This window comes from Neoarius graeffei, chromosome 17 (genome assembly GCF_027579695.1).
Source record: "Neoarius graeffei isolate fNeoGra1 chromosome 17, fNeoGra1.pri, whole genome shotgun sequence".
NCBI classification, from domain to species: domain Eukaryota; kingdom Metazoa; phylum Chordata; class Actinopteri; order Siluriformes; family Ariidae; genus Neoarius; species Neoarius graeffei.
This window is the reverse complement of record NC_083585.1, coordinates 34,452,895-34,517,293: the sequence shown is the minus strand read 5'-3', so window position 1 is coordinate 34,517,293 and position 64,399 is coordinate 34,452,895. Positions and strand designations below refer to the sequence as shown.

General features: G+C 43.1%; 1 protein-coding gene across 2 annotated transcripts; it reads left to right on the top strand.

The window, feature by feature from the left end:
- Positions 1–17,462: 17,462 nt before the first annotated feature.
- On the top strand, positions 17,463–64,000 carry ankrd13b (ankyrin repeat domain 13B). 2 transcript variants are annotated; one of them, XM_060898092.1, is made up of 15 exons: positions 17,463–17,835; positions 27,241–27,376; positions 29,757–29,881; positions 33,170–33,215; positions 42,124–42,267; positions 42,451–42,664; positions 51,555–51,621; positions 51,809–51,890; positions 52,001–52,065; positions 52,452–52,582; positions 52,885–53,042; positions 58,668–58,844; positions 59,034–59,197; positions 60,810–60,886; positions 62,156–64,000. In XM_060898092.1, exons 1-15 carry the CDS (start codon positions 17,728–17,730, stop codon positions 62,349–62,351), a joined length of 1,890 nt encoding a protein of 629 aa, XP_060754075.1. In that variant the 5' UTR covers positions 17,463–17,727; the 3' UTR covers positions 62,352–64,000. The 2 variants fall into 2 exon arrangements, with proteins under 2 accessions (XP_060754075.1, XP_060754076.1); XM_060898093.1 differs by having other exon boundaries at positions 60,810–60,893; positions 62,156–62,235.
- Positions 64,001–64,399: the final 399 nt, after the last annotated feature.

Below are 64,399 nucleotides of genomic sequence, written 5' to 3'. Positions count from 1 at the left end.
CACATAGACACAGACAACCATTCACACTCACATTCACACCTACGGTCAATTTAGAGTCACCAGTTAACCTAACCTGCATGTCTTTGGACTGTGGGGGAAACCGGAGCACCCAGAGGAAACCGTGGAGAACATGCAAACTTTACACAGAAAGGCCCCTGGGCTCGAACCCAGAACCTTCTTGTTGTGACGTGACAGTGTGCCACCCAGTTGCTATTCCATTATACGTAGCCGCTTATCCTGATCTTCAGGGTTGCAGGCAAGCTGAAGCCTATCCCAGCTGACTATGGGCGAGAGGCGGGGTACACCCTGGACAAGTCGCCAGGTCATCACAGGGCTGATACATAGAGACAAACAACCACTCACATTCACACCTACGGTCAATTTAGAGCCCCCAATTAGCCTAACATAGGGGGAAATCAGAGCACCCGGAGGAAACCATGGAGAACATGCAAACTTTACACAGAAAGGCCCCTGGGCTCGAACCCAGAACCTTCTTGTTGTGAAGCAACAGTGTGCCACCCAGTTGTTAATCCATTATCTGTAGCCGCTTATCCTGTTCTTCAGGGTCGCAGGCAAGCTGGAGCCTATCCCAGCTGACTACGGGCGAAAGGCAGGGTACACCCTGGAAAAGTCACCAGGTCATCACAGGGCTGACACATGTAGACATAGACAACCATCCACACTTACATTCACACCTACGGTCAATTTAGAGTCACCAGTTAACCTAACCTGCATGTCTTTGGACTGTGGGGGAAACCGGTGCACCCGGAGGAAACCGTGGAGAACATGCAAACTTTACACAGAAAGGCCCCTGGGCTCGAACCCAGAACCTTCTTGTTGTGAAGCAACAGTGTGCCACCCAGTTGTTAATCCATTATCTGTAGCTGCTTATCCTGTTCTTCAGGGTCGCAGGCAAGCTGAAGCCTATCCCAGCTGACTATGGGCGAGAGACAGGGTACACCCTGGACAAGTCGCCAGGTCATCACAGGGCTGACACATGTAGACATAGACAACCATCCACACTTACATTCACACCTACGGTCAATTTAGAGTCGCCAGTTAACCTAACCTGCATGTCTTTGGACTGTGGGGGAAACCAGTGCACCCGCAGGAAACCATGGCGAACATGCAAACTTTACACAGAAAGGCCCCTGGGCTCGAACCCAGAACCTTCTTGTTGTGACATGACAGTGTGCCACCCAGTTGTTAATCCATTATCCGTAGCCGCTTATCCTGATCTTCAGGGTTGCAGGCAAGCTGAAGCCTATCCCAGCTGACTATGGGCAAGAGGCGGGGTACACCCTGGACAAGTCGCCAGGTCATCACAGGGCTGATACATAGAGACAAACAACCACTCACATTCACACCTACGGTCAATTTAGAGCCACCAATTAGCCTAACATAGGGGGAAACCAGTGCACCCAGAGGAAACCGTGGAGAACATGCAAACTTTACACAGAAAGGCCCCTGGGCTCAAACCCAGAACCTTCTTGTTGTGACGTGACAGTGTGCCGCCCAGTTGTTAATCCATGTTTGATTATTGCTGTAAGAGCCGATAATAGGGGCAGCACGGTGGTGTAGTGGTTAGTGCTGTCGCCTCACAGCAAGAAGGTCCGGGTTCAAGCCCCGTCGCCGACGAGGGCCTTTCTGTGTGGAGTTTTCATGTTCTTCCAGTGTACATGTGGGTTTGCTCTGGTTTCCCCCACAGTCCAAAGACATGCAGGTTAGGTTAACTGGTGACTCTAAATTGACCGTGAGTGTGAATGGTTGTCTGTGTCTATGTGTCAGCCCTGTGATGACCTGGTGACTTGTCCAGGGTGTACCCCGCCTTTTGCCCGTAGTCAGCTGGGATAGGCTCCAGCTTGCCTGCGACCCTGAAGAACAGGATAAGCGGCTACAGATAATAGATGGATGGATTAACAACTGGGCGACACACTGTCACTTCACAGCAAGAAGGTTTTGGGTTCAAGCCCAGTGGCTGGCGAGGGCCTTTCTGTGTGGAGTTTGCATGTTCTCCCCGTGTCTGCATGGGTTTCCTGCGGGTGCTCCGGTTTCACCTGCAGTCCAAAGACATGCAGGTTGGTGGCTCTAAATTGACCATAGGTGTGAATGTGAGTGTGAACGGTTGTTTGTCTTGATGTATCAGCCCTGCGATGACCTGGTGACTTGTCCAGGGTGTACCCCGCCTCTCGCCCATAGTCAGCTGGGATAGGCTTCAGCTTGCCTGCGACCCTGAAGAACAGGATAAGCAGCTACAGATAATGGATTAACAACTGGGTGGCACACTGTCGCTTCACAACAAGAAGGTTCTGGGTTCAAGCCCAGGGGCCTTTCTGTGTAAAGTTAGCATGTTCTCCACGGTTTCCTCCGGGTGCTCTGGTTTCCCCCAAAGACATCTAGGTTAGGCTAATTGGTGGCTCTAAATTGACCGTAGGTGTGAATGTGGGTGTGAATGGTTGTTTATCTCTATGTATTAGCCCTGTGATGATCTGGTGACTTGTCCAGGGTGTACCCCGCCCCTTGCCCATAGTCAGCTGGGATAGGCTCCAGCTTGCCTGCACCAGATAAGCGGCTACAGATGATGGATGGAAGATATAAAATGCCATGTAGACACAGGGAGAACATGCAAACTCCCATCAGCCATGAGGTTCAACCCGGAACCTTCTTGCTGTAAGGCGACAATGCTAACCACTGCACCACCGTGCCACCCTGTCTACTGGTAATCAGTAGTTAACCTCATATTTATGGGTGGATTTGCAGAAGGCTGTATATGCTCTCATCCTCTTTTGCTAAAAACTGTTCACTTTATAGGGAGGTGTAGTGGTTAGCACTGTCGCTTCACAGCAAGAAGGTTCTGGGTTTGACCACAGTGGCCGACAGGGGCCTTTCTGTGTGGAGTTTGCATATTCTCCCCATGTCTGTGTGGGTTTCCTCCGGGTGCTCCGGTTTCCCCCACAGTCCAAAGGCATGCAGGTTAGGCTAATTGGTGGCTCTAAATTGACCGTAGGTGTGAGTGTGAATGGTTGTTTGTCTCTATGTGTCAGCCCTGTGATGATCTGGTTACTTGTCCAGGGTGTACCCCACCTCTCGCCCATAGTCAGCTGGGATAGGCTCCAGCTTGCCTGCGACCCTGCACAGGATAAGCGGTTACAGATAATGGATGGATGGATTAACAACTCAGAGTCCACTACACCACCACATTTGTAGTGTGAGGACTCTCATCTTCAGCAATGCTTTATTCTGGTCGGTGTCTGGAACACTGGATTGTGAGGCAGGTCCGCACTCTGGAGGGGTCACCAGTGCACAGCAAGGCACCATGTACACACTTTAGTGTAGCAAAGGCACCTGCTGGCATGTTTTTGGAAGGTGGGAGGAAACCAGAGAACCTGGAGAAAACCCACACCTATATGAGGAGAACACGCAAAATTCTGTACATACAGCAACCTGAACTCAGGATCGAAACAGAAACCCTGGAGGTGTGAGGTAGCAACACTACCTGCTGTACCACCATAAATCTATTACAGTAAAACAATGCATTTGTTCCAATTAACTTTTAAAGGAAAAGTAGGTAATTTTTGAGAAATCAGCAAAGTAAGCTAGTTTTTGAAAGTTCTTCATTTCACGTATTCTTTCTTCACTGCCACTTGACTCAAGCATGGTGGTCCAAATGAAGATTATTTGAGGATCTACCCAGGAGGCTGTCCTAGTTTGAGAGCCTTGGCAGCCTTTCGTCTAGCCTCAACTTTCTTCCTCAGCTGTCCGCCTGTTGGTTTCAAAGGTCTTAACGCCATCTGAGACTGTTCTCCTCCACACCAGTCTACCTCCTGGGGCTGTAGCCCAATCAGCAATCTCACAGTCTCTAAAGGTCCTTTTGAGGACATCTTTGAATCTCTTCTTAAGAGCACCAACGCTTCTGGTTCCTGTAGATAGCTGACTAAAGAAAAATTGTTTTGGAAGGCGATGTGTGTCTATTCTAACCACATGCCTATACCATCTTAGTCTATTCTGCTGTAACATAGCCTCAGTGCTGGTCACAGAACACTGATCATGAACCTCAGCATTGGTGACACAATTATACCGTACCATTTGATTTTCATGATTAAACATTGATATCTTTGGTGAAATTTCTCAAGTTGTTTCATTTGATATCAGTACGTAGTCTACATTTCAGAGCCATATAGGAGTGTTGGTATAATGGCTTGGTAGTCTTTTTTCTTGGTGTCCAGCTCAAGTTCGTGATTGTCAAAAACACACTTACGTAGATTCCCAAAAGCTGTTGCAGCAGTGCTGATCCTGTTGTTAATCTCACAGGCAAGGGAAACATCGATCAAGGGTTACATAGCTACTAAGATACTTAAAATGTGGGACTACCTTAAGAGCAGTTCCATCCACAGTGGTTTCAGGCCGAGTGACAGCTGAGGTGGTGATACCAGGTCGATACATAACCTCCGTTTTAGTGCAACTTAAGGATAGTCCAAGTCTCTTGTAGGCTTCTACAAAGGCATCTGTAATTCTCTGCAGCCTATCTTCTGATGTTGAGCAGACCGTAGCATCATCACTGTACTGGAGTTCCACAACTTGAAGCTGTAGACACCTTTGTTTTGGCCTGTAATCAGCGTAGGTTGAACATGTTGCCATCATAACAATAATCTATTTGAACTCCATAACTTGTTTCACACCAACTTTCACAGGGAACAGTTTCACTTGTTCACCTACTCACAGAACAGATGCAGTCATCCTATCATGGAGTAGGCGAATAATTGTAACCAACTTATCCAGGCAACCGTACTTCCTTAAAATCATCCATAAGGTTTCTCTGTTGACTGTGTCAAAAGCCTTAGACAGATTGAATAAGACTATGTAGAGGAGAGTTCTTTGTTCCTTACACTTTTCTTGCACTTGCTGTAAGGCAAAGATCATATCGATGGCACCTCTACCAGGTTGAAAGCCACATTATGTGTCTGGTAGAACCTCCTCTGAAATTTGTGTAAGCCGGTTTAGTATGATCTTAGCCACTGCTTTGCCAATAGTTGACAGCAGCAAGATACCTCAGTAGTTGCTGCAATCAGCCTTATCACCTTTCTTGTGGATGGTTACTATCAATGCTTCTTTAAGATCAGCTGGTACTTGTTCCTCGTTTCAAATGCTCTGTATAAAGTTGTGAAGACATTGAGCCATTTCTGGCCTGCCATGCTTCAGTACTTCAGCTGGAATTCCATCAGGTCAGTTGGACGGGCATTTTACAGCCTGCGACTGCCACAAATAGTGGATTTTTTTTCTTTTTATTGTCAGAGCCATGCCAATTATTAGAGGATAACAACATGGTAGCTGAAATGTTTAGGCAAAGATCATCTATGCTATAGCTACCAAGTAAAATCATATCCACTTTTACCTAAAGCTCTGATAATATAACAAAGAAATCAAGACTTGATATAATTCCCCCTTGTGTCTATGTATGATAAACGTGAACTAACAGCAGTTAAGTAGCTTTCTAGTTTGTGCTCACATGTCAGATATTGCACAGTATCAGTAAATGTAAGTCAATAACCAATGTTACCAGTCTTACCATTCTGACATGTAAAGAATTTCCTGATGTTTGTTCAGCAGTCAGTTTGAGCTCGTAGGGTTGTATTATTGTCAATGTGGCCTTTGTCCTTTTTTGTAGTAGTGCAGTAAGCAACAAACAGCTAGTAATTTGCTAACTTTGTGACTGTAAAAGTACTAAGATTAGTCTTGTCAGGTCCACAATTTTCCTGCAGAATTGGACTACTACATCTGCAAGCAGACTGATTGATCGATTAAGTCGAGTGATGCAAGAATGTGCATTTTGGCTGTATTAGAACGTCTTAAATTATCAGGTCTATCAGTAAAAATAAGGCAATGTAACTACAGTAGATGTGTATGCAGCAAGAAGTACATGTCACTGTATGATTATATTATGTCGTGCCTACTGAATTGGTCTACTCACCTCATGACTGGTTACTTATGACAATACAAATCCACTTGGGACTGTGGTGAAAGAACTATTTAGTTCATACTTTATCTGGGCTGTAGATTGTACACACTCAGAAAATAAAGTACATTACTGTACCTTTAAGGGTACAACGGCTTGTCATTGAGGCAGTACCCTCTAAGGTACTGATTTGTACCCTTTAAATACCGATTGGGAACATATATGTACCTTTTTGGCCCTAAAAAGGTACACATAGTTAACTTGAGGTCCAATGATGAGCCCTAGGGGGTACATTAGTGTAGATCGTACCTTGGGGGACAGAAATGGACTCCTACTGTACCCCTATTTCTGACAGCGTAGGCACACATTATGACTTGCTTCAATATTAAAATACATTTGGTAATGTATTTTGCTGAAAAATGCAGCTTGGTCCGACCAGCTACCAAAACACAGGCCGAGCTAGTCAGACTGGTAGAACATCTTTTCCAGTGAAATTATTTACCAGATTTCCAGACAAAGATGGACTTTTCATAAGGTTCATATAGACTAGAATTTTTTGTCTCTTCTTGTTCTTATTATTATTATTACTATTATTATGATTTACCTCTGCCAACATTGTTGGAGAAGGTTATGGTTTCGCCTCCATTTGTTTGTCTGTTCCCAATGTAACTCAAAAAGTAGTGAATGGATTTTGATGAAAGTTTGAGGAAAGGTGGACCATGGGCCAAGGAACAATTGATTAGATTTTGATGCAAATCCAGATATGTATGTGGATCCAGGATTTTTTTGTCTTTTCCCAATGTAACTCAAAAAGTAGTGAATGGATTTTGATGAAATTTGGTGTACAGATTTAGCAGTACACTATCCCCAATGAGCAGATTTAGGTGGTGTAGTGGTTAGTGCTGTCGCCTCACAGCAAGAAGGTCCGGGTTCGAGCCCCGTGGCCGGCGAGGGCCTTTCTGTGTGGAGTTTGCATGTTCTCCCCGTGTCCGCGTGGGTTTCCTCCGGGTGCTCCGGTTTCCCCCACAGTCCAAAGACATGCAGGTTAGGTTAACTGGTGACTCTAAATTGACCGTAGGTGTGAATGTGAGTGTGAATGGTTGTCTGTGTCTATGTGTCAGCCCTGTGATGACCTGGCGACTTGTCCAGGGTGTACCCCGCCTTTCGCCCGTAGTCAGCTGGGATAGGCTCCAGCTTGCCTGCGACCCTGAAGAACAGGATAAAGCGGCTAGAGATAATGAGATGAGATGAGATTTAGCATTAGAACAGGATAAGCGGCTACAGATAATGGATGGATGAATTTAGCATTATCCAGGGTTCAAGTGATTTGATTTTGATCTGGATCAGGATCCAGATTTTGGATCTGGATCAATTGTTTGTTATCACGATAACACACAAAAAAAAATAGTGGCTGGATTTTAACGTCAAGTCAAGTTTATTTTTATAGCGCTTTTAACAATAGACATTGTCGCAAAGCAGCTTTACAGAATTTTAATGACTTTAAACATGAGCTAATTTTATCCCTAATCTATCCCCAATGAGCAAGCCTGTGGCGACAGTAGCAAGGAAAATCTCCCTCAGACGATATGAGGAAGAAACCTCGAGAGGAATCAAACTAAAAAAGGAACCCATCCTCATTTGGGTGATAACAGACAACATGATTATAACATTTTTAACAGTTTTAACATGAATTCTGTTTAATGAAATTTTGATATGTAGCTTTGTCATTACCCAGCTTAGAATGGTTTAATTAACTTTTGGAAGTGATCTGTCTCTTCTTCTGGATCCTGGATCCAGAAAACTGTAATAGGGTAAGTATTGATCGGATTTCACTGTATGTGCAGATTCATATATGGATCCACATCAAAGATTAGTAAACATCTAGATATTCTAATATGTGGCTTGGCAGAGGTATGCACTCTACCAAGTTCCCTTCTAGTTTTTATTCCCTGCCCAAACGAAGTTTGGCGGGGGATATAGAAACGGGTTCCGTCCGTCCGGTCATGTTTTCGTTTCCAGGCCATATCTTTAAAACTACTGAAGATATCTTCATTAAACTTTATATACATATCAAGCAACATGTAAACTGGTGACTTTTGCTATTTTGGATTTTTGAAAAAAGTATTTTTCAAATTTTTACATAAAAAAATTAGGCGGCATGGTGGTTTAGTGGTTAGCACTGTCGCCTCACAGCAAGAAGGTCCTGGGTTCGAGCCCAGCAGCCGGCGAGGGCCTTTCTGTGCAGAGTTTGCATGTTCTCCCCATGTCCGTGTGGGTTTCCTCTGAGTGCTCCGGTTTCCCCCACAGTCCAAAGACATGCAGGTTAGGCTAATTGGTGGCTCTACATTGACCGTAGGTGTGAATGTGAGTGTGAATGGCTGTTTGTCTCTATGTGTCAGCCCTGCGATGACCTGGCGACTTGTCCAGGGTGTACCCCGCCTCTCGCCCATAGTCAGCTGGGATAGGCTCCAGCTTGCCTGCGACCCTGTAGAACAGGATAAGCGGCTACAGATAATGGATGGATAGATTGATGGATGGATAGACATAAAAAATAGATTCTGACTTAGTTTCTAAGAGCAATGTTCATTTCCAGAGCAAATATCCAAAACTATTCATGATACGGATTTGAAACTTGGTATACATGTTAACAAGGTGATGTAGATGTGCCTTTTCATACTAAGAAATTTGAAAAATTAAAATTTCTCATGTTTCCTTGGAAACAATTTCAGACTTGGTCTCTCAGTTTAGTCTTAGGAGTAGGTTTTGTTTCCGGAGCAGAACTTGAAAACTATGAGTGGTATGGTCTTGAAAGTTGGTATATGTGTTGATTAAGTAATGTATATGTGCCTTTTGATACAAAGAAACCTGAGAAATTTTAATTTTTAGCTCACCTGGACCACAGGTCCGGTGGGCTTTTGTCCAGAGGTAGACAAAGTACCCAACTTCATTACTTAAGTCAAAGTACAGATCCCACTGGTCAAATGTTACTCCGATACAAGTGAAACTGTCCAGTCAAATTTTTACTTAAGTTAAAGTACTGAAGTACTTGCATTTAAAAAGTATTAAAAGTACATTTTCTGTCAATGCATCATTGTAGTATTGCCACAACGCTTACAAAACCTACTGCCGTTACCAAAGACAGAAATGTGAATTCACAAAATGAACTCATGCTGTGCCATTATAGCGGTTTAACATTAAGCTAGCTAGTCAGTGAAACTCCACCTGACATGCTAACAAACTATTTTCAAACTCGAAATCATATTGGGTAGCTAACGCTACTAAAAAAGAAAGATTTCTACATTATTTGGCAAGATTATGCTAAAACACATTTCTGAAAGGACTTCAGATAAGTGAACATTATTCATGTTAGCGTAACTCTGTTTTTACATGCTAACTAACGGTGTCCATGTTAACTAGCTATCCAATCCAATCCAATCCAATCCAGCTTTATTTATAAAGCACTTTAAAAACAACCAGAAGGTACCAAAGTGCTGTACATGATACAATAAACACAAAATAAATTAAAAGACATAAAAACATCAATAAAAACAGATATATAATAAGACAAAAACAATAAAATAACATAAAATAAGATAAAACAATAAAATAAAATCAACATCTTACAGGATGTCAAAGGCCATGAAAAAGAGATGGGTTTTAAGAAGGGATTTAAAAACGGACAAGGAAGACGCCTGTCTAATGTGCAGAGGCAGATCGTTCCACATTTTAGGGGCTGCCACAGCGAAAGCACGGTCCCCTCTGAGCTTGCGCTTAGTTTTTGGCACCCTCAGGAGGAGCTGATCAGCTGACCTGAGAGAGCGGGTGGGTGAATGGGTGCAGCAATTCAGAGAGGTAGGGAGGGGCAAGACCATTGAGAGATTTAAAAGCAAATAAAAGAATTTTAAAATGAATCCTAAAATGTATGGGCAACCAGTGGAGTGAGGCTAAAATGGGGGAAATGTGGTCATGTTTGCGTGTGCCAGTTAAAAGACGTTCAGCAGCATTTTGTACAATCTGGAGACGGTTGATGGAGGACCCACTGACCCCCACATAAAGTGCATTGCAGTAATCCAGCCGTGTGGTGACAAAGGCATGGATTACTGTCTCAAAGTGCTTCTTTGAAAGAATTGGCTTTATTTTGGCTAGCTGCCTCACTTGGTAAAAACTTGACTTCACAACTGTCTTGATCTGATTGTCAAGTCTGAGGTCAGAGTCCACCTTAACTCCCAAGTTAGTGATGTTGGATTTTAGGTATTGAGCCAAGGAACCTAGATCTAGACAGAGGGTCTCGGAGCTGCCACCAAAAACAATCACTTCTGTCTTCTTTTCGTTAAAATTTAAAAAATTTAGAGCCATCCAGGCCTTGATGTCGTCAAGACATTCAAGTAAGGGTCTTACAGAGAATGCTTGATTCTTTTTAAGAGGCATAATAGACCTGAGTGTCATCTGCATAACAATGAAATGAAATACCATGCTTCCTAAATACGGAACCAAGCGGGAGCAGGCACAAAGAAAAGAGAAGACGGCCTAAGACTGAGCCCTGCGGGACACCACATGACAGAGGAGCAGAGGAGGATACAGAGTCACTAAGGCTCACACAGAAAGTTCGATCTGCCAAGTACGACCTGAACCACTCCAGTGCTATGCCACTGATGCCCACCCACTCCTCCAAACGTGAAATTAAAATGTCATGGTCTACAGTGTCAAATGCAGCAGTTAGGTCTAAAAGTACAAGAACAGCACATTCACCGGAATCACAAGTTAAAAGAATATCATTAAAAACTCTTAAAAGAGCCAATTCTGTGCTGTGCAGTGATTTAAAACCAGATTGGAAAATCTCAAGAATATTGTGCTCCTCCAGAAAGGACATTAATTGCTTGTAGATTGTCTTTTCGAGGAGTTTTGAAAGGAAGGGCAGTTTGGAAATAGGCCTATAATTAGCCAGAACTACAGAATCTAGACCTGTTTTTTTTTTTAATTAAAGGTTGCACTACTGCATGTTTAAAGTTTTTAGGGACTACACCTGAGGACAAACTGCTGTTAATAACTGCAAGCACGGATGGACCCACAGTAGGAAAAATCTCTTTAACTAGTCAAGAGGGGACAGCATCATTAGGAGAGCCTGAGGGCTTTAAATGACCGACAGTGTCCTGTAAATCTAACAGAGTCACAGACTCAAACCTATCAAGGACAGCTGAGCAAGGGACAAAGACTGAAGGGTCATATGCAGAAGATGAGATTAGAGCCCTAGTGCCAGCAACCTTGTCAATAAAAAAGTGAAGAAAGTCTTCACAAACAGCAGGCAAAGCCTCAATACCGACGGTCTGCGGAGCATTAAGAACAGAGTCGATAGTCTTAAACAGAACACGAGGCTTATGACAGTTTGACAGAATAATATCAGAGAAATGTTTAGTTTTAGCAGCTTTCACAGTTGTCTGATAGTTACGCCAGCACTCTCTTAACATTTGAAAAGACACTTGCAGTTTGTCTCTCTTCCACTTGCGCTCAGCTCTACGGCACTGGCGTCTGACAGCACGAGTAGTGTCATTTAGCCAGGGTTCACATTTAGTTTTAGGCTGCCTAATTTTTAATGGAGCCACAGTGTCTAAAACAATTTGGCAGGAGGAGTGAAACCATGAACTAAGCTCGTCCGTGTCGTTACACATTGATTCAGGAACGACACAGCTCTGATTAAAAACGGCCGAGAACTGACCAGCAGTGGAAGGGTTAATGACGCGACAGCACCGGGCAGCAGCAGCGCGAGGTTTAACTGTGTTACCGGCAACAACAACATCAAACAGTACAGGCATATGGTCCGAAAACGCTGTGTCACAGATCTCCAAGTTAAAAACAGGCAAACCATATGATAAAACAAGATCGAGTGTGTGTCCGCGTTCTTGTGTGGGACCAGAAACAGACTGTACTAGATTAAAAGAGTCAATGAGGTTAAGAAAGTCCTTCACCATTGGCTTATCAGGACAACACACATGAACATTAAAATCCCCAACAATAAGAACACGGTCATACTTGGGCATAATTTCAGCCAGGAAATCAGAAAAGTCACTTATGAAGTCCTTATTGTATTTGGGAGGTCTGTAGACCACTGCACACAACACTGTGTGAGGGCGAGCCAGTTCAAATAAACTCATCTCAAAGCTGGTAAAAGAGGATGACAGAGACAGTTGCTTACATTTATAATAACTTTTATAAATAGTCACTATTCCTCCTCCTCGGCCCGAGGTCCGCAGGGAGTTAAAATAACAGCAACCCCCAGGTAAAAGTTCTGTGAGGGCGCTGGACTTACCAACAGCTAGCCACATCTTAGTCACACAGAGAAAATCCAGTCCTCGGGAAGTAAAGAAATCCTTCAGGATGAAAGTTTTGTTCGCTACCAACCTAGCATTGACAAGCCCAAACTTGGCAGGAATCGACGGATCCACAGTAGTAACCATCCGGGGGCCCCGACACAAAGGTCGTAGGTTGCACAAATTCACCCCGCGCCAGCCAGGCCGATGAGAGCAGGGGCCACGGGGCTGGAGCATCTCATCCGGGCCGACGACAGGTACCAGCCAGGCATCGACAGGGTCCAGCGAGCGTCGAGAAATAACGAGGCGGGGCACCGCTCCATACTTAGTCCAAGAAACCTTGGAAGTGCGTGACAAACAGGCCTTCAGCCTTACCAGTCGACCGCTGCGTTTACCCTGCCGGCGGTGGCGTTTACACCGGAGGGATGGAGCTGGGGCACGGCAGAGGTAAGTTGGGATCCCTGATAGGAAAGGGGGCAAAGACTTTTGTCCACCATGATCAAACCCCACCGGATCTTTGGTAAAAACTTGAATATCCAACAGTGTTTGTCAATCATACACCAGGAGCGAGTAGACATTTAGACTGACAAGTGACAGATAAAGCACAAACACACATAACGCTGGCAGAGACAGGCAGCAGGCCACGCACACTTCTTGAATGGTGTCCCAAGCATTCAAGCTATGTGTAAATGTTAGCCGTGGACAAGGCGATGGCAACTTGGCAGGCAAATCCATAGAAAGTCATGTGACTAACCAGACTGCATAGCTATTGCAACGTTATCGCTAGCTCTAAAAGCACAGACAACTTCACTGCAAGCTTTCTCTTGGAATAAAACATTTACAGACCTCAATATGCTTCCACCGGTTGGACGGCGAGTTTTTGTAGGCTGTGATGTGGTTCATTTTCGGCAAACAAAGCAAACGTTTAAAACTAAACGGATCTTTAATTCTTTCAGAAAACTGAAACATGGGTTCATGGGCCATGGGTGCGTACATTCCCCAGAAGACCCGCCTCCTTCCATTCTGCCATCAACTGATCGTGTTAAATAACGCCGCAGAGAAATCATTGAACTTGATTTTATACAGTCTATGGATGTGACATGACCCTAGTGATTACTGATAGGCTCTCAGTGTCACCTGCGAAAAAACCAATCACAATCTCATCTCATCTCATTATCTCTAGCCGCTTTATCCTTCTACAGGGTCGCAGGCAAGCTGGAGCCTATCCCAGCTGACTACGGGCGAAAGGCGGGGTACACCCTGGACAAGTCGCCAGGTCATCACAGGGCACCAATCACAATTTAGAAAAAAAAGAAAAAAACATCCACTTTCAAAGCTGCTTCATAGTAACGAGTAACGAGGACCTTGACAGAAATGTAGTGGAGTAAAAAGTGCGATATTTGCCTTTCAAATATAGTGAAGTTAAAGTCATAAGTTTCCAAAAAAAATACTCAAGTAAAGTACAGATACTCAAAAAGTGTACTTAAGTACAGTACTCAAGTATGTACTTGGTTACTGTCCACCTCTGCTCATGCCATGGGCTGCTGAGGTCAGTGTAAAGATGTAGGATTGGTTTCCTGCAGCAGAACTTGAATAATCAAATAATATCATGAAAATTGGTAAAGAAAGAAAGTACAACTTCATTCATCAAACACTTGTGAAATTCCTCTCAGCATTTAACCAGTCTGAAGCAGTGAACACACACACGTGAGCAATGAGCACGCACACATACCCAGAGCAGTGGGCAGCCATGCTAACAGCGCCCGTGGAGCAGTTGGGAGTTAGGTGCCTCGCTCAAAGGCACCTCAGCCCAAGGCCATCCCATATTAACCTAACCACATGTCTTTGGACTGTAGGGCAAACTGGAGCACCCGGAGGAAACCCAAACAGACATGGCGAGAACATGCAAACTCCACACAGAAAGGCCCAGCCAGCCGCTGAGCTCAAACCCAGAACCTTCTTGCTGTGAGGCGACCGTGCTAACCACTTACACCACAATGCTGCCCCCATATTACGGAACCATGATTACAGGACTTTTGCTGATTGGATTAGGCATTGTCCTGGTTTATCAAGTAAATCAGACAATGGTGACAGCTGTTCAAAGCCCCATAAAGCTGCCCGACATGATTGAAATGGCGGGCAGAGCTGTCGGCACTCAGACTGTGGCTATTCAGAACTTGAACCGCAACATGGATGACATCATGGAGAAGCTTTCAGCTTTGCAAAGGAAATGGATTGATTCGGAGACCAGAATGGACAGAATGGACAGACAGACTAGTCATGTAAAAGAATGCGTCTGCTCGCCCCAAGACCAAACAATCCCAATCTTATCTGCTTTCGGCTCCCCCAGACAGCACTGGCCTTGGCCAAGGCCGTTGCTGGGACAACATCTCCCCCTGAAGGTCACTGCTGTGAGACGCTCTCGTATTCCTTCCCCCACTTCCCGCGGTTGCCGCTTTTACCCTCAGTGTGACAAGCGGGTGCGTGACCAGTGCCATCATGGCTGCAGGAGCGGACGGCTGCTTGCTTGCGCTGGGTTACCTCTACCTCCCCCCCTCTCCCCACCTCAAGTCCCGAGTTTTCATGTTGTAAAGTACTTGTGTTATTTTGTGCTTATGTGCTGAGGTGTTTTTTTTAATGTTCCCACACTGTACTCCTCACAGGAGCATAGTGTGGGGGTTGCTTTTTTTCTCCTCCCCTCTCCTCATGTTACTCTGTATTTTTTCTTTGCATCCCTATCTTTCTGTCCTGTCTACTCCCCCTCTGTCAATTGTGTGTATGTGTGTATGTAAGGACAGTTTGGTCAATTTCGCTGGTACTTGTGACTAGTGATAATAAAGGGTTCATTCATATTAACCTAACTGCACGTCTTTGGACTGTAGGGGAAACCGGAGCACCTGGAGGAAACCCACACAGACACGGCAAGAACATGCAAACTCCACACAGAAAGGCCCTGCCGGCCGCTGGGCTCGAACCCAGAACCTTCTTGCTGTGAGGCGACCGTGCTAACCACGTACACCACCGTGCCGCCCATCTATTAACCTAACCGCACATCTTTGGACTGTAGGGTAAACCGGAGCACCCGGAGGACACCCACACAGACACGGCGAGAACATGCAAACTCCACACAGAAAAGCCCAGCTGGCCATTGAGCTTGAACCTAGAACCTTCTTGCTGTGAAGCGACTGTGCTAATCACTTACACCACCGTGCCGCCCCTATATTAACCTAACCGCACGTCCTTGGACTGTAGGGGAAACCGGAGCACCCGGAGGAAACCCACACAGACACAGCGAGAACATGCAAACTCCACACAGAAAGGCCCAGCCAGCCACTGGGCTTGAACCCAGAAACTTCTTGGTGAAACTTCTTTGGACTGTAGGGGAAACCGGAACACCCAGAGGAAACCCACACAGACACGGCGAGAACATGCAAACTCCACACAGAAAGGCCCAGCCAGCCGCTGGGCTTGAACCCAGAAACTTCTTGGTGAAACTTCTTTGGACTGTAGGGGAAACCGGAGCACCCGGAGGAAACCCACACAGACATGCAGAGAACATGCAAACTCCACACAGAAAGGCCCAGCCAGCCGCTGGGCTTGAACCCAGAAACTTCTTGGTGAAACTTCTTTGGACTGTAGGGGAAACCGGAGCACCCGGAGGAAACCCACACAGACACGGAGAGAACATGCAAACTCCACACAGAAAGGCCCAGCCGGCCACTGAGCTCGAACCCAGAACCTTCTTATTGTGAGGCGACCGTGCTAACCACTTACACCACTGTGCCGCCCCTATATTAACCTAACCGAACGTTTTTGGACTGTAGGGGAAACTGGATCACCCGGAGGAAACCCACACAGACACGAGGAGAACACACAGAAAGGCCTCCGCCCGCCGGCTGCTGGGCTCAAACTCAGAACCTTCTTACTGTGAGGCGACCGTGCTAACCACTTACACCACTGTGCTGCCCCTATATTAACCTAACCGCATGTCTTTGGACTGTAGAGGAAACTGGAGCACCCGGAGGAAACCCACACAGACACGGCGAGAACATGCAAACTCCACACAGAAAGGCCCAGCCGGCTGCTGAGCTCAAACCCAGAACCTTCTTACTGTGAAGCGACCGTGCTAACCACTTACACCACCGTGCCGCCCCTATATTAACCTAACTGCACGTCTTTGGACCGTAGGGGAAACCGGAGCAACCGGAGGAAACCCACACAGACACGGCGAGAGCATGCAAACTCCACACAGAAAGGCCCAGCCAGCCGCTGGGCTAGAACCCAGAAATTTCTTGGTGTGAGGCGACCGTGCTAACCGCTTACACCACTGTGCCGCCCCTATGTTAACCTAACCGCACGTCTTTGGACTGTAGGGGAAACTGGATCACCTGGAGGAAACCCACACAGACATGAGGAGAACACACAGAAAGGCCTCCGCCTGCCGGCTGCTGGGCTCGAACCCAGAACCTTCTTGCTGTGAGGTGACCGTGCTAACCATGTACAACACCGTGCCGCCCCTATATTAAAATAACCGCACGTCTTTGGACTGTAGGGGAAACTGGAGCACCCGGAGGAAACCCACATAGAAACGAGGAGAGAACGCAGAAAGGCCCAGCCGGCTGGCCGCTGAGCTTGAACCCAGAACCTTCTTGGCGTGAGGCGACCGTGCTAACCACGTACACCACTGCGCTGCCCCTATATTAACCTAACCGCACGTCTTTGGACTGTAGGGGAAACCGGAGCACCTGGAGGAAACCCACACAGACACGAGGAGAACACACAGAAAGGGCCAGCCACTGGGCTCGAACCCAGAACCTTCTTGCTGTGAGGTGACCGTGCTAACCACTTACACCACCGTATACAGTTGGTGCTGGGCATATAGATGACTCTGTCTTCTTGTTGTATTTTTAAAGGCTTTGTTTTAATTTGTCGTGCGTTGCTTTTGTTAAGGAGACCTGGCAACCCTGATGGAGATACTGTTTGGTATTTTTTTAGTCTCATGGGCTATTAAGCAACGCGCTGCATCAAACTATCTTCGTTTCAAACAAAACATTTTGCTGTGTTATCCATGAAGAACAGGGTTTCTAGCCTGACACATTTCGATGCCCACCCTGCCGTGAAGTGCGCAGTGAGCAGCATCACCGTGTAGCGCGTGATCACCGGAAGGGGAGCAGCTGAGAGCTCTCGCTCATAGGCGTCGATCTTTACAGCAAACTGACAGACTGGGAGAGAGAGAGAGAGAGAGAACGCACATAATACTGATACTTATCGGAAGAAAACCTATAACCCGCCTCAGCTTGCGGACGATGAGGGAGGGATGCTGGCTGCAGCATGGGAGAGAAATCCCCTCATCCGGAGTCGGAGCGCTAAATCAGCACGCGCCCTACTGACTAAATAGGCTCGCGTGAAAAAAGAAAAGAAAGAAGAAAAGAGAGAGAGAGAGAGGGGGTAAGGAAGTATGTTCCGAGGATGATTTCAGCTAAGAAAACTCCGGAGAAAAGCCGTTATCGCCTCCATTATCTGGTTTGGCAGAACAAACCCCGGCAGTTGGAGAAGGAGCTCTCAGCCGGCGAGCAGGTGAGAGGGTTCGAGTCCCGGGGGGCGGGGGCTGCGTTCCAACCCGCATCCTAGTCGGCTAAATATCATAATGGCGTTCTAATTGTGCTATAATATTTAGTATTCTGGGTTTTTGTTTTTTTTTCCCCCTTGAGGGGTTGTGCCATGTCTGGTCGCACAAACCGTTCATGGTAATCTAATTAACACACTATTATTTCTTGTCCAAAAACTGACCCGTAGTGTATTATTGAACAAACAGCAGCCCAGAGGTTCACTCCAGCGCGCGACTGGACACTATTTTACACCTGGCTGAGGTGCTGAAGCTGAACCCTGCCTGCAGTTCCCACTTCCTTTCCCCTTTAACTGCTAACCTGTTCGTTATCAGCTGTTTAATGCCCAAAACATGGAGTGAAAGTCCACAGAGAGCTGCTGCTCCTCCCTGTTTCCACTTACTGTATAGCAAGGTGTTTCTACTGCGGCTTTTTTCCCCCCCTGCAAGTGTCTCCTGTTTAAGCGCACTGGTGGTAAAATGGTGTAAATGGGAGGGTGTGTTTAACACGAGCAGAGGCACAATGGCTGCATGAATGATGCTTCTCCATTTTCCATTCAATCTCAGTAGATTTCATGAGAGAGTGTTTGTCAGGAGCACACCCGTTATAACAGTTACAGTAAATACAATTAAATCCACGCATTCGCGTGCTATTAACATAGAACTGACACTTTAATTAGATATAAATGCAGCCATAGCCTATAGATCACAATATAATGATGATGATGATGATAATGTACAAAAGCAGGTGATAGCATAGAAATGTTTCCATTTAGGTTTTTAAGCTTTATCATATGGCTAGATACGAGCGCATCAGAGGGACAGCACATGTGCAGAGCTTGGGAATGAAGCTAAGAGAGATGAGACTGAGCACATCCTGAGAAGAGATGCAGAGCATGTTGGGAGGAGAATGTTGAGGATGGAGCTGCCAGGCACACGAAAACGAGGAAGGCCAAAGAGGAGATGAAAGTGGTAGAGAAGGATGCGGAAGACAGGGAGCAATGGAGACGAAAGATCCACTGTGGTGACCTCTAATTGGGAGCAGCCAAAACAAGAAGAAGAGATCATATGGCTAGATACATAGCTATAGGCCTACACCCTGAAGGAGAATAGTAGATATTTATAAATTGTCTGCTTTATTGTTGGACAACATACTGTACATAATGCAATTACTATCTATCTATCTATCTATCTATCTATCTATCTATCTATCTATCTATCTATCTATCTATCTATCTATCTATCTATCTTCTTATTCTTTTGGCTGCTCCCGATTAGGGGTCGCCACAGCGGATCTTTCGTCTCCATTGCTCCCTGTCTTCTGCATCCTTCTCTACCACTTTCATGTCCTCTCTCACCATATCCATGTATCTCCTCTTTGGCCTTCCTCGTTTTCGTGTGCCTGGCAGCTCCATCCTCAACATTCTCCTCCCAACATGCTCTGCATCTCTTCTCAGGATGTGCCCATACCACCTCAGTCTCATCTCTCTTAGCTTAATTCCCAAGCTCTCCACATGCGCTGTCCCTCTGATCTATCCATTTTTACAAATTCTAATGTGGCCTGTTGGTACACACTATAGCACACATTCTGCATTAATGAGCACCGCCTCTAAAACAGCATTCTAGATCACTGAGATACATTTCTTGGTACGCTATGTACATATATACAATACAGTACATACAAACTCAAAATTCAGAGCTCCAGCATGTGTCATGTGAACATATGCAGCCTTACACTCGTGGCCCTCAGTGATAAATCAAAAGCGAACTATACAGATTTGTACCGTCATATGAAGCACCCCTGCTTTATCTTATTTTACTGGTGACAGAATAATCTGGTCATGGTTGGCACAGGTTCATGGTTGAAACCGCTAGTGATCTAAGATCAGGCATGCAAGGGAGTGTATAGTGTGTGTGTGTATGTGTGTGTGTGTGTGTGTATAAGTGCTGAGAAGGAAGGTCAGTACTACCATGACCGACATTGGGAAGACAGAGCATACTGCCATGACAAAGACAAAAGTGCTGCACCGGCATGTGATCGGTGTTGGGTGTCGGAACAGACGGAGCAGGAAAATTTGAGCTACCATGAAGGAGGCACGAGGTCATCAATAGCAAAGAGATGAATTTGATAGGAGGGAAGGAAAGTCAGCGAGATAGCCAAATTGAGGAGCTTAATTTGCAGTTTGTTTGAAATAAAAGGAGCACAGATTTAGAGGAGACAGTTGCCTATTTGGAGGAAATGAAGGAAATTGAGAATGGAATTTTTAAAAAGAGCACAGAGTTAAAAAAAAAAAATTGATGGGAGCTGCATAGCAGAGATGTGAGTTATGTAATATTGCCAACAACGTAGCTACAATTTTTTTTAAAATAAACCTTTTCACACAGAAATTTGCATCTAAATGGGAGAAATGGCTGTATCGCATCCAGGATCCTGTAAAGGTAGAGATGGCCACTGCTTCAATATCTGCCCTGGCAACACATATCCTTGCTCACATGTACTGTAGTCCGAACAGCATGAATGACTTATATTTCTATCCATTTATAGGTTATTTTGTTGGCAACTCTTTCTTTCAGGCCTCAGTCTCTCCAACTCGTTTCCTACACCATGAAACCCAACACTAATTTCAGATTGTTGTCACTTGGGATGAGGATGATGCTTGGGTGGGAGTAGCCTGAGATGTATTTAACTTGTTGTAAAGCTTTTAACAGACGGGGCAGCATGAGATGGGACAGCAACTGACAGGGCTTAAAGATTGAACAGATGTCTGCACAGACGAGACCACAGTATGCTGTAATTGTGTGGGACGCCGAACTGGAAATGAGGAGGTGGAAGGTACTTTGAGGATCATGTCTGATTTCATTATGGTTTATGGACAGGACTTGCCTAATGTATAACAAAGGCAGGCTGTGGAAAAGAGCACAGAAGTCTGATAGGAATCTATATAGTACGCATGCCATTTCTTTATAGGTGCCTCAACGTTATAAATAATGTTCATGATGTAACTAGTAAAGAAACTCCCTTATTGTGATTTGAATATGCAAAGTAACAGTTAGCTTTTGTTGATATTCCTCTGCATTTTTCTGGAACGTGTAGAGCCTTTGTTCAAGCAGGGTCTCGTTTTCAAACATGAGTGTGGAGTTGTCAGATGAAATATTGGCCTTTCGGATTCCTTTTCATTGTGAAATTGGGAAAGTTTAACAGAAACGTGATGGGATTAGACTTTTGGCGAGTCTAAATAACCCTGGCTTGAACCACATACCCTTCACCACTGCAAGTTCTCAATCAAATGTCTGTGCTATCAACTTTTAATAGGACGTACTATGACCATGAGGAAAAGATCTCTCCAAGGAGTCTTTGAATGGTTATAGCTTCTAAAGGGCTTCTATTTAAAGTAAAAGTAAAGTAAAAGCCTTTATTGTTGGGTTCTGCATGGAAGCAAGGGAGCTAGAGTGTAGTGATGAAAAATAATGCAGTCCATGTTTTGGTGTAATATGGATTTGGGATTGTTTCTATATACAGTGGTGCTTGAAATTTTGTGAACCCTTTGGAATTTTCTATATTTCTGCATAATTATGACCTAAAACATCATCAGATTTTCACACAAGTCCTAAAAGTAGATAAAGAGAACCCAGTTAAACAAATGAGACAAAAATATTATACTTGGTCGTTTATTTATTGAGGAAAATGATCCAATATTACATATCTGTGAGTGGCAAAAGTATGTGAACCTCTAGGATTAGCAGTTAATTTGAAGGTGAAATTAGAGTCAGGTGTTTTCAATCAATGGGATGACAATCAGGTGTGAGTGGGCACCCTGTTTTATTTAAAGAACAGGGATCTATCAAAGTCTGATCTTCACAACATGTTTATGGAAGTGTATCATGGCACGAACAAAGGAGATTTCTGAGGACCTCAGAAAAAGCGTTGTTGATGCTCATCAGGCTGGAAAAGGTTACAAAACCATCTCTAAAGAGTTTGGTCTCCACCAATCCACAGTCAGACAGATTGTGTACAAATGGGGGAAATTCAAGACCATTGTTACCCTCCCCAGGAGTGGGCGACCAACAAAGATCACTCCAAGAGCAAGGTGTGTAATAGTCGGCGAGGTCACAAAGGACCCCAGGGTAACTTCTCAGCAACTGAAGGCCTCTCACCATCAGGAGAACACTGAACAACAATGGTGTGCATGGCAGGGTTGCAAAGAGAAAGCCACTGCTCTCCAAAAAGAACATTGCTGCTCATCTGCAGTTTGCTAAAGATCATGTGGACAAGCCAGAAGGCGATTGGAAAATGTTTTGTGGACGGATGAGACCAAAATAGAACTTTTTTGGTTTAAATGAGAAGCATTATGTTTGGGGAAAGGAAAACACTGCATTCCAGCATAAGAACCGTATCTCATCTGTGAAACATGGTGGTGGTAGTATCATGGTTTGGGCCTGTTTTGCTGCACCTGGGCCAGGACGGCTTGCCATCATTGATGGAACAATGAATTCTGAATTATACCAGCAAATTCTAAAGGAAAATATCAGCACATCTGTCCGTGAACTAAATTTCAAGAGAAGGTGGGCCATGCAGCAAGACAACGACCCTAAGCACACAAATTGTTCTACCAAAGAATGGTTAAAGAAGAATAAAATTAATGTTTTGGAATGGCCAAGTCAAAGTCCTGACCTCCAATCGAAATGTTGTGGAAGGACCTGAAGCAAGCAGTTCATGTGAGGAACCCCACCAACATCCCAGAGCTGAAGCTGTTCTGTATGGAGGAATGGGCTAAAATTCCTCCAAGCCGGCGTGCAGGACTGAGCAACAGTTACCGGAAACGTTTAGTTGCAGTTATTGCTGCACAAGGGGGTCACACCAGATACTGAAAGCAAAGGTTCACATACTTTTGCCACTCACAGATATGTAATATTGGATCATTTTCCTCAATAAATAAATGACCAAGTATAATGTTTATCTTATTTGTTTAACTGGGTTCTATTTATCTACTTTTAGGACTTGTGTGAAAATCTGATGATGTTTTAGGTCATATTTATGCAGAAATATAGACAATTCTAAAGGGTTCACAAACTTTCAAGTACCACTGTGAGGTCGTGTTAAACTGGTCAAAAGCTGCGTAAGCATCAATTCTGCTTCGTACCTTAGAGCAAGTATGACCACTTTTGCTATGAGTATTTCAAAGCTGAAAAAGACCCCCCCCACCCACCCACTTCACCCCGAAAAAGGTTCTGTGATTCTGTCTTATTAGTGAATATTTGCTCCAGCAGTACTGACAGAGTATGAGGGCTGAGAATCTAATGACTGTGACATTTTTAAGGAATTATTAACTTCTGCACACACATTTTCTCTCTCTCTCTTCTGCCTTCTACACTGAAAATGTGTTTCCTCAGAATGGTTCATCAGTAATAGCTTTGTCGGAACAAGTGATGTGTGTCAGCTTACTGTGCAGCACCCCAGCCCCACACACAGCGAGTACTCAGGAAAAAGGAGACCCTCTCTCTCTCTCTGTCTCTCTCTCTGTCTGTCTCTCTCATTTATCTCCACATCCTCTATGCTGCTTTTCTGATTTCTCTCAATCATGACCGGGGTTTGGTGCCTCTAATTAAAGTATACTTGCTAAAAGGACCATCAAACAGTTATACATTTTCCTCTGTGCTTGGTTGTTTTTGTTTGCATCTGTATACACCTTCATATGTTTTACCCACACAGAGGATGATTCATAACTGGGTTATTTCACCACGCAATGCATCTTGCATCTTGTTCCCCCATGGACACACAACTGCAGACGTCTGCGCGCGCGCACGCACGCACGCACGCACACACACACAGAGAGTGTACCACTGCCTACATTCCACATACACAGTTTGGGCTCCCAATAAAAGATTGATGCTGCTTTAAGTAGCTGCCAGAAAACATTAGCCAAGGCAGAGAGAACGCAGGAGCAGATGCTCTGCCAGAGATGACTATCAATAATGCAGCCTCCAGCCGGGAGAGAAGAAGAAAGAGAAAATTTGGGGTGGAGGAGCGCAGGCAATAAACTGTGAGGGAAGACCATAGATGACATAATATCCTGAAACCCTAGGGATTAATCTTTATATAGCGCTCTGTGTGTTCAAGTCACAGTGAAGTTTGTGTGTGAACAGTGAAATGTTCCGCTGTTTACAGTACTGTTATCGCCATTGTGAGTATATGACAGAGCAGAAGTATTGTTAATATTTTTAAAAAAAACAATACAGAAAGGGCGGCACGGTGGTGTAGTGGTTAGCGCTGTCGCCTCACAGCAAGAAGGTCTGGGTTCGAGCCCTGTGGCCGGTGAGGGCCTTTCTGTGCGGAGTTTGCATGTTCTCCCCGTGTCCGCGTGGGTTTCCTCCGGGTGCTCCGGTTTCCCCCACAGTCCAAAGACATGCAGGTTAGGTTAACTGGTGACTCTAAATTGACCGTAGGTGTGAATGTGAGTGTGAATGGTTGTCTGTGTCTACGTGTCAGCCCTGTGATGACCTGGCGACTTGTCCAGGGTGTACCCCGCCTTTCGCCCGTAGTCAGCTGGGATAGACTCCAGCTTGCCTGCGACCCTGTAGAACAGGATAAAGCAGCTCGAGATGATGAGATGAGATGAACAATACAGAAAGCGCATTGCTACAGTGAGTATCAATGGCAGAAAAAGAGATACAAGACGAATGCAAAACATACAATGGGAAACTGATATGAATAAATAAATAAAACCAATGAAATTATTATTAATAAATGAAGTTATTACATAAGTTATTAATTACAGATGTAAGGTGGATGTTGCAAGGCGGTCACTTTCATGTTGTTGATGTGATTTCATGCAGGGTTTCTCAATCTAGTATCCTAAAATGTACTTTGGTTTGCCCATGTGAGGGAACCCTTCAAGTGTCTGTGGAGAACACAGTCGTTTACTTACAGCACTTATTATACAGTCAAAGCTTTCCCTTTCAGAACAGGTTCCACATTAAATCCTTTAAAAACTAGGGCCATTAAGCATCCAAAGAACCCTTAAGGGAACCTTTTTAAAGAGTGTGTGTTTAAAACAAATAAAATAATTGATTTCATGAATACACCCCACCTCTCGCTCGAAGTCAGGATTGGCTCCAGTTTCTCCCACAACCCTGATGGATAAGCAGAGTATAAATAATGGACGGATGGATTTCATGAATACACTATATGTGACGAGTCATGGAATCCACGGACACATTCGTTTCGGCCGACATGTGTCCGTGTATTCCATGACTCGTCACATATTTACTTGTGAATTTGTTTAGTTTATCTATAGTAAAATTTAATCACAGTGTTTCCTGGTACACGAGGACCTTCCTCCTTTTCCATGAACACGCTATTACACATTTGACATCAGGAAACACAGGGTAACTAGAAGGGCACTCGGGAGACTGCATACCTCTGCCAAGCCACATATTCGAATTTGCATCAAAATCTAATCCTTGGCCCATGGCCCACCTTTCCTCAAAATGTGATCAAAATCCGTTCACTGCTTTTTGAGTTACCGTGGGAACAGATAAACAAACAAACCAACAAATGGAGGCGAAAACATCACCTCCTCTAACAAAGTTGGCAGAGCTAATTAAAGAGAGGTCCTTTTTTAAGTTAGTGAAAGCTAGCTTAGCACGGTGTAACCATGCATTTTCTATTGATAATAAAACCTTTGCTAATATGAACAGGGAATAACAAGGCAGTTACCGACTTTACGTACAGTCTGGATTCATTTGCTTTGGTGAGAAAAGTAATATTTGTCACTTGGCTTCTGAGTCACAAGAAAGGCCTTTTTTTTTTTTTTGGCCTGAGATCCAACAATAGTTGTTTGTGTAGAGTCTGTGGGCGAGCAGAAATGTGCATGTGCGCTGGACTGGGTGGAAAAATGGCAAAGAGCAGGTCAATGTGAGGCCAGTGACAACTGTTTCCTCTTGTTCTGTCTTCTTGTTTTATATCACTCTATACCCCTTCATAAGAAGGAATTTCATGCATATCTCCCACTCGTTCATCTTTTCTCCCTCTCGCTTGAATGTTCAGCTGTCGTCTCCTCTCCTGTATTAGCCTTGTGGCTGGGCTTCCCACTGGATTGACACAAAAGCCATCATTTACTTTAAAACCCCAATCGTGCTCCCATCATTCCCTCTCTCTCTCTTCCCCTGGGTCTCACTCTGCTTCCTTCCATCACACCATCCCGTCACATCACACTCCTTTCTCTGCTCCCTCTGTTACCATAGCGATGCCCCTCCACTCCCTCGGTGTCCCCACCCTTCTTGTCCTCCCTTTTCCATTGTGAAGGAGCTGATGTTTCGCCAGCTCCTTGGGGAGCCACTCAGGCCCCAGTTGTTGCTCATGAAGACAGTGCTGCCGTTACCGTGGGAGCTGTGTAATTGCAGAGCAGGGAACGGGGCTTAGAGAGCATGCGTGCACCACAAGGCAGTAGCTTTCCTATGCAAAACAACATTACAGATGGGTGGAATGTATCTACAGCACACACACGCACGCACACACACATAAATGTTCTGTTAATAAAAACAAAGACGCGACAGAGCATGAGGTCGGAGATGATAGTAAGCAGACCCCTGTTATACAGGAAAGACGAGTGGCTGTACATGCAGGCAGTCACAGAAACATTTGTGATACTGGAACACTAAAGAACTAAGAAGCAACACACAAACGCACACACTGTATTACATGTGGTTTTAATACAGCACTTAGCAAGCACTGGTGCAACTGTAAGGAAACAGAAAAGCTCTCCCAGCAGACAGCAAGCCCTCAGGCAGTAATATGTTTCCATTATAATGTGCCTGTCTGAGGCATGTGCATAAAACCACCATTATGTGACTCATTTACTGCAATCTTGCTTGAAATAAACCATTCATAAGACACAGCTAAAATCTGCATATCCTCATTGTCACGCCAGGCCAGCCCTGCCTTTAGCAGCTCTTACGACCTTTCTTCTTGACAGTAGGTTTAATATGTGGATGTAATCCCAGGCAGAATGCCAGCTCATCAAATGCGATCAACCAGGATATACTGCATGCATAAATAACAGCATTTTCACTGATAAGCTCTGATATGTATTCTTCTTATAAAACATAACGTCAGCTCTTTCCCAGCCCCAGTGGCAGTCAAGGGTCAGAAAGGCCCAGGTTTACTTTAGAACTGCTGTAGAATATCTCATGAATGTTCTGATGTTTTCTCATGGTTTCAGCTTCAAGTGCGATGGTTTAATTATCGCTTGTCATTTCTCACGCCATCACATTGTCTCACCTCCGCTGTCTATTTCCCTTTCCCAGCTGTGCATACTGCCTAAGAAGGAAGTGAGACACTGTTTTTCTTTCGTTCTCTCACCTTCTGGTTTTCTCAGGTGGACGTGGAGGTGCTAGACCCACGGGGTCGCACTCCTCTGCATCTGGCTGTGACCCTCGGTCACCTGGAGTGTGCTCGAGTGCTGCTGCACTATGGCGCTGATGTTAGCAAAGAGAACAGCAACAGCTGGACAGGTAGCACAGCAACAATGCAAACACTGAGTGTGCTTACAAATACTAATAATATGATTTCAACAGTTATCAGGTTACTCATGAGGTTGTGTAAATTGCATACTATGATATTGGATAGTTAATTATATTCCACACGTCTTTTCTAAAGCAAACTCTCTGGTGGATTTATTGGCAGGATGCAAAGTGACTGTATGCGTTCATGTTATTACATTACATAAGAACATGTAAAGACATCTGGTGTGGTGTGTTCGCGATGCATGTTGGACCCTCAGTGTTAATATTGTTCTTTTAAGCACAATGATCCTTTCAGAAACAACAACAAAAAAAAAGCATGAAGGGGGGTACATAATGAGAATGCAAGCAAGATAGCTGGGAAGAGAGACTATAAAATGAGAGTTTATAAGAGAAGTTATTTCTCATTATTTCCCGTTATGACTGCAGTAAAAATTTCAATTTCTCTCTCTCTCTCTCTCTCTCTGTATATATATATATATATATATATATATATATATATATATATATATATACACAGTGGTGCTTGAAAGTTTGTGAACCCTTTAGAATTTTCTACTGTATATTTCTGCATAATTATGACCTAAACATCATCAGATTTTCACACAAGTCCTAAAAGTAGATAAAGAGAACCCAGTTAAACAAATGAGACAAAAATATTATACTTGGTCATTTGTTTATTCAGAAAAATGATCCAATATTACATATCTGTGAGTGGCAAAAGTATGTGAACCTCTAGGATTAGCAGTTAATTTGAAGGTGAAATTAAAGTCAGGTGTTTTCAATCAGTGGGATAACAATCAGGTGTAAGTGGGCACCCTGTTTTATTTAAAGAACAGGGATCTATCAAAGTCTGATCTTCACAACACATGTTTGTGGAAGTGTATCATGGCACAAGCAAAGGAGATTTCTGAGGACCTCAGAAAAAGCGTTGTTGATGCTCATCAGGCTGGAAAACGTTACAGAACCATATCTAAAGAGTTTGGACTCCACCAATCCACAGTCAGACAGATTGTGTACAAATGGAAGAAATTCAAGACCATTGTTACCCTCCCCAGGAGTGGGTGACCAACAAAGATCACTCCAAGAGCAAGGTGTGTAATAGTCTGCAAGGTCACAAAGGACCCCAGGGTAACTTCTAAGCAACTGAAGGCCTCTCTCACATTGGCTAATGTTAATGTTCATGAGTCCACCATCAGGAGAACACTGAACAACAATGGTGTGCATGGCAGGGTTGCAAGGAGAAAGCCACTGCTCTCCAAAAAGAACATTGCTGCTCATCTGCAGTTTGCTAAAGATCATGTGGACAAACCAGAAGGCTATTGGAAAAATGTTTTGTGGACGGATGAGACCAAAATAGAACTTTTTTGGTTTAAATGAGAAGCGTTATGTTTGGAGAAAGGAAAACACTGCATTCCAGCATAAGAAACTTATCCCATCTGTGAAACATGGTGGTGGTAGTATCATGGTTTGGGCCTGTTTTGCTGCATCTGGGCCAGGACAGCTTGCCATCATTGATGGAACAATGAATTCTGAATTATACCAGCGCATTCTAAAGGAAAATGTCAGGACATCTGTCCATGAACTGAATCTCAAGAGAAGGTGAGTCATGCAGCAAGACAACGACCCTAAGCACACAAGTCATTCTACCAAAGAATGGTTAACGAAGAATAAAGTTAATGTTTTGGAATAGCCAAGTCAACGTCCTGACCTTAAACTAATCGAAATGTTGTGGAAGGACTTGAAGCAAGCAGTTCATGTGAGGAAACCCACCAACATCCCAGAGTTGAAGCTGTTCTGTACAGAGGAATGAGCTAAAATTCCTCCAAGCCAGTGTGCAGGACTGATCAACAGTTACCGGAAACATTTACCGTAGTTGCAGTTATTGCTGCACAAGGGGGTCACACCAGATACTGAAAGCAAAGGTTCACATACTTTTGCCACTCACAGATATGTAATATTGGATCATTTTCCTCAATAGATAAATGATCAAGTATAATATTTTTGTCTCATTTGTTTAACTGGGTTCTCTTTATCTACTTTTAGGACTTGTGTGAAAATCTGATGATGTTTTAGGTCATATTTATGCAGAAATATAGAAAATTCTAAAGGGTTCACATATTTTCAAGCACCACTGTGTGTGTGTGTGTGTGTGTGTGTGTATACACACACACACACACACACACACATACATATTATACATGTACTATGTGTGTGTGTGTGTGTATTCCACATCATAAATCAAACAAGATAATCAATTAATATCGTATCTCACCTGTATTTAAATATTAACTATGTTTACATAGCTGTTTCTCTCTCTCTCTCTCTCTCTCTCTCTCTCTCTCTCTCTATCCCTCTCTATCCACCACAGTTTTGCAGGAAGCCATCAGCTTGCGTGATGCTGAGTTGGTTCGGCTGGTCTTGTGTCACAGAGACTATCAGCGCACCATTAAGAGACTAGCAGGGATCCCCAGACTACTGGAAAGACTGCAGCAGGTCAGTGTTATAAGGTCTTTTTTAAACAAACTGCTGAAAAAGTTTATGCTGACACCTTTCTGTTTTAGCCAGTATTAACTTCTTCAGCAGTTTGTGCTACAGTAGTTTTTCTGTGGGATTGGAACATATGGGCTAGTCTTTGTGTCCCACTTGAATCAATGAGCCTTCGACACCAGTGACCCTGTCGCCGGTTCACTGGTTGTAATTCCTCAGACCACTTTTGTTCAGCACTAACCACTGCATACTGGGAACACCCCACAAGATGTGCAATTTTGGAGATGCTCAGACCCTGTCATCTAGCCATCACAATTTAGCCCTTGTCAAAGTCACTCAGATCCTTACGCTTGCCCATTTTTCCTGTTTCCAACACATCAACTTTGAGAACTGGCTGTTCTCTTGTTGCGTAATATATCCCACCCCTTGACAGGTGCCAGTGTAATGAGATAATCAATGTTATTCACTTTACCTGTCAGTGGTTTTAATTTTATGGCTGATCGGTGGCTTGGACACTTCGACTCACCTGTGTAAGCCAACACTAAATAACAAGAACTTAAGTCACTAACTCTAAACATGGCCCAATAATTTCAACAAGTTTACTTACACTGAAAAAAGAGCAGAAAACTGTTTATTCAAAACACATTATGGAAGTCTAGGGGCAGCTGTTGAATTTTGTCAAGAAAGGTTTACAATATGCTACTATATAGCCTGACACGAATGCAAACTTAAAGCCATTACACTCTATCTGTAAAGATCGGAGTATGAGACAGACGTGAAAATGTCTTGCCCAAGTTGTTCTTACAACCCCGATTCCAAAAAAGTTGGGACAAAGTACAAATTGTAAATAAAAATGGAATGCAATAATTTACAAATCTCAAAAACTGATATTGTATTCACAGTAGAACATAGACAACATATCAAATGTCGAAAGTGAGACATTTTGAAATTTCATGCCAAATATTGGCTCATTTGAAATTTCATGACAGCAACACATCTCAAAAAAGTTGGGTTAGGGGCAATAAGAGGCTGGAAAAGTTAAAGGTACAAAAAAGGAACAGCTGGAGGACCAAATTGCAACTCATTAGGTCAATTGGCAATAGGTCATTAACATGACTGGGTATAAAAAGAGCATCTTGGAGTGGCAGCGGCTCTCAGAAGTAAAGATGGGAAGAGGATCACCAATCCCCCTAATTCTGCGCCGACAAATAGTGGAGCAATATCAGAAAGGAGTTCGACAGTGTAAAATTGCAAAGAGTTTGAACATATCGTCATCTACAGTGCATAATATCATCAAAAGATTCAGAGAATCTGGAAGAATCTCTGTGCGTAAGGGTCAAGGCCGGAAAACCATACTGGGTGCCCATGATCTTCGGGCCCTTAGACGGCACTGCATCACATACAGGCATGCTTCTGTATTGGAAATCACAAAATGGGCTCAGGAATATTTCCAGAGAACATTATCTGTGAACACAATTCACTGTGCCATCCGCCGTTGCCAGCTAAAACTCTATAGTTCAAAGAAGAAGCCATATCTAAATGTGATCCAGAAGCGCAGACGTCTTCTCTGGGCCAAGGCTCATTTAAAATGGACTGTGGCAAAGTGGAAAACTGTTCTGTGGTCAGACGAATCAAAATTTGAAGTTCTTTATGGAAATCAGGGACGCCGTGTCATTCGGACTAAAGAGGAGAAGGACGACCCAAGTTGTTTTCAGCACTCAGTTCAGAAGCCTGCATCTCTGATGGTATGGGGTTGCATTAGTGCGTGTGGCATGGGCAGCTTACACATCTGGAAAGACACCATCAATGCTGAAAGGTATATCCAGGTTCTAGAGCAACATATGCTCCCATCCAGATGACGTCTCTTTCAGGGAAGACCTTGCATTTTCCAACATGACAATGCCAAACCACATACTGCATCAATTACAGCATCATGGCTGCATAGAAGAAGGGTCCGGGTACTGAACTGGCCAGCCTGCAGTCCAGATCTTTCACCCATAGAAAACATTTGGCGCATCATAAAACGGAAGATGCAACAAAAAAGACCTAAGACAGTTGAGCAACTAGAATCCTACATTAGACAAGAATGGGTTAACATTCCTATCCCTAAACTTGAGCAACTTGTCTCCTCAGTCCCCAGACGTTTACAGACTGTTGTAAAGAGAAAAGGGGATGTCTCACAGTGGTAAACATGGCCTTGTCCCAACTTTTTTGAGATGTGTTGTTGTCATGAAATTTAAAATAATCTAATTTTTCTCTTTAAATGATACATTTTCTCAGTTTAAACATTTGATATGTCATCTATGTTCTATTCTGAATAAAATATGGAATTTTGAAACTTCCACATCATTGCATTCCGTTTTAATTTACAATTTGTACTTTGTCCCAACTTTTTTGGAATCGGGGTTGTACATTTTATTAACTTTCAAACCCCTAGAGTAATACAATAAGAAGCAATCTATCTCTTTATGCGTTTCCAACGGCTTTATGTGCAACCAGGAATTTGAAACACTTCTGTGTTTTATTTTCATGAAGATTATGACAGCTTCTCTTTCTGAATAAGCAGTGTCATGCCTGAAAGGAAGAATTATACACGTTTAAAGCTTAAACTAGAAATTCCACTGAATTCATGAACGCGTTCTACAAATAGTCTATTTTGCATAAATGCTTATGATAAACTTCCCAGAGAGCAGAATGCTAATTTACAAACACATTCATCAAGATACAGATGCAGGCAGAGAAATGAACAGTTACACAGGCAAACAAAAACATCATGGTATATTGGAGAGGTAAGTACACCGTATATATGCACACAGGCACTGGCTTGGGTTCCGTCCCACAAAATAATCTTTGAGAACTATTGCAGTTCTCTACTGGGGCAAACAGTCTTTGTCCCTCCTGCTGTCCCTGAGCGCTTCCTGAAATTCACTTCTTCTACTTTTTCTTCTTTTTTTATTCCCCTGATGAATGAACTACCTCTTTCCACCAGAAATGCATTTATCTCCCCGTCCTGCTTTATGCTCTGCTCTTTCTTACATGGCCACTCTGCCACACATAGAAACTACATTTACATTTATGGCATTTGGCAGATGCCCTGATCCAGATCAACTTACAAAAGTACTTTGAAGTCTCTATCAATAAACACATCCTCATACAGGTTCAATAGGTCAGGGACTGAGCATGCTATCAGGCTAAAAATGATGTTGGGGAGGTAGGCTACTGACCCCGTATTAACCGTCTGTCTTTTCTCCACTCCATCTTTTTCTCCTTCTCATCTCTCTCTGTCTCTCTCAGGCGCAAGACTTTTATGTAGAGATGAAATGGGAGTTTACAAGCTGGGGTATGTAAAACAGTTTTGTCCAAGTAACACAACACTTATCACACCAACTTGGTTATTAACTCTACGAGTGATAATCATGACATCATAGAACTAGGAAGATTTTTGAATTATTTGTAAAATAATAGAAACAGTAATAAAACTCCTAGGTAACCAAATTCCACTGTCATTATGCAGCCACAGCGATATCCTGATAACCAATGTTTCTTCATAGCAGCCTTATCAGTTACATAGTGAGAACAGGAAAAGAGAAACTCCTGGATGTGCCATGGTACATACGTTATATAGTTGTCTGCTGGTCTCGCTAGTTTGCATTATCACTGCAGTAACATGGCTGCTTTGACATCAAAGTTTCTAGGGAAGGATTACAGTAGTGGTTTCCTGTTGCCTTCTACTGGATTATTATAGAGTTTTTCTCCTCTCAATCATTCGCACCTATGGGCAATTTAGAGTAGCCAGTTAACCTAACTGCATGTCTTTGGACTGTGAGGGAAACTGGAGCATCTGGAAGAAACCCATGCAAACACGGGGAGAACATGCAAATTCTACACAGAAAGGCCCTCATCGGCCGTGAAATTCGAACCCAGAACCTTCTTGCTGTGAGGCGACAATACTAACCACTGTACCACTGTGCTGCCCTGCTTGCTGGTAATCAGTAGTTAACCTCATATTTATAGATGGATTTGCAGGTGCCTATACTGTATATGCTCTCATCGTCTTTTGCCAAAAACTGTTCACTTTATAGGGAGGTACGGTGGTGTAGTGGTTAGCACTGTCGCCTCACAGCAAGAAAGTTCTGGGTTTGATCACAGTGGCCTACGAGGGCCTTTCTGCGTGGAGTTTGCATGTTCTCCACGTGTCTGCATGGGTTTCCTCTGGGTGCTCTGGTTTCCCTCACAGTCCAAAGACATGCAGGTTAGGTTAACTGGCGACTCTAAATTGACCGTAGGTGTGAATGTGAATGGTTGTCTGTGTCTATGTGTCAGCCCTGTGATGATCTGGTGACTTGTCCAGGGTGTACCCCGCCTCTCGCCCATAGTCAGCTGGGATAGGCTCCAGCTCGCCCGCGACCCTGTACAGGATAAGTGGTTACAGATGGATGGAGGGATGGATGTTCACTTTATAGAGCAGCAGTTGCTGATACCAGTATTTTCCTCCATGAAAAATGTACAGCAATAATTTGTTAGCTACTAGTAGCATGGATTGATTATAAGTAATTTACTTGAGCTCAAAAAATACAAGAGTGTCCAGTCAAAACAAAGAACTATATATAGCAGTTTGATCATGCTGTCGGACAACATAACACTGTTAGTAATTCAGAAATGAGAGAAATGGTAATCAAGTGACTAGAAATTAACAATTCTACATTGCAAGTTGTGGTCCAACCATACGAATAACAAAATGACATTGCTGGTACACAGTGTGTTAGCTGGGACTACGTAGGATCATTTTGAAGGATGATACAGTTAGATTGACATTTTGTGTCAGGAAGTGTTAGTGAAGATTCTTGACTTTGAAGATCCAAAGTCTTTAAATTGGAGACAGGCTTTCTGGGCTTTGTGCCACCTGCCTCTCTGTCACTTTCTGTGTCTCTCACTCTCACTGTCTCTATTTCGGTCTTTCTTTTTTTAAATCCAGGTAATCCATGTTTCGTGACTAGCTTGTCCAATATAACAATTTTTTTATAATTTTTCACCTGATCTATACAGTACATGAGACTCATCATACTAATTAGCAACCAGTATAAATCAGATATATACTAATCAATTAACTAATATTCATTTTAACATTTTTCTGGTGTTATGTAATCGAGATTGATGTGGGATTTGAAGTACATTATAGTCATTGCAGTTTCTTCCAGATAGGTACTTCACAATGATCTCACACCCTATCATTAAAGATTGACTTTCCTATATAGTAAAGATGATTAATTAATCATTATTGACATGATTACCAAACAAAATGAGAAAATAATTGAAAAGTATTTAAAGAAAGAAAGCGATGAGCAGACTCAGTGACAGTAGTAGAAATGTTTGAGAAGGTCTTCAGTCCAGTTCAGTTCAGGTCATGTTGAAGTTGAATGTCCTGTATCAGTAACTGAACTTTCATTTCAATCATGAAAACCGTATGCCACTCATCTGAGATGCTTCTTCAGTTTCCCTGAATAGTAGGAAATCCCAGCTATTCAAACACTATGTGTAATTCACACCCATGACATCATGCGATTGTTGTGAGCTCAAGATCAAGAGGTGTGTGTTTGCATGAAATCACCAGGTTAAACATATCAGGTTATACAGTAGTGCTTGAAAGTTTGTGAACCCTTTAGAATTTTCTATATATTCTGCATAAATATGACCTAAAACATCATCAGATTTTCACACAAGTCCTAAAAGTAGATAAAGCGAACCCAGTTAAACAAATGAGACAAAAATATTATACTTGGTCATTTGTTTGTTGAGGAAAATGATCCAATATTACATATGTGAGTGGCAAAAGTATGTGAACCTCTAGGATTAGCAGTTAATTTGAAGGTGAAATTAGAGTCAGGTGTTTTCAATCAGTGGGATGACAATCAGGTGTGAGTGGGCACCCTGTTTTATTTAAAGAACAGGGATCTATCAAAGTCTGATCTTCACAACACATGTTTGTGGAAGTGTATCATGGCACGAACAAAGGAGATTTCTGAGGACCTCAGAAAAAGCATTGTTGATGCACATCAGACTGGAAAAGGTTACAGAACCATCTCTAAAGAGTTTGGTCTCCACCAATCCACAGTCAGACAGATTGTGTACAAATGGAGGAAATTCAAGACCATTGTTACCCTCCCCAGGAGTGGTTGACCAACAAAGATCACTCCAAGAGCAAGGCGTGTAATAGTTGGCAAGGTCACAAAGGACCCTAGGGTAACTTCTAAACAACTGAAGGCCTCTCTCATATTGGCTAATGTTAATGTTCATGAGTCCACCATCAGGAGAACACTGAACAACAATGGTGTGCATGGCAGGGTTGCAAGGAGAAAGCCACTGCTCTCCAAAAAGAACATTGCTGCTCATCTGCAGTTTGCTAAAGATCACGTGGACAAGCCAGAAGGCTGTTGGAAAAATGTTTTGTGGACGGATGAGACCAAAATAGATCTTTTTTGGTTTAAATGAGAAGTGTTATGTTTGGAGAAAGGAAAACACTGCATTCCAACATAAGAACGTTATCCCATCTGTGAAACATGGTGGTGGTAGTATCATGGTTTGGGCCTGTTTTGCTGCATCTGGGCCAGAACGGCTTGCCGTCATTGATGGAACAATGAATTCTGAATTATACCAGCGAATTCTAAAGGAAAATGTCAGGACATCTGTCCATGAACTGAATCTCAAGAGAAGGTGGGTCATGCAGCAAGACAACGACCCCAAGCACACAAGTCGCTCTACCAAAGAATGGTTAAAGAACAAAATTAATGTTTTGGAATGGCCAAGTCAAAGTCCTGACCTTAATCCAATCGAGATGTTGTGGAAGGACCTGAAGCGAGCAGTTCATGTGAGGAAACCCACCAACATTCCAGAGTTGAAGCTGTTCTGTACGGAGGAATGGGCTAAAATTCCTCCAAGCCGATGTGCAGGACTGATCAACAGTTACCGGAAACGTTTAGTTGCAGTTATTGCTGCACAAGGGGGTCACACCAGATACTGAAAGCAAAGGTTCACATACTTTTGCCACTCACAGATATGTAATATTAGATCATTTTCCTCAATAAATAAGTGACCAAGAGTAATCTTTTTGTCTAATTTGTTTAACTGGGTTCTCTTTATCTACTTTTAGGACTTGTGTGAAAATTTGATGATGTTTTAGGTCATATTTATGCAGAAATATAGAAAATTCTAAAGGGTTCACAAACTTTCAAGCACCACTGTAGGTGGTGTTGTCGACCTCCCTCTCTGTCTAGAGATGATTTTTCCAGCTTGAGAAAGATGGCATTTTAAACCAGGTGCATTCTCTGTCTAAAAGCTGAACGTTGCTGTCTTCAAAAAAGTGTCTCTTGTCCTTTAGGTTTGGGAATACAATATTGAAGAATTTGTGTACCTGTGTTAAGGTGTGCACTTAACAGGTTTTTGTTTTACATCACTCTTGTACACGTGTAGCTTTCTGACTGCACTGGATGGCATATTTTATGTTGCTCTGCTTGTGTTCTGGTGCATTTTCACTGCAAAAAAAGATATCTTAGCAAGTGAAAATATCTTGAAAATAGCTGAAACGATGTAGCATTTCCTATTAGAAGAATACAAGACACCAATTCTGAGATTATTAAACCTAGTTCTAGATTGCAACCAACTTATTCTAAGATGTCTTATCAAGTAAAAATATCTGTCCATGCAGCAAGATAATTTCACTAGTATTAAGTAACTTTCTCATCAAATTCAGTTTTCATTTTTTTGCAGTGCAATAGGTTTGAAGTACACAGATTTACAGAATATTCTCCTAATACATCCAGCTTTCTTTCCTTTGTTTGCCCTCTTTCCTCGCCCTTTGATTGTGGGTCTAGAGTTCCTTCTGGACCTTTTGGCTCTCTCTTTTTTTTTTATAAAAGCCTGATTTGGCTCATACAAATTTTAAGGATTGCTGGATGTTTGTGCACTTCGTTCTTGTACTCCGAGCATGTTCAGCCTGGCACAGCTTTTTGATTACATTACAGGCATTTACCAGACGTTCTGAAAAAGTACTCCAATGCCAAATACCAAATGCACAATGATAATATCTTTGATAGTCACACGTGCATAATAAATATGACAATATTGTAAATGGAAAAGAAAGCCCAGAACCAGTCCCTGAGGAACACCTTGCGTTACAGTGCCAAGGGATAATGTGTCAAGAGCAAGAGCAGCATCAGTAATGCCAATAGTAGAGAGCTTACAGTTTGTTCTCACTGAGATGCATTTTTCATCTGGGATACCTTTGATTTTGTATGAAGACCGGTGAAAACATGCCAAGGACTGTAGGAGCAAGATTGGTGCAAAGCAGAGAGGGAAATGTTGAAAATATCTTGGTTTTTGTACTGTTTTTGAGAAGCAAATTAAAAGCTGCACAAACAAAAAGCTTGCATGAATGGTGTCACACCCTTAGCTCTGTTAAAACATAATTGCTTTACATTGCAATGTCCTACATTGCTTGCCTACAGATTGTTGCCAGGAACCCTTAATAAGGACCAGAAGTAACAAACAAGTCTATAATGTTATCATTGTACATTATGAGGTCATTTTTGAAAACGGGTTACTCAGAGCTGGAGTCGATTAAACGGTAATCATTTAGTGGTCATATTATCATGAATTCATGAATCGGATTATTGATTCATCTCCTCTGTTATTTTTAAAAATTATTTCGACAATTTTAAATTCTTGAAACAGATTGGTCAGTACGTGTTTTTCTGTAACAGCAGCTCTGACAGTAGTGATGGCTTTAATTACAATCAGATTTATATTAATGCACTTTCTGGTTTCTCAGTAACGTGACAATGTGAGGGTTTTTTGGATTATTAACTTCTAGAAAGAAGAAAAAAGAAGCCATTGAGGGAAAAACTATAGACATCTATAGTGCCTCCAGAAAATATTTACCTCTAGTATGTATTTTTGGCAGCATGGTGGTGTAGTGGTTAGCACTGTTGCCTCACAGCAAGAAGGTCTTGGGTTCAAACCTCATGGCCGACAGGGGCCTTTCCGGTTTCCCCCATTGTCCAAAGACAGTTAACTAGCTACACTAAATTGTCCAACAGTGTGAATGGTAGAGAGGAGAAAACCTCTATAATAATCCAGCAGAAGGCAAAGGGGAACCATTACTGTAATTCTTCTCTCGAGACTGTGATGGCTGGTCAGAGCAGCCATGTCACTATGCCAAATAGAGACGGTGTATATTTCTATTTTTGCTTAAACTTAAGTAAAATAGAATTGGATTTTTTTCCTGCTACTTTTAAAGTGACACTCCAGTCCACAGAAATAAACTTAAATAAATTAATTAGATGCTGTCAGGATGATCTCATCTCATCTCATTATCTCTAGCCGCTTTATCCTGTTCTACAGGGTCGCAGGCAAGCTGGAGCCTATCCCAGCTGACTACGGGCGAAAGGCGGGGTACACCCTGGACAAGTCGCCAGGTCATCACAGGGCTGACACATAGACACAGACAACCATTCACACTCACATTTACACCTACGGTCAATTTAGAGTCACCAGTTAGCCTAACCTGCATGTCTTTGGACTGTGGGGGAAACCGGAGCACCCAGAGGAAACCCACGCAGACACGGGGAGAACATGCATACTCCGCACAGAAAGGCCCTCGCCGGCCACGGGGCTTGAACCTGGACCCTCTTGCTGTGAGGCGACAGCGCTAACCACTACACCACCGTGCCGCCCACTGTCAGAATTATTAAAAAAAAAATTTCAACTGTTTAATTGATAAGTCTCATCTCATCTCATTATCTGTAGCCGCTTTATCCTGTTCTACAGGGTCGCAGGCAAGCTGGAGCCTATCCCAGCTGACTACAGGCGAAAGGCGGGGTACACCCTGGACAAGTCGCCAGGTCATCACAGGGCTGACACATAGACACAGACAACCATTCACACTCACATTCACACCTACGGTCAATTTAGAGTCACCAGTTAGCCTAACCTGCATGTCTTTGGACTGCGGGGGAAACCGGAGCACCTGGAGGAAGCCCACGCGGACAACATGCAAACTCCACACAGAAAGGCCCTCGCAAGCCACAGGGCTTGAACCCGGACCCTCTTGCTGTGAGCCGACAGCGCTAACCACTACACCACCGTGCCGCCCGCTGTCAGAATTATTTTAAAAAAATTTCAACTGTTTAATTGATAAGTATTCACCACATTCTTTTAACAGAATAAATTACATTTTTAGCAGTAAACACTAAATATGTTAAACAAAGTACACCTATGTTAATTTAAAATGCACTTGTGTCCAATTGTATGCTTGCACAATAATTATCACTGACTTTGTGAGGTCTCGCAGCTAAAGTGGCAAATCAGTTCAATCTTGCTGTCATTAAGACGAAGTAACTGCCCATGAAGCTTTGAGATGAAGTTATTAGGATTAAAAAAAAATTCAAAAATGGCTTGAGTAGGTCATAAAAAGATCAGCAAAGCTTTAAACCCTTCCTATGAGCACCGTAAAATCCATTATAACAAAGTAGAAAAAATCTGGCACAGCACAGACACTACCCAGATCAGGCCGTCCTTCCAAACTGAGTTTTCAGGCAAGAAGGACAGCTTTCAGGGAATTATCCAAGAGGCCAGCTACATCACTGAGGGCGTCACTGGCTGAAATACGAGATCCTATTAGAGATCAACAATGTCATCAGCTTTTCACAGATCCAGCCTCTGTAGGAGAATGGCCACAAAGAAGCCACTTTTTAGAAAGGCTAAACGGCACTCCTTGAGTTTACTAGAAGGCATGTAACAAAATATGAGAGCTTTTAGAAAAAAAGATTTTGAGTCATTTGGTCTAAAAGCAACGTCTTGTGTTTGTCACAGAACAAATACAGCCTAGCACCCAGGTAGCACCATTCTTACGATCATGGACATTGGTGGTAGCATCATGCTGCAGGGTTGCTTTTCAGCAGGAGGAACTGGAAATCTTGTTGCCATCAAGGACATCATGGATAGAGCCAAATACAAATTCTTGAGGAGAATCTGTACCAGTCAGCCAGAAATCTGTGTCTCGGGTGAAAAGTTACACCCCAGCAGAACCTTTACCTTTCTCTTCTTCCGGTCTTTGATGCAGCTCCCCATTCAGTGCCTGTATTCGATTTTCGCACAGGCACTGTTTTCTGACGTTTACAAAAGAAGTCATGCAAAATTTGTGGAAGTCAATTTCCAAAGTAATGCCTGAATAACTGATTACGACAGTAAGAACAAATGTCTGACAACATGGAAAGGCTCCCTTTTGTACTAATAATCACTTGGGAAGAGTAAATACTTTCTGGAGGTACAGCAGCTGCTATAACATAAGTGGTAACAGAAACTCATCTCCCACGACATTCAATGTAATTTATTATTGTTATGTACAAAGTGGGGGCAGCACGGTGGTGTAGTAGTTAGCACTGTTGCCTCACAGCAAGAAGGTCCGGGTTCGAGCCCAGTGGCTGGCGAGGGCCTTTCTGTGTGGAGTTTGCATGTTCTCCACGTGTCTGCGTGGGTTTCCTCTGGGTGCTCCGGTTTCCCTCACAGTCCAAAGACATGCAGGTTAGGCTAATTGGTGGTTCTAAATTGACTGTAGGTGTGAATGTGAGTGTGAATGGTTGTTTGTCTCTTTGTGTCAGCCATGTGATGACCTGGCGACTTGTCCAGGGTGTACCCCGCCTCTCGCCCATAGTCAGCTGGGATAGGCTCCAGCTTGCCTGCGACCCTGTAGAACAGGATAGGCGGCTACAGATAATGGATGGATGTACAAAGTCCTGTGATACAAGTGGAATAAAACACTTCAGGGCTTGCTATTCTAGGAAAATAATCAACAATGCGGTTGTGTGATGTAGCCCAACATGAAGCGAAGTTACCCCCTTGAAAGAAATTATTTTTCTATAATAAAACAGCATGAAGGGTTGTATTTGACAACATACCCTGTCATGTTTTATTCCTGACATAATAACTATAGTAATCCTTGATGCCCCGTTTACCAAAATATGTTCTTGAAAAGCATGATGCAATTGATTTAATGCTCATCTTTATTACTGTGTAGTGTATTAGATATGTTCCGGGTTTTCTTGACAGTCAAGGCTATGTGTCCCTTTTTCAACATGTCTGCCTTGCAAAAAGGGTTCACAAGCTCAGTTGGATTTTTTTTTTAGGATAATGAAATAATAATTCACCTTTTATATCATGTTTGTAAACTGACTCCATATCTCTCTTTGTTTCAGTGCCACTGGTGTCTCGGATCTGTCCGAGTGATACATATCGAGTATGGAAAAGTGGCCAGTGCCTTCGAGTGGACACAACACTTATGGGTTTTGAGCAGATGACTTGGCAGCGAGGCAACCGCAGCTTCATCTTCAAGGGACAAGGTGACAGGGAGCCTTTTTTTACGTCCCCATCCTGCCATTTTATTCTGTTTTAATATCATTTTATCTCGAGCATCAAATCACCTTCACAAATATTTTGGCCATATCTCCAAACTGAAAGATTAGGTCACTCCTGTGGTCTCTTATTTCTTTCTTTCGACTCCTCCCTTTCTACATGTAATTCAGACTCCAGTGCCATGGTGATGGAAGTGGACCATGACAGACAGTTGGTGTTCTGTGAGACACTCCCATGTCTCTCATCCTCTCCCTCTTCTCGTCCTCAAAGCACTGCTCTCAGTCTGTTGGGGGTTCTGCAGCCCAGTGATGAGCAGGTGGCTGCTCGGCTTTCTGCCCCAGTGGTCACAACACAGCTAGACACCAGGAACATTTCTTTTGAAAGGTGAGCCAGGAATGTTGATAACCATTACTACAAAAACCACCCTTCAAACTACAGTTAACAGCCCGGGTGTAAAAAGTTTATAAGTGATAAATACAGTCGAGGCCAAAAGTTTCCATACACCGAGGCTAAAGCCATTCAAACTCAAATATTCAAAACTCCACACATTTTATGGTACCATACATTTCCTGTATTAAGTCAATTAAGGTTTCTACTTTACACTCTTTGCTCATCTTTTTCAGTTCAGGCTACAAATGTTCTAGAGGATTCATGAGTCAGTGATAGCCACGCCAATACGGTCACCTTGTTGTCTTTAACTTTGTTACAACATTGGAGGTCTTCCTGGAAGACCCAGTTGCAACCAAGGTTTAAATTTCTGATTGATATCAGAAAGGTGGCGGCACGGTGGTGTAGTGGTTAGCACTGTCGCCTTACAGCAAGAAGGTCTGGGTTCGAGCCCCATGGCCGGCGAGGGCCTTTCTGTGCGGAGTTTGCATGTTCTCCCCGTGTCCGTGTGGGTTTCCTCCGGGTGCTCCGGTTTCCCCCAAAGACATGCAGGTTAGGTTAACTGGTGACTCTAAATTGAGCGTAGGTGTGAATGTGAGTGTGAATGGTTGTCTGTGTCTATGTGTCAGCCCTGTGATGACCTGGCGACTTGTCCAGGGTGTACCCCGCCTTTCGCCCGTAGTCAGCTGGGATAGGCTCCAGCTTGCCTGCGACCCTGTAGAACAGGATAAAGCGGCTACAGATAATGAGATGAGATGAGATCAGAAAGGTTTCGCTTCAGTATTTCTCGATAATCCTTCTTCTTGTTCATGATGCTGTCTATTTTCTGGAGTGCAACAGTCCCTTTTCCAGCAAAACACACACACAGCATTATGCTGACACCACACAGGTTTGAAATTTGCATTGAAAGCCTCGTTTTTTTCCCTCCATAAATAGCACTGATCTTTATGGCCAATCAGTCAAGTTTTTGTTTCATCTAACCAGAGGAAATTACTCCAAAGGGATGCAAACTGCCAAGGGCGTAGGTTTGGTCTCAGTTTTGGTAGGGACAATACCAATCCCCCCTCCTCAACACCAATCCTCTGCCGAACTACTTACTTAACCACCCATACTATTACATGCACAAGTAGAGCATAATACATATGATATGACGACATAATGCTGAACAGTTTAACGCTTTATTTACTATTCCTAATGACAAACACTGCAAATAGTACGTAAAGTTCGAGTACAGTTGAACAAACAAATAGTGACATATTGAGCTGATAAAACAAAATTGCACCCGAAATGAATAATCTATTCTATACATAATTACATTCAAACATTCCAAACAGACGCCTCCGTCTGTCATTCACAGACACAAACTGTTGGCCTAGATCTTCAGGATCTATTAGGTCAAGTTCCGTTTGATGCACATGGCATACACTTACATTGTTAAGGCGCTGCTGTATCATGGTAGATCTTAACCAGTTTTTTAGCCTTTTCAGTGCACTAAAGCTTCGTTCAGTTTCAGCTGAGGCCACAGGGACAACCAACAAGAGCTTAACAAGCTTCTCAACCTCATCAAACAAGCCTCTTACTTCACTATGCATCCCTCTCAGGATATCTGCAGATTCTCCAGTTGACATGAATGTATGCTTTGAGTGAAACATTGAAAGCTGAACCCTCAAATTCTCCCTATCCATCTCTGGATACTCTCCAATCACATCACTCCTTTTCCCTGTGAGGAGCACATTCTCAACTTGCTTGAGTTTCTCTATGTCTGGTTGGTTAAATCGATCCTTAAATTGAATGTCCAAACTGTCCAACACCTTGAAAAATTCAATTCTGTAGTATTCCTCTGGTGTCTCTGACTTATGGTGACTAGCCCCACCAGTAAATCTTTTGGGGGGTTTTCTTTGGTGAGGGATTTCAATTGGTTCAATTCCCAGAGTATCAACCATTAACACTGCCTTCTCAAACAACTCTGTAAACTTCTCACTCCTTTTGTCTTGAAGAGTTGAGCTTGCATAGCCAACAGCAGTCTGCATACCTCCAATTGTTTGGGAGCAGTTTTGCAGAGACCTGCTTAAACACTCTAGCTCTCCGAGCACCTCTGTGGCTAGAAGCAGTCCAAGAACTGTCTTGCCCTTCTGAAAGTGTTCTAGGAGACCATTGGCCCTAGTGCCGGTGTCAGAACTAACTGCAGCCATTTCCTCCAGACTGGTCAAGACAGCCTCATACTGACTAAGTACTATTTGAACAGCTTGACCACGTACAGTCCACCTAGTTGGACACAGAGGTTTTACAGTTCTGGTATGCCCTTCTGACAATGTCTGATCAGCCAATATCCCTTTGAACTTCCCTGACTGGTTGCTCAGTGTTCCAAGTTCATGGACCCACTGTAATGCATCACGTAGTAAGGGAGAGGCACTGCATGCACACTGCGTAATAAGATTGACACAGTGTGCTCCACAGTGCACATACAAAGCAAGTGGCTGTTTCTTCTTAAGCAATGCCTGTGCCCCAAAGAACCTTCCTGCCATATTCAGGGATGAGAGTTTTCCGCTTTTCGGCGGATTTCCGCTTTTTCTGAGTAAAAAATGACCTTTTTATATTATGCCAAAACCGTTGAGAATTTTTTAAAATTAATTTCGGGGGGTTGGGGTATGTTCCTTCATGCTGTTCAAACTTAATTAACTCCAACGATGTTTCCACATTATTTGTAAGTCGCCGTCTTTAGTCTCGTTTAATCTCGTTGAATGTGATGTAAAATTCGTGTTATCTACATTGTTATTGGTCAAAACATCGATGTCGAGACCATAATAGCCAATCAAAACAGTTTTTACAAAGACACCCACATCTGCTTTCTTTTATCAAAACTTACACATGTTCGTGAGCTACATATCAAAAATACGCTCCTCTAATCAGCGTGTTTTCTCAAGATGCCGAATACTATTGACAAGCGAGATGAAGCGAAGGTACGTGAAATTGATGCTGGTATAAAAAACAAGTTTAGCAAAGCAAAAGGAAAGCGAGAGAGGAGTGTGAGAGAGAGCAGAAGAGAGCCAGGTTAGAGCATGTAAAAACACAGGAGGAGCTGGCTAATGAAAGAAAAAGGAAAAAAAGAGAGGACTGATAAGCTTTTGGCTTTGGCCAAGAAGCTGAAGTCTAAATGATCAAATGAAAATTTGTTTCAAAAATAACTGGGAACTATAAATAACTTTTAACTGTAAAAAGTGTAAATAGGCATTTTCCTTTTGAAGAAGACATACAAGTGATGTGGACAATAAGATAAAGACAGTCCCCATAAAATATGCATTTGTTTGATTCAATACATTGAATATATGATAATTTGAATTATAGCTGACAGTGTTGAGAACTGTATAACTTTAAAGTTTAAATAGACATTGTGAAGAAATCATATACAAGTAATGTAGACATTAGTAAAAGGTCAGTTTCCATAAGATATGAATGTTTTTATATAATTCAATACATTGAATATATGAAAATTTGAATTATTAATGGAACTGTAAATAACTATGAATTTTAATGGACATTTTTTAGAAAAACAAGTGATGTTGACAATGAGTAATAACCAGTCCCCATAAAATGTAGATATTATTTTGAATTAATGCAATACACATATTGATTTTGATACATATTGTTCTATATAATAGTGTTTTTATTTCAATAAGTATTAAAATAGGCATCAGGTGTTTTAATTAACTACAGCTCAGATTGCAGGAAATAGGGTGTGTAAGGTCTCATTTTGAAAAAAAAATTCCTGGGGGGTCCCCCTGGACCCCCCTTATTACAGATTTTCTGCTTTTTTCATCAGGACCCACTCTCATCCCTGCATATTGGCTGCTCCATCATAAGTTTGACCTCGCAAGCCTGAGATAGGAAGGTATAGTCTCAGCAGCACATCAAGCGCTACCATGGCCATTTGCTCACCAGTTGTCCCTGGTATCTCATATAATCCAACAAATACTTCCTGTGGGATTAGGTCTTTCTCCACATACCTTAAGCATATTGAAACCTGCTCTTTGCCCTGTATATCCTGAGTGCCATCCATTATAATCGAAAACTTAACTACTGGGAGGGACCTGATTGTTGAGGCTAACCACTACACCACCGTGCCGCCCGTCTGAACAGCCTATATGTTAAAAAAAAAAAAAAAAAAAATATATATATATATATATATATATATATATATATATATATATATACTGAATAAATTGCAGACCTATCTTGGGATACATAGTTCTATGTATTACACCTACATTTATTTCACATCAATTTGAAATATTAAGGAAATAAGCTGACATTTTCCGCTAGCCTATTCAAAATACATCACAACCAAAACACACAGTCCTAATTTTCCAAAGATCCTTCCGTTTCATTGCTAATCCTTTGATGCTTCTAAATGCCTTAACATTCAGACCTCACCTGAAGCCCTCCAGCTTCTTCTCTCTCAACCTGCTCTTGATCCTTTGTACTGTATTTCTGAGTTTCCTATGTGATCAAATAATTCATTCATTCATTCATTCATTCATTATCTCTAGCCGCTTTATCCTTCTACAGGGTCGCAGGCAAGCTGGAGCCTATCCCAGCTGACTATGGGCGAAAGGCGGGGTACACCCTGGACAAGTCGCCAGGTCATCACAGGGCTGACACATAGACACAGACAACCATTCACACTCACATTCGCACCTACGGTCAATTTAGAGTCACCAGTTAACCTAACCTGCATGTCTTTGGACTGTGGGGGAAACCGGAGCACCCGGAGGAAACCCACGCGGACACGGGGAGAACATGCAAAGTCCACACAGAAAGGCCCTCGCCGGCCACGGGGCTCGAACCCAGGACCTTCTTGCTGTGAGGCGACAGCGCTAACCACTACACCACCGTGCCGCTGATCAAATAATGTGTTAATGAAAATTAACCAGAAACCTAACAGTAGTAGGAATACACCTTTTATCATGCAAATGTATTTGGCCTAAGCTACTAATAAAACAACCGAAATTATGGCATGACTTGAGATGACTATATTAATATGACATGATGACATCCCCACCTCAAGCACTGATTCCTCATTAACCTGTTCTAGGTTTGCATCGGCCTTATGCTGCCTTTCCTGCACACAAATGATTCATTAATTAGCTTTCATAGTGTCAGCTTTAATAGTAGCCTTAGTAACAGGATACACTAACTTTAGCCTACCAATTTCTACAGCAAAACGGGAGATGGTTAGCATTTTGGCATGAATTGCATGGTTTTGGGGCCACGTATTACCCCTTGTCATTAATATGTAGGCTACAGTACGTTAGCAGTCTCACAATTTTCCACAGTAGAAAGACTGGTGGTAGCCTAGCCTATAACATTTTGCAATGATAGGTTTGCATCGCGGGGCGGCACGGTGGTGTAGTGGTTAGCGCTGTCGCCTCACAGCAAGAAGGTCCGGGTTTGAGCCCCGTGGCCGGCGAGGGCCTTTCTGTGCGGAGTTTGCTTGTTCTCCCCGTGTCCACGTGGGTTTCCTCCGGGTGCTTCGGTTTCCCCCACAGTCCAAAGACATGCAGGTTAGGTTAACTGGTGACTCTAAATTGACCGTAGGTGTGAATGTGAGTGTGAATGGTTGTCTGTGTCTATGTGTCAGCCCTGTGATGACCTGGCGACTTGTCCAGGGTGTACCCCGCCTTTCGCCCGTAGTCAGCTGGGATAGGCTCCAGCTTGCCTGCGACCCTGTAGAACAGGATAAAGCGGCTAGAGATGAGAGATGAGGTTTGCGTCGCGTTGTAGGCTATAGCTAAATAATGTCAACCTGTTCTGGGCACTACTTACTCTCTGTGTGTTGAAATAGTTCTGTATATCTTTTTTTCTTTTTTGGTGGCATTGTCTAGGTTATCTACAAAGCAGATCATTGGACAAAATGAGTTTGAATACCAAGGTAACAGTAATGTTAAGTTGTACACTTTTCTGAAGACATACAGTAGCAGGCTATCTGGCTTGCTACTGTATGTCACACGGGCCCGTGGTCTCTTCGTCGTTACCACCACTAGAAGCGCTTTGTTTACGTCCATGTGAGGAGAACTTGAACCTGCAGACTCTCTGTTTCAGCCAATGAAATTGCAGCATGGATAACCCTGTCACTCTGGTACATCGAAAAAACTAGTGACTAAGATTATAGCCTACTACTGAGTTCGCAAAAAATATGTGAATAAATTCACATTTTGTTATATAAAAATAAAATGCTAAATATTGGTCGGGACTATTTTGCCATCCTAAAATATTGGTTGTGACATGTCCCTATGGTCCATATGCAAATCTACGCCCTTGCAAACTGCAGTCTGGCTGTTTTATTAATGCCAGCCTTGGAGCAGGTGCTTCTTCCTTGCATGACAGCCTTTCAGGCCATGATGATGTAGGATTCTCTTAATGATGGATGCACAAATTTGGTATCTGATGCCGCCAACGTCTTCACCAGTCCCTTTGTTGTCGTCTTGTGGTTTGGTTGAATCTTTCACACCAAAGTTTGTTCAGCCCTGGGAATTAATTTGTGCCTTTTTCTTAATTACATGGCCCCAAGATTTTTTTTAGATTTGCATACCGTCTCTTTGTGTAGATGCTGCTGGTACATTCAACTGTTTACAAATTGCTCCTGAAAAGGAACTGGACTTTTGGAGGTCCAGAATTTCCCTTTTACAGCCACAGGTGCACTCTTAATTAACTCCAAATAATGACACTTGGTCAATCAGAAGCTTCTAAAAGTTATTACATCATTTTCTGGAATCTTTCAGACTATTTAAAGAGACAGTCAACTTGACATATGTAAACCTATGATCCACTGGAATTCTGATTGTGAATTAAAGGTAAAATAAATCTGTCTCTAATCAGTTGTTTTAAAATTACCTCTGATGTGAACAAAGTAGATGCGTTAATTGACTTGCCAGAAGAAATGCATGGTAACATGAAATTTTTGTAGTTTGAATGTAGTAGTGTTGTGTAGTGAGATTGAATATCATTAGCCCAAGTGTATGTAAACTTTTGACCTTAACTGTAAGTCTGCTGCAGTTGATTAAACCATAGTCCATTGTTCCCCTGGCCCACACCATATGTTCTTTAATTCTATCCACATTCACTGGATATGAGCAATCGCGCATTCTGATTGGCTACTCTCCTACTAGGATATCAGCTCATGTACCATGAGTAGAGAAAAACAAAATGGCAGGGCATGTTGCTGAACTAACCAAGGATGAATTAAAAACTCTACTTGAAAACAAACCCCCCAAAAATACAAAAAAAAAAAGCACAACGAAATATGGAATAAAAGTATTTGATGGTAAGAATGTATCTTTTTTTTTTCAAGAAGGATTATTGTAGCATTTTTTCACAAATTGCTACTGTCATTTCACCGGTTTGTTTACATTCTAAGCAGAAATGATTTTGTTGGCCGTTTTGTATAAAGTTTTTATTTATCTAATTTGCAAGAAGGGCGGCACGGTGGTGTAGTGGTTAGCACTGTTGCCTCACAGCAAGAAGGTCTGGGTTCGAGCCCCGTGGCTGGCGAGGGTCTTTCTGTGCGGAGTTTGCATGTTCTCTCCGTGTCCGCGTGGGTTTCCTCCGGGTGCTCCGGTTTCCCCCACAGTCCAAAGACATGCAGGTTAGGTTAACTGGTGACTCTAAATTGACCGTAGGTGTGAATGTGAGTGTGAATGGTTGTCTGTGTCTATGTGTCAGCCCTGTGATGACCTGGCGACTTGTCCAGGGTGTACCCCGCCTTTTGCCCGTAGTCAGCTGGGATAGGCTCCAGCTTGCCTGCGACCCTGTAGAACAGGATAAAGCGGCTACAGATAATGAGATGAGATGAGATAATTTGCAAGAAATAAAAATAAAAACGCTCTGTTTCTCGAAATCCAGTGATTGTGGATAGAATAAAACAGTTATTCCACTCAATCTCGTTGTACATGACTTTTCGTCAACTCGGTGCTACCGGTATGCGCCTTATTGGCTATCAGCTCATGTATGATTTTGTGGAATAACTGTTAGATGTTCTACAGGAACATAATGACATAGTGAAATTTTTGAGAGATCCCTTTATTTGCTTTCAAATCTGCATCTCTTTTCTTAAGAATGTCTACCAGTATAATTTTGGCTATGGGGAATGTGATAGACTCACCTCTGTTTGTAGATCCTCAGTGTTAAAGTGCATATTCTGGACCAATTTCGTGTTTTTTTTTTATATGAAAGCATGTCCCTTTACACACTCATCCAGAAGGGTAATTTTGCACAAGGCCATCTGTCTACAGCACAAAAAAATAAAATAAAACGCATCTGGAAAAATCCCAAGGGAGTCTGGAGCCAGATTCGTGACGTCACCTGCGGAAGCGCCAGCAGGCTGCGCGAGCTTTGCACAGTTTCAGTGCACAGCCTGTGTAGACCAAGCGCTCCCATTTCTCTCTCATTGTCCGGTCTTTTGGGAAACAATGAGTACTAATCCCATCAGGATTGGTGTTGCTACACCCTCCTACGATACATCTGTTAACCATTTTAATAATTACGCGATAACATTGAAAAAATTTGCAGAAAACCACCAGGTCGTTTTCTCATAAACAAACCAGCGCTGACGTAGGATTCAGAGGGAGGCGTCCCGCACGCGACATCACGAAAATCAGTGTTTGCCGCGAAATCCAAATGCCAAGTTTTTTCAGGGGCGGACCAATTCGCCTCAAATGGCTTGATTTCAACTGAATTTTTCTGGTATTGCGCAAGGTAAAAAAATTGCAGAGAGTGCCGAATATTACAGATATTTGACCAAAGTTTAATATAAAATAGAAGAATTACATTGATCTTGCTCCTGAATTTACCCGTGATATGCACTTTAAAGCATCTGCCCCTCTGATTGCAGGAACAAGACAGGTATTCTTGGCTGGCGAAGTGAGAAAACAGAGGTGGTGAATGGCTATGAATCCAAGGTACTGCTTTTCTGCCTACTCACACAGAACACATGCACTCTTCAGCATAGTGCAGTTTTATAGCTTTCGGAACTGGAGTCAGTTTCATTGAGAAATGTCCTTGGATCAATCAGTACCTTTGATCCCAGCGGAAATGAGTCTGCCTGTAAATGCACAGGCATTGCTAAATGCTTTATGCGTGTTTCAGGTGTACTGTGCCTCCAACGTCGAGCTGATCACTCGAACACGGACCGACCACCTTGCTGAACAGCACAAAGCCAAACCCAAAAGTATTCATTTTGAAAATCGTGACTTTTGACTTTCATTAGGCTTCTGTGTACAATTCCATGTGAGGCCTTGAGATTGTTTTTGTTTGAATTATGTTCTACTTATCCTGTAGGCAGTAAAACACCACTGCAATCCTTCCTGGGCATTGCAGAGCAGCACATGGGAACTAACAACGGGGTGAGAGCACTTTACTGCAGTACTGATAGTCCTGAGTTTGTTAGTAATTATGATTCTCATTATCAGTCTGAAGCGACATGATACAGGAAATGTTCACCCACTGTGTTTGTCTGGAATTAATGTCACTAATGTGCTACTTTCTGGGTTTTGTTTAATACTTTTTCCTCGCCTAGGAATATTCACGGTCTGTGTTTGGCTTGTTTTAATAATGTTTTTCACGTCAGAGTATGATTATTTATTTTCCCACTCTGTGAATATTCACCTTCAATATTTGTCTTGTATGAATAACAATTTCCATGCCTGGGAATATCCATGCTCTGTGCTTGCCTTATATTAACAATGCTTTCCCAGTCTGGTTATGATTTATGTGCGTCTGCGCATTACAGCAAACAATGGTGACCCAGATGTCATGTCCTGTGATGAACAGCAGAGTCATGACAGCTGAGGAATACTTTAATCCAAGTCACAACAACAGAGATATTGGTCAGCCTTGCCATCTCACCACCAAAACACAAAGGTGCTTACACATCTCACACCTCTCACTCCTCTCACACATGCTTTTTGTGATCATAATCATTCTGTGTCTGTGTTCAGGGAAAGACAGTAAGCCAAGGGAATGAGTCAGAGGGAAAAGCTCTGTGAAAATACAAGTAGTTTCTTATTGGTATAACAACTATGAAACAAGATCCTCTTTTGCACAGACATCTTTGCTGCCATGTGGAGTTTAGCTAACACGAATCGACATTAGCATCTATGTTAAGAACAGTGTCGTGAAAAAACCCTAAATGTGATTCACTAAATTTTGTCCTGTGCACTCAGGTTCAAAGCCAAGCTGTGGCTGTGTGAGTCTCATCCTCTGTCCCTGGCTGAGCAGGTGGCTCCCATTATAGACCTCATGGCCATCTCTAATGCCCTGTTTGCTAAGCTCAGAGACTTCATCACCCTGCGTTTACCTCCAGGCTTTCCCATCAAGATAGGTAAAAAAAAAAATCTTTTTCATACTTAAAGGAACAGTCCACCGTACTTCCATAATGAAATATGTTCTTCTCTGAATTGAGACGAGCTGATCCGTACCTCTCCGAGCTTTGCGCGACCTCCCAGTCAGTCAGACGCGCTGTCACTCCTGTTAGCAATGTAGCTAGGCTCAGCATGGTCAATGGTATTTTTTGGGGCTGTAGTTAGATGCAACCAAACTCTTCCACGTTTTTCCTGTTTACATAGGTTTATATGACCAGTGACATGAAACAGTGAACGTATCAATGTGCTGTCGAAGTGCGCAGAAGGTGTTAGTACGCCTGTCATTATAGTGCGGACTTTCCATAGCATAGAAAATCGCCACGTTTCAATTTGTGTAACTGAACTTTGTTTCATGTCACTGGTCATATAAACCTATGTAAACAGGAAAAACGTGGAAGAGTTTGGTCGCATCTAACTACAGCCCCAAAAAATACCATTGGCCATGCTGAGCCTAGCTACATTGCTAACAGGAGTGACAGCGCGTCTGACTGACTGGGAGGTCGCGCAAAGCTCGGAGAGGTACGGATCAGCTCGTCTCAATACAGAGAAGAACATATTTCATTATGGAAGTACGGTGGACTGTTCCTTTAACCTTCCAGGATAAAATAGTGATATTGTCTCCTGTTATTCCATGTGAACTTGCTCATAATACACAACTACAGACATCCCAAGTCTCCCGGAAGTTCCGGGAGTCTCCCGCATATTGATAGTGGCTCCCTGATGCCCGCAAATTACATATAATCTCACGGAATCTAGAGCAAGTGAGCAAGTTTCATCCCGAACCAACCAGATGCAAACTTGTGTACGTCATAATAACAGGCCCACATAGCCTGTGGTGTGGTGGCACACTATTGGCTAGGGTAGAGTGCGGTTTGGGATGTGGCTGATTTCACAACGCGTATTTCCAGTGTAAGAAAAAAAAAACAAGTGTACGCACGTGCCCTCTGGTGGTTCATATGTGTGTGCACACGCTTGCAATGTGGCGGCGACAATGCGTGAGGCATGTTTTCTCTCGCCTCTGCATGCGCTGTTTGACCAAAGCAGTGGAAAGGAGAAGAGACGAACCAGCCGCCATCTTCCGCGCACTTCTCCCTCTAATGATGATTCAGTCAGTCAGTGCATAGGAGCAGGAGCGTCATGGCAGATGCAGAGTGCCCCAAGAAACGAAAATATAAGACACATTTTACAGCAGACTACACATAAGTGTACCCTTGTCTGATAAGAGTAAGGAATACTCTGGGTGTCCAGATTCAATCAGTAAGGAGCTTAATATATGGCGCATTGTAGTGATCATAGTTTATGGGTTGTGGGCAGCTAAGTCCCCAAGTCAGGGTGTCAGCTATGAATCTGAGTGAATTGAGTGAGTTCAGGTATTGTTCATCTCCAAAAGGCCAGCCCAAAATCCACCAGAATGCAGGAAATCACATCAACCAAATCCAAAATTTTCTGGGGGAGTACCCCCATGCCAGGGCGGCACGGTGGTGTAGTGGTTAGCGCTGTCGCCTCACAGTAAGAAGGTCTGGGTTCGAGCCCCGTGGCCGGCAAGGGCCTTTCTGTGCGGAGTTTGCATGTTCTCCCCGTGTCCGCGTGGGTTTCCTCCAGGTGCTCCGGTTTCCCCCACAGTCCAAAGACATGCAGGTTAGGTTAACTGGTGACTCTAAATTGACCGTAGGTGTGAATGTGAGTGTGAATGGTTGTCTGTGTCTATGTGTCAGCCCTGTGATGACCTGGCGACTTGTCCAGGGTGTACCCTGCCTTTCGCCCGTAGTCAGCTGGGATAGGCTCCAGCTTGCCTGCGACCCTGTAGAACAGGATAAAGTGGCTACAGATAATGAGATGAGATGAGTACCCCCATACCCCCCAGCAATGTCTTTGTCCCCCCCCAAAAAAAAAATAAATAAATAAATAAATAAATAAATAAATAAAATTCCCCAAAGGTGGTGGGGAGGGGACCTCCCTGAAATGAATTTTGTCAGGTTGGGATGTCTGCAACTAGGACCACCCCTGTCCACCACCGAAAGCACCTAAAATGGCCATGAGCATCAGAACTGGACCATGAAGCAATGGATGAAGGTGGCCTGGTCTGATGAATCATGTTTTCTTTTATATCATGTGAACAGCCGGGTGCATGTGCATCACTTACTTGGGGAAGAGATGGCACCAGGATGCACTATGGGAAGAAGGCAAGTCGGCGGAGGCAGTGTGATGCTCTGGGCAGTGTTCTTCTGGGAATCCTTGGCATTCATGTGAATGTTCCTTTGATACGTACCACCTACCTAAACATTGCAGCAGACCATGTAAACTCCTTCATGGCAGTGGTATTCCCCCAATGGCAGTGGCCTCTTTCAGCACACTGCAAAAACTGTTCAGGAATGGTTTGAGGAACATGACCCAGAGTTAAGGGTGGTCATTTGACCTCCAAATTCCCCAGATCTCAATCTGATCGAGCATCTGTGGGATGTGCTAGATAAACAACTCTGATCCTTGGAGGCCCCACCTCGCAACTTCTAGAACTTAAAGGATATGCCGCTAACGTCTTGGTGCCAGATACCACAACACACCTTTAGATGTCTTGTGGAGTCCATGGCTCAGTGGGTCAGAGATGTTTTGGCAGCACAAGGGGAACCTACACAGTATTAGTCAGGTGGTTTTAATGTTATGGTAGATTGGTGTGAGCATGCACTGACTCTCTGCAAAGTATCTGCTCAGTGCTATGTTTTTGCATCTGACGTACCAAGCTTTGTATCAGTGTTCTTGTTCATGGTTTTTGTGATTTTGCTTTTGCCTTTGATACCCTGTTTGTGAATTGCCTAACCTACTGCCTGCCTTTGACCAAATTTAAGTCAAGTGCTTCTTGGATTTGTTTGTTGTTTGCCAACTTTAACAAAAGCATTACATACAATTGCAGGCATCTTTGCCACCTGGCAGTATCCAAGCTGTCATTAAAAATGACAAGATGAACATAAAGTTGAAGTATATAATATAATAGCCTATATTTTGGTTGGTTATATGTATAAGTTTTGAATAATAGCCCTTCAACACCCCCTTCCACAAAAAAATGTACTGTCTATTCAACTGTCTGTTTCCATATTTATCTAAATTGATCTGAATTTGGTCAGTGCTTACTTATTGGTTTGTTTCCTTGGATACATTTCAGTCAGTTTCTGAAAAGAAAACTCATACAAAAACTGTATGTTGATTGCTCTATAGCAAATACTTGTTCTATACAGTTTAACTCATTAAAGGTAAGAGGTGCCATGTTGATTTGATATCACTTGCCGAACTCAGGATTGAGGAGAGTATCCCGACTTCCAAGTAGGAATTCTATGGTAGTTGAGGCGTTTTCTTTGGTTTTTCATAGTGGTAGGTTGGAAATGCAGCAGTAGTTTTAACAAAAACTATAAACTATCCATCCATCTATTATCTATACCACTTATCCGTCAGGGTGGTGAGAGAAACTGGAGCTACCAGTTACCAGCCGACTTCAGGCGAGAGACATCCTGGGCAGGTCACCAATCTATTGCAGGGTTAACACAAGAGACAAACAACCATTCACACTCACATTCACACCTATGGAGCACTTGCATGTGACGTCACATCCGATCCAGATTGTAAACAGACGCCATCTTGTTGGTCAAATGCCATATTTCCGCCATCTAACCGACACTGACTTTCGTTGTTTTTCGCCCAAATCTTCAAATATTACCGTGCCACAATGCCGGAGAGCAGGGCCGGTTCTGCCCTAATCTGGACCCGGGTGCAACATTGCGCGCACCCCCCCCCCCAAAAAAAAAAACACACACCAGTCTAAATCAGGACAACTATCACATAACTATAACTATAAACATTTTACATCAACTATTTTAACTAAATGGGCTATAATAAATAAGCCTGCAGCCATGGCGGGCTGCCTTAAAAAGTAACCATTCAATGACACAACTGACAGCCTGCGCAGCCACGGCAGGCTGCCTTAAAAAGTAACCATTCAATGACACAACTGACAGCCTGCGCAGCCACGGCAGGCTGCCTTAAAAAGTAACCATTCAATGACACAACTGACAGCCTGCGCAGCCACGGCAGGCTGCCTTAAAAAGTAACCATTCAATGACACAACTGACAGCCTGCACAGCCACGGCAGGCTGCCTTAAAAAGTAACCATTCAATGACACAACTGACAGCCTGCGCAGCCACGGCAGGCTGCCTTAAAAAGTAACCATTCAATGACACAACTGACAGCCTGCGCAGCCACGGCAGGCTGCCTTAAAAAGTAACCATTCAATGACACAACTGACAGCCTGCGCAGCCACGGCAGGCTGCCTTAAAAAGTAACCATTCAATGACACAACTGAAAGCCTGCAGCCACGGCGGGCTGCCTCAGAAAAGTAACCATTCAATGACACAACTGAAAGCCTGAAGCCACGGCCGGCTGCCTTAAAAAGTAACCATTAGTAATGCACTTATTCAGGAACAGAGAGAACTCTTTATTTTTTATTTTATCTTATTTTTTGGGGCCCCTCTCCACACCAGTCCCGGGTGCAAATGCTAGCGTTGCTACCCCTCCAGAGCCGGCCCTGCCAGAGAGTTGTGCGGCATATAAATGCCACAACAGGAGAGGTCAGAAATCGGGAAGAAAGTTTCATAGGCTGCCACGGGACCCTGACAGGCGTGCAAAATGGATTGCTGCTATCAGCCGGGCCGATCCAAACAACAACAACAAGGCATGGGTACAGAATTATGATTTATCAGTATTGCTAATTATGGTAAAAGCAAAAGAAATTAAACTGGACAAATACATTTTTATTTCTTAAAGCAGGTATACCATATATACAGTAATAGTGATAGACTACTGATACTTGATCTAACTGATAATATAAAATATTCAGCCATAATACTTAAGTGACTTACCCGTCCAATGAGGATTGTTATTTTCTTGTTTACAAGATGCCACATCTGAGGGGGGCTGACAAATCCTGAATTTCTGTAGAGATAACTGTCCAGAGATTTATAAGCACGCAGTGCTTCACCACTGAACAGCGAGGGAAAGTTAATGAGGTAATTATACACATCTGGGTATTCCACCTCTGGCAGTTCCATATCCGCTGACACGGTCGTGAAAACTACGTCCGGTAATCGATAAGGGTCACTAATCTGTAGGTCATTTATTTTATACATATATCTAGTTATCTGTTCATTAGAAAAATGAGCCGTGTAGTTCGTCGGTTGAAATTGATCCATTTTGTACACGAGTGCAGCAATATTCAGCTGTGTTGTTGACCGACAAGATGGCGGCTGTTTACATTCCGGTCACATGACTGCAAGAGGTCTATGGGCAAGTTAGAGCAGCCAGCTGCCCTAATCTGCATGTCTTTGGACTGTGGGAAGAAACCGAAGCACCCAGAAGAAACCCATGCAGGCACAGGGAGAACATGCAGATTCCACACAGAAAGGCTCCAGTCAGCTGCAAGGTTCAAACACAGAACCTTCTTGCTGTGAGGCGCCAGTGCTAACCACTGCACCAAACTATAAACTACTAATTTAAAATTCTACTTCATATTATTTTGCATCTCTCTTTTCTTTCTCTTCAGAGATCCCCATCTATCACATCCTGAATGCACGCATCACCTTTGGGAACCTGAACGGCTGTGAGGATGGGGGAGTGGGCCGAACAGAAACACACGTGGATGGACAGAAGGACAGCCCTAGGACAGAGACACCATCTCCTGGTAGTGACTCCTCCAGCGTATCAAGCTCCAGCTCGACTAGTGAGAACCAGCCTGTTCCTCACTCAACAAGCACAAGCAACTTCGAGTCAAACAATTTAGCGACACCTATTACAGCAATTTGAACTGAATGAATGGATGTTTATTCCATCTTTTACTCAACTGCCTCAAACAAAATCCTTTATTCTGACTGATATGCTGTGTGTGTACATACGTGTGTGTGTAACTTAGACTCTTGCCATGGAGGTGAAATTCCAGCATCAGTATTTGAGGCACCACGGGGTTACAGCATCCTTGGAGGGAACCAGAGAGAGAGCATGCGTGAGGAGGAGGATGACCTACTACAGTACGCCATTCAGCAGAGTCTACTGGAGGCAGGTTCTGAGTACGACCAGGTAAGATACACATACACGCTAACATGAGATATATATATATATATATAATGAGATTATATATAACAACTGATCATAGAAGCACTCAACACTCATCCATTTGTTTATCACAGCCCTGTGTGTTTACATACACAAATAATCTGATTTGGAAAGGACCAGATTATTTGGCATACTATGACATACTGGATTAAAGTCATTCTCATATTTCAAGAAAGTGAGGAGACACCTAAGCTGTATCTGAAATCACTCATTCACTACTCCCTGCTCACTATCTAGGGACTTGTGTATCGAGGACTATATAATGAGTGCATTGGTAAAATGGAAAAACAAAAAAACACTTTCAGACACCACTCCTCCGCGTCGTTATTTACGTCATTATGGTCGCATAATTAAAACGTGCCAGATCAGTCGGCTGGTGGGTTTTCAAAATAATAAATACATATTATAGGCTACTGAGCGTATTTCCCACATTAATAAATACAAAGCTCTTTGTGTCTGCTGCATCTTTCAGTTCTTTTAAATGAAAGCTGAATGCTTTTCTTCTTTGCCGCTGCCTTTTATTAAATCAAATTTGAGGCTTTTGATTCATTCCTCGCTCTGCACCGTAACTTTTTTCATCTCATCTCATTATCTCTAGCCGCTTTATCCTTCTACAGGGTCGCAGGCAAGCTGGAGCCTATCCCAGCTGACTACGGGCGAAAGGCGGGGTACACCCTGGACAAGTCGCCAGGTCATTGCAGGGCTGACACATAGACACAGACAACCATTCACACTCACATTCACACCTACAGTCAATTTAGAGTCACCAGTTAACCTAACCTGCATGTCTTTGGACTGTGGGGGAAACCGGAGCACCCGGAGGAAACCCACACGGACACGGGGAGAACATGCAAACTCCACACAGAAAGGCCCTCGTCGGCCGCTGGGCTCGAACCCAGGACCTTCTTGCTACGAGGCGACAGTGCTAACCACTACACCACTGTGCCACTCCCTGTCTTATTATATTTTAGCTTATTTTCTACTCTCTTACTGTTTTTAATTGTACTTGAATGCCCGTTTATAATGTGTTTCTTTGTCCGTCCATTCACCTCCAACACACTTTTTTTTTCTTTCAGCACGTCCGCAATGCATGATGGGATATATTGCTTGGTTAGTGACCATCGGTTGTACACTGCTTTTCACGGTGCATTGTGGGATACTATGAGTGCACTATACAGGGTGTAATAATTCTCACTATATATTTAGACAGCATTACAAAATGGCGAACTCACCATATAGTCCACTATGTAGTGAGTGATTTCGGACACAGCGCTGGATTTTAACCCAATAATTTGGTTATTCAGCATATCAGTGCTGTTAACCTGGCATCCTTTCTTCAGGTTTACACTAAAAAGTGACTATATGTCATATTTCGAAAAAAATCCAGCTATTAACAGACTCATGTAGCTTCAGAAATGACCCATTATCAGATTACACAAGTGCTTGTAAACACATGAACTGACTGACTTATTGCCAAACGCTGATAGTTTATCATCAGTTCATTTTGTCCATGTTAACATACTAAGACACAGATGTACCCTGATGTATGTTTCTAAACTAATTATGTTCTCTGTAGGTGACGATTTGGGAGGCTCTGACAAACAGTAAACCAGGAACCCATCCTCTGTCATGTGACCCCAGCCGCCTGGAAAGGTCCGCAGTCAGTATCTCTTCATTTCTTTAGTCTCACAGCCACCACTCAACTTTTTTCCACCACCATATATACTGTAGCTCAGAGGTGGTAGTCTCAAAGCCCTACAAAGATTTGGGGTTTCCACCTTGTAGCTCACCAAATTCCAGCCATTCAAGCTGTAGACAGTATTCTGATCTGGCTGATGCTTTCATCCTGAGACTTACAGTTGAGACAAGATGGAAATGAGCAGCTTGGCGGTGTTAGGATTTGAACTCCTGAGCTTCCAATCAGTCGCACAAGCCTTAACCACAGAGCCACTTCCTCCAGTCTGACACTTGCTGTACTATACCACTGACTGACATCAGTGAACGAAATTTACAAATTCATGCACAATTTCAGAGTCCCAAAGCATGAACTTTCGTAAAATTGCAGTTTAAAAATTTTGTAACATTGCCATGCAATGGATCTAGTTAAATTCTTCATTGCATTGCTCCTAGATGGAACAGAGCGGCTCAGCTCTACCCTTTTCCTGAAAATGCAACTCACAATATACACATAATAACTGGGGTGGGTTTGAGGGAAGGAGAAGACTTGTGGGTGTTTTTATCGCGGTTGTAATTCACTTTGCATACAGAATGCCCTCAAATTTTAAAAATCGCTTCTTGAACAAGAACAGATGGTCCACACTGATCATCTCATCTCATTATCTGTAGCCACTTTATCCTGTTCTACAGGGTCGCAGGCAAGCTGGAGCCTATCCCAGCTGACTACGGGCGAAAGGCTTGGTACACCCTGGACAAGTCGCCAGGTCATCACAGGGCTGACACATAGACACAGACAACCATTCACACTCACATTCACACCTACGGTCAATTTAGAGTCACCAGTTAACCTAACCTGCATGTCTTTGGACTGTGGGGGAAACCGGAGCACCCGGAGGAAACCCACGCGGACACGGGAAGAACATGCAAACTCCACACAGAAAGGCCCTCGCCAGCCACAGGGCTCGAACCCGGACCTTCTTGCTGTGAGGCGACACCGCTAACCACTACACCACCGTGCCGCCCCTCCACACTGATCAATCCAATCCAATTTTCGTTTCTGTGTTGTCCATTACTGCCACATCTGATTCAAACCGATATTACCTAGAAAAACCAAGATTGCCCAAGTTCATTGTTAGATGAAGTTCATCTCCTAATGCTAAATAACAGTTTATTTATTGTTAGCCTCTTAGCTCAATTTGCACAATATCATAGTCATTTTCAATCTCTGTCATTGTTCTGTATCAGAACTCCACAGCACAAGACCAGCCCTGAGTCCAGCTCTGGCAGCACACCAACCAACGAGGCACCACAGAGCTATGATGAGCAACTACGTCTGGCAATGGAGCTGTCAGCACGCGAACAGGAAGAGGCAGAGCTCCGGCAGAGACAAGAGGAAGAAGAGCTTCAGCGCATCATACAGCTGTCACTCATGGAGAAGTGACAGGAGTCTGAGCAAGCAAAAATCAAGGGGCAGGAGAGCATATGCAGCAAGAGTCTATTGAGACCTGCAATCCTCTCCCCTCCCATGTTCAGCCTCTCCTCCTCTTCCTCCTCCAGCAGCCGGCTTGAAGCTCAAGGATCCAACAATCCACCAGTCACAGAGATCTGGCTCTGTCCACTTTTTTACAAGTTTACAACCACAAGCTACTCAACTCACTGGCAGTCAAGTGACCGACATCAAACTCAGATAGAACTATTCAGCAAACATGTACTTTGGGTTTTTTTTTCCAGGCAGATCAGCAGAACTCACAGCTATGTCAGGGATCGCAGCATCTCTCACCAAGCCATTTATTACCCAGAGTTCCTAGAGCACCACTCACACTGAGACTCAAGTCCTCCCACTGAGTACCCAGGGAGAGGGGTTTACAAACCAGTTTTTTAAAAAAACGGAATTGGATAAATTAGGTTTGTTTTTTATTTGCACAAAATTCAATTGCACTCTTCGAGGAAGCATAAGGAGGCTCTTTATGCTAAGAGGTGCCCATTAATGAAACGTGTACATGTGAATGTCTGCCTCACACAGAAGCCAAGTTAGACTGCTGGCAACTACTCGAAATGCACGATGGAAACAGCATGATCCTGTCTTCATTTTGGTACCTCATGTCTACGCAGCTTCATTTTATTTATTTCAAAGTGCAAGATATAGTTTTTAATTGGAAGATGTGGGACAAGAGTTAAGAAGTGTGAATAATATTGTATGAAATTAGCGAGAAGTTGCTGGTCTTTTTCAGGTCAGTAATTGGGTTAAACCGAAGTGTAATCAATAATAAATTAGATCCTCACTGCAATATTTATACTTTGTGTCATAAACACAATTTTAAACAGACCAGAAAACATACATTATAGCGTATGTTTTTCTCAATATGGTGCTATGGTAACGTCATTTCCGTGTAAAAAAAAAAAATCTACAGTTTATTATTTTCTTTTGGATTCAACAACTAAGCTCCTTATCCTTTTCAGTTTCTTTTCTGGCTTCCATGCAGTGCTTCCTGACCCAGGCCTTCAGAAGCCTTGAGAATCCTTTGCCCTAAAATGGCACTGGAGCTCCTGATTCATCCAATCATTGTACCAACTGTTGAAAGAAGGTCCAATCAGGTGCGCCAATGCAGGGAGAAAACAGAAAGGGCTCGTTTCTCTGATCCAGATGCAATCTCATACTGGACAACAACTACTATATCTCGAATGGAGAATCTCTAATCTGAGGTTTTCTCCTCGTTCTGACAATCTGGGTCTAAGCGGCTGGCGACAATTGTATAATAATTGCGAATAATACTCACAAAAGATTCCTTTTTAAGCACAATTTAACGCAAAGCTTGGTGATAATAGCCAGTCAAGAAATGACCAAAGGGCTGTCCAGCAGCGTGGATCAATAGAGGGAACATGTGTATATTTATGTGTAGAGTTATGATGATGATTAAGCGTATTAAGAGAGAAGTGATTATAAGGATTCTGTTGTATAGAAATGCTTGATGTGGTTATCATTAATATTAAACTAACATATTCCACTGTTTGTTTGTTTTTTATTTGCACCGGATATGAATGTGGAGTGTTGCTGTGGTGTCTGTATGATGTGATAGAACTCACTACAGCAACGCTGCTCAAATTTGTAACCTCAAGAAAGACTGAATAAAGGAGAAAATTTCAGACTGAGTGGAGAATCTTATCTGGATGCCATTACAAGAGAGGATTAGAATTAGTTTTGATACACATGAAAAGGCAGCATCTTATGTTAGTAACTTAAGTCAAAATGTAGATTTAGAATATTATTTATATTTAAGTTATTGAATCTTCAACTCTCCCAGTGAACCATACTCTTCTTGTGAGTATTCAGAGAGTGTCATATATTGGACACAATATGTATTGGACAAATATAACTGATCATTTCCTTATTTCTTTCTCATAGCCACCAGTCAGCATGTGGTTCTGTGGAGATCATGAGAATGGGAAACTCGAGCATAAAACCCGACTCACCAAAAGATCAGTCATGCA

Bases quoted from the DNA above. Each gene is read 5' to 3' on its own strand.
- ankrd13b (XM_060898092.1), top strand. From the start codon at position 17,728: ATGATTTCAGCTAAGAAAACTCCGGAGAAAAGCCGTTATCGCCTCCAT. The intron at 29,882-33,169 runs GTCAGTGTTATA...TGTCTCTCTCAG, and splicing joins TACTGGAAAGACTGCAGCAG to GCGCAAGACTTTTATGTAGA. The intron at 51,891-52,000 runs GTATTCATTTTG...CTTATCCTGTAG, and splicing joins GCACAAAGCCAAACCCAAAA to GCAGTAAAACACCACTGCAA.